Source organism: Zootoca vivipara, chromosome 4 (assembly GCF_965207765.1).
Source record: "Zootoca vivipara chromosome 4, rZooViv2.hap1.1, whole genome shotgun sequence".
NCBI lineage: Eukaryota > Metazoa > Chordata > Lepidosauria > Squamata > Lacertidae > Zootoca > Zootoca vivipara.
In genome coordinates this window covers 67,528,902-67,590,400 of record NC_142587.1, presented here as the reverse complement: position 1 = coordinate 67,590,400, position 61,499 = coordinate 67,528,902, and the positions used below count along the sequence as shown (strand labels likewise).

Sequence of the window (61,499 nt, the reverse complement as noted above, 5' to 3'; positions counted from 1 at the left end):
GAGTTGGACGGTGATTGTATGAAGCAGAAAACATCTTTTACGCATAGAGACTCCACACAATTTAGAGTCTAGAATATCCATTGCTCTACTCCACAAGTGGAGAGAGGCTCCTTGCTTCAGTTGCCCTCACTCGGGGAGGCTTGACGACTGACTGAAGGGGAGCAGGACTTTGCAACACACTTCCTACTCTCCCTACATGCAAGTAGTCTGAATGCCCAAATGGGACCTATAATCATCAACATTTCAAATTTCAAAAGTCAGTATACAGCAGCAAATTTCTTAGACTTAGTATCCACAGGATGTTTAATGCAATATAGTGAGAAAATCAGATACCGCACAAATAAGTACAACTGGTGGAAACATTTCTACTATTTCCCCATACTGAGATGATAAATGGTTCCTTATCTATTGGCATATGTATCATTTCAAGTTCTAGCTGCTGTCAGAAATGGCTAATTTGCTTTCCTTACTAACTTTGGTTGTTTTCAATGTGATAATATTTCAGTCATATTTTTATGTTTCCCGTTGTTTGAACTAATTCATGTGAAAGGTGACTTTTCTTTGTTAAATTTGGAAACAAAACAAACACCATAACTGATTATGTGGAAAGGTCAGAAATTCTTTAATTGGTAGGTTAAGAAATGCTGATAAATTATCCTGCGACTAGTTTAGTCTATTTTTAATAACATTGCCTCTTGGAAAAGAATGTAATAAGATTTATCTTCTCTAGGCAAAGAGATAGTGTGAAATAGACTGCCACAATCTTTGAGTGGTTGTCTGGATTGTGTAAAATCTACTTATGACACCTTACTCCTTTCTAAATGAGGAACTAGATGCATTTTTTTTAAAATTGGTACCTGACATCAACAGTTCTGTTCTTTCATATAATGCCCTGGGTACAAAACATCTGTTCCAAAGGCCAGACTGGGTGCTGCAGCATTTTTTTAAATAAAAGACCAGCACGGGGAAACTGCAATTGCCTATTGTTGTCAAGCATTATCCATGTCAGTTTGGACTGTCAGTTCATTTCTGTGCCCAATTCAAGGCTTAAAGGGCCCCTGACCATTAGGTCCAGTCGCAGTGGACTCTGGGGTTGCGGCGCTCATCTCGCTCTACAGCCGAGGGAACCAGTGTACAGCTTCCAGGTCATGTGGCCAGCATGACAAAGCCGCTTCTGGTGAACCAGAGCAGCACACGGAAATGCCGTTTACCTTCCCGCTGTAGCAGGTTCCCTATTTATCTACTTGCACTTTGACGTGCTTTCGAACTGCTGGGTTGGCAGGAGCTGGGACCGAGCAACGGGAGCTCACCCCATCGCGGGGACTTGAACCGCTGACCTTCTAATCGGCAAGCCCTAGGCTCTGTGGTTTAACCCACAGCGCCACCCGCATCCCTTCAAGGTGCTTACATTACTGTTTAAATCCCTGAATGATTCAGGCCCCCATTATAGGAAAGACCACATCTTTCCCTACAGATCCTCTCGAGGGCCATCTTGGTAGTTGCACTGACCTCATGTGTTTGAGGGCTGGCAGCCTGGAAGAGAGCACTTGCTGTGGCATTTCCTTCACACCGAATGCACCTGGTACCTTCATTCTACAGCTTCTGTCATATGCTGAAAATGTGCCTCTTTACCCCAGTCTTTGGCATGTTTTTAGGACCTGTCCTATTCTTGTGATTATAATTTGTTATGAACTGTTTTGAGTATTGAATTTTAAATGGTTGTAGCCTCCCACCCTGGGACGAAGTAGTGAAGGGCCCATAAAAAATTGAAATAATACTGATAATGATGATGGTAGTGATGTAAGCCACCTATATCTTGAAGCAGCAAACAGAGATGGAGAACCACTAGGTGACAACCAGTCTTAGAGGCAGGTGTGAGGAGGCCTTCGGAGAGGCCCTCTCCTCTGGGACCTGGGAAGCTTACTTCATAGAGATGGCAGTGGTGGCAGGCAGCATCAGCACTCAGGTGCCTAGTGACTGCCATTTGAACCTCCCAGAGCCAGGGCTGACATTTTGGAACCTATTCACCAAGAGGCTGCTGCTGGAGAGGCAATTTTTGGGGGGGGGGCTGCCAAGGAAACAGCAAATCCTCCTTCTAAGCAGCACGCCACAGCTGTCACTGCCACCATGGCAGTGGCAGGCAGCGGCAGCAGGAGATGCATTCCAGATCTCCCCCATGGATCCTGCCGCCTGAGGCAGTTGCCTCACCTTGCCTCATGGGTGAGTGATGCTACAGCACAAAATTCAAAGGGCAGATAGACTCAGTGACGAGGAGAGACGAGCCAAAATAAAAATGAAAGATGGGTCCCACACAAAGCGCTGGATCCCTGGCAGCTGCCTAAGGATATCCAGTGCTGATGTTGGTCCCATTAGCTATGATCTCGGCATTTTAAGTTACCCTTTGAAAGCGTGGCTTTCAAACCAACCATCTGGTTAATGCTTAGATTCAGGGAAGTGCTCTCCTACTCATTCTGTTGAGTGGTGTCCTGGGCCCTAGGCCTCTGCCTCAAAGTCCTGCTCTGGCAGCATGATTCTATTTGAGCGTCTCTTTGAGGCAAAACCTAAGGGGAGAGGTCCATCCACAGTAATGAAATGGCAATATTTTGCAGGCTGATCGTTTGGTAGTTTACTGTTTACTGCACATAGTTGCCAAAAGTCACAGAAATCACAGAAAACCTGAGGTCACCATTTCCTTTGGTTTAGCCCTGGGAACCAGCCACCTGTAGAATCGGCGCATGCAGACCCTGCAATGGAGTCATCATAATTAGCAGTTTTCGCTCACTGTGAAATCAGGTCAGCTTGTCACTGAGGCTCTCCTGGGCTCTTTACTCAGCCTATGAAAAATGCATTGAAATGGTGCCCAGGTGGTGAGCAAATGGCTGGATTTACTCTGGAAAGCCACCTATCGAACGCCTGATTGACAGTTTGCCCTGTGTATGCGAAAGCAATTAGATCTGTTTCATGCCGTGCGAAAATGCCCTATTGTTCCCTGGCCTGAAAAAGGCCTACAATTTGGATTTACCACTATCAAGTTGCGCCAGGAGAAGAGATCAAAAGAAACTCTCAGGTCGCAAAAGGAAAATAAGGCTGCATACTTCGCTGGTTCCAAGCAGACAAAGGCACGCCTAATCTCTAATGTGTTTTCAAGTGGACAAGAGTGCTTGGCAGCATAGCACGCAACTGTCTACTGAAACACCCTATGCAAGTGCCACTCCTCCCTCCCACCAACCGCCAGCTATTCCAGTCTAAGTAGGGATAAATTTCAAAGCTGTCATTACTCATTCTGCCCTGCTGACATTTGATCATTATTGTATCTTAAGAACTTCTAAATAGGTCATGCCTTTAGTGGGAGAACTCAGTTGCAGGAAGCGAGGTTGATGGAGCTCTCGGAGCTCTTATTAGTCATCACCAACACTCACGAAGCAACTACTGGGCTCCACGTACAGAAGGCAAAAGCCATAGCTGGATCCAAAGGGACGTGTGACATTAACCCCCTACCCTGCAAATATTGATAGGGACCCGGGGGGTGAAGATCACCATTGATGTTACTCCAAGAAATCCATTCATTTATTAAATATTTGGGGTTTGCCATGCGTATCTACTTCTCATGCTTCTTGTGGTTCTTTTAAAATGAGATGCAGAAGCAATACAAAATAGAGAAGTGAGTGAGAAGTTTAAAGATTTTGTTCCAAGACAGCAAGCAATGTATACATACCAAGCAAGCACTTCAACCTGCCACTTGGAAGCCCTCAAGAAGCGGCGAAGTGACTCCCCCAGGTAGCCTCAGTTTGCACGGCCCTGTGGCCAATCAATCGGTGCATGAGCTTCAAAGAAACTCTGCCCAAACCGTCCGATTTTATAGATAGCCTGTGTGGCTTCCAAGACTGGTTACGTGCAGATCATCCATTAGCCACCCACTCCCAACACCTTGCTTTCTCAAAACAATGTCCAGCATCAAAGAAGGCACCCAGCATTATCCTCCACAACTGATTAAGGCAGCTGTGTGGGGGGGGGGGTTCACCTCCCAACATTCTCAGGACATTAAAGACTGTTCTCACACCATCAAAAAACTTAACAAGAGTAAGGGAGGGGGAAGGAACAGAGGCAGGAAGGGCTCCGTGCCAGATCACTAACTCCTCGATACATTTTGTCTTCCGAATGCATTCCCCATACACTTCTTCAGCCATTTGGCAGGAGAATTCTAGCTAGAGTACCTAGCTAGATTCCCCCGCCCTTATCAGAGAGTACTAGTTGGGGGCTAGCCTTGTAGAAGAGCCAAAACATTATTTTTCTGGTTTAAAATCTGAGCACTGCATGAGTTGCCTAACAGTGGATGAAAAAGGCCTTCACATATACATGGAAGGCAGCCTGTGCTGTCTGGGGCTGATGGTTGCCTGAAGGGCATCAGGATGGTGAAGGCTGCCCTTCACTTCTCTGTCTCTAATTTCATATCATGTACAATAATATAGCAAAGGACAACAATACATGTTTTTAAATTTAAAAAATAAATAAACCAAAATTCTATTGTTATTGTACATTGTTAAATTAACTAAAACAAAAAATTGTAACGATGTACAGTATTATTTCCACGTGCATTATATATATATATAAAAGACTCAACATGCCTCTCTAACACATGTATGCCAACTGTGAGAAGGGCCAACTTATCCATAGGCCGCTTCAGCCTTACAGGTGTTTCGTCAAGCTGCATGTCATGAGTATTGCAGGCAAGATATTGCTAGGTGCAATAGGGGTATCAGGTGCGCCAGGTTTCACCCCACAATGTGGGTGTCTGCCGTCTGCGTGTGACGTCACATGTGTTGCACAGGTGACATCACACGGTGTGCCGCAGCATGCACATGACATTGTGATGTGTGACGTCATGCGCACACTGCATTCGGTCGACCAGCCAGGCACCCACAGTAAAAAGATTGTGGGTGTTTCAACACTCAGGGTCCCCCCAAGTTGACGCCTATGAGGGGTATTAATTAGGTCAAGAGTCCAAGAGAAAAAGGACCCCTTGGAGCTGTGCCAGCATCTTGTCCACATAATTCTGAAATAAAGGCGACAGGCATTCCAAGCAGCTCGTATGGCCTGATATAAAGGGCTGTTATTTAACTGAAAGACATCAAACAGATGCACAAATCCTTACAGAACAGCAGGTCTGATTGACAGGCTGGTTCTGTGCAAATGAATTTCTATTCCTAAGTTCCTATAGGGTTTGTTTGGGAGGTTTTTTGGTTTAAAAAAATGAAATAGATTCGTGCAGTCCATTCATACTGAAAAATATTTATTTGCTATAACTTTTTTTAAATTGCTAATGAGTTCTCTACTAAACCAGCAAAGATGTTACTACACTGAATGCATTTTATTTCTGTTTTAAAAACTCATCCAGTCAGGATTAGAATTTGTATAAAACAGCTGATCTGTCTAATCAAGAGGGAGAATGTTTGTGTCTGCATTGCCTAATCATCACCCACTGATAGTGAGCTGGTCTATTGTTACCAAACTGTCCCCAACCCAGTCACGTCATATGCATCTATCACCCGCCAGTCACCCACCACTTGAGTTTTCTATTAGCTTGCCAACATTTGCCTAGTTTTAAAAGTGTCTCTAAATAAAATTGAAGCTTGCTTTCAGAATCTGCAGAAGTCTTAGAAATGAATGATTGTACTTATTCGAACAAGTTGCATCCAATATTTACCCAAGTTTCTCAAAACTTTTTGCAGTGACTTAAGTAAGCTTCGTAGGGATGCGGGTGGCGCTGTGGGCTAAACCACAGAGTCTAGGGCTTGCTGATCAGAAGGTCGGCGGTTTGAATCCCTGTGACGGGGTGAGCTCCCATTGCTCGGTCCCAGCTCCTGCCAACCTAGCAGTTCGAAAGCACATCAAAGTGCAAGTAGATAAATAGGGACTGCTCCGGCAGGAAGGTAAAAGGCATTTCCGTGCGCTGTTCTGGTTCGCCAGAAGCAGCTTTGTCATGCTGGCCACATGACCCGGAAGCTGTCTGCGGACAAACGCTGGCTCCCTCAGCCTATAGAGCGAGATGACGCTGCAACCCCAGAGTCGGACACGACTGGATCTGATGGTCAGGCCCCCTTTACCCCTTTACAGCGGGGAGATAAACAGTGTTTCTGTGTGCTGCTCTGGTTCGCTAGAGGCAGCTTTGTCATGCTGACCAAATGACATGGAAGCTGTACGCCTGCTCCCTCGGCTAATAACGCGAGATGAGCACCACAACCCCAGAGTCGGTCACAACTGGACCTAATGATCAGGTGTCCCTTTACCTTTAAGTAAGCTTCATAATAATGCCATTATTCGCTTTGCCCCAACGGACTGTTGTCTGAGACACAGGTAGTAAATCTTTTGAGGCTGCAGAACAAAATGCTTTTTACACAAACACATTTCCTAAAGGCATCCTACTTGATCATTCCCCTGCTAATTTGTCTATTATAAATTAAGTGTCCTACTCTGCCACACAGGCAGGGTTGATTGTACGAGTTTCGTTGAAATGATTTACACTTTACTAGGAAAAAAGACAACAACTGATTGGGAAAGACCCAATCTGCTCAGCAACATTGTGGTGATATTCATTCATATACCACAGGTATGTGAGATCACACCTAGCTGCAAGTGGGGCGGAGGAGAGAAGTGTTACTACATAATTTACAGCATTGCTTAAATCTGGGTGGCCTCAGGATTTTCCACTTGTTTCTTCTAAGCCTTCTATGACAAAGTGTGCAAAGCAGCCCTTATTCAAATAAATCCAGTGCTTTTTTTCTGGGAGGACGCAGGGGTACACATACCCCTAAACATTTCTCAAAAGAACAATTCTTGTCTGATACTCCTCTCCAAATTCAAAGCCCCTTCTTTGGAGGACGTAAGTCTCCATGTTATGTGGTTTATGAATACACTTCTACTGGAGCCCTCCTGGTTTAACATCTTTCCTCTTCATCCTGGGCTCTCCATCCTCAGGGCCCACTTGGGAGGGCTAAAATTTACTGAGGCAGTGGTACAAGGGCAGACCTAGTCACAGCATGGATGTGGATGGGAACAGAGACAGAGGCGTAGGAAGGTCAGGTGGTACCCAGTGTGGAAAAATTCTTGTCACCTCCCCTCCACATTGATTTTTTTTTTTTTGCCTGCAAAAAGTAATTTGGATTCTGGGCCTCTGATAACAAGTAGGCGACTATGGACAGATACTAAAATCTACAGGATGGATTGTGTTCTGGCTTGTGTTATTTTATTTATATTTATTGTTTATTATTCAAAGTGTTGGTGCTGACCTTTAAAGCCCTAAACGGCCTCGGCCCAGTATACCTGAAGGAGCGTCTCCACCCCCATCATTCTGCCCGGGCACTGAGATCCAGCACCAAGGGCCTTCTGCCGGTTCCCTCACTGCAAGAAGCAAAGCTATAGGGAACCAGGCAGAGGGCCTTCTCGGTAGTGGCGCCTGCCCTGTGGAATGCCTTCCCATCAGATGTCAAAGAGATAAACAACTACCTGACATTTAGAAAACATCTGAAGGCAACCCTGTTTAGGGAAGTTTTTAATGTGTGACATTTTAATGTATTTAAATATTTGTTGGAAGCCGCCCAGAGTGGCTGGGGAAACCCAGCCGGATGGGCGAAGCACATTTATTTATTTATTTATTTATTTATTTATTTATTTAGATTTGTTTTTAAAAACAGCAGTAAAATCAAGAAAAATTAACAATCCTACCTTAAAACATACAAATGCTAAAATATTAAGATTAAAATTACTTCAACTTCCTAAGCATCTAGGTATGCTTGCCTAAAGAAGAATGCTTTTAGCAGGTGCCTGAGAAAAAGTCTAGCAAAGGCATGTGCTTTGTTGCAATAGGCGGGGAGTTCCAAAGTGCAGGTGCTGTCACAGTAAACAATGCAGCACAGATATTATGTGGAACCTGTAGTAGTGCTTGAAACTACAGAAGGGGATGTTTTATTTATTGTGATTTCACCCTGCTCTGTATTATCTGAAAATGAAAAGCAGCAATCAAGATGAGAATAAGTCCCTTCAGCCCCGCCTAAAATATTTGAGGGTGCCCTGTGAGGAGTAACAAGTAACCAAAGGGTTAACTGTGTACTGTCCACCTGACCACTGAGGAAGATATCATGTTACAGAATGTACTGGAAGTGTTTCTTTGTGTATCAGTTGGTTTCGTTTTTGCCTGAGAGACGGTTGCAAGATGTCGGCGCTCTCACCAGGTCGTTTGTTGTTTTCTCTGTAAAATAAACTTCAGTAGTTATTAGAACACCTTGGACTCTGTGTGTTCTTAAGAGGCTTTTTATCCAACGCCTATACAAGTTTCCGCTGTGTGTGAGAAGAAGAAGAAGACTCTGCTGTATGTTTTACTGCCAAGCCCAGGTCTACGGAGCAGAGACGCTAGAGAAAGCGTGCCGGGCGGTAATTAGTGGCTCCTAATTGAGTCATAAATAACTCAAAGGAGTCCTATATTTGTCACATGCCCCCCCCCAAGTTGATGGGCATTGCCATTCAAATGGTGGACATGTGTCGTGTCTTGTGATCAATTGTGCAGAGTGGGGCTTAACAGGGCATCCCTGCACTTTCATGTTGTCAATCATCCATATATGGTTTAAGATCTGTTACATTTTTATTGCAGAAGTCTTATCCTAAATGAGCAGAGAAGGGTTTAAAATACCACGACCTCCCAAGCAGCAAAGCCATGAGCCAATGTAGGCCTCCTATATGCCGCTTAAAATTTTACAGCTCTCTCACACCTTGGCTAATTTTGTCTTTAATCTGTTGCAGTACGAACAGCAACGTATCTAAGGTGCAACAGGAATCTTAGCGCCCTCTCATGTACTTTATATCAGGGGGAGAGAAGTGGATTCTAAATGCCAGAAATAAAAAAAGCACATCTATTGTGCTGTAAATTGTCTTATATCTAGAGCCTACTTCAGCAACAGCATGAAGTGGTCTAGAAATGATTCATAATCTGGGCAAAACTTGAAGCAAGGGGGCGAGAAAAGGCAATTTCAAAGGTTGGGTATGAATTAAAAATTGATTGAAATGTATTTCTAAGCCATTTCCTCAGGAGGCAGAGTGGGAAACAATAAAAGCCCTTGACACAAGGCAAATAAAGGCACAGCAATGACCCCCTGACCTTTTCCCCCTGCCATGAGGCTAGACTCTAGTGTAACTGATAAGTGTTGCTTTTCAAAGTTTATCATATAAGCCTTTTGAGTCTGAAATTACTATGCCCTTTTATTTCCTTTCAGATGTTAAAACTTTTTGGCTGTCTTATAAGACAGTTGAAATGTAACCCTTGAATACTAACATAAACAATATAGCCAGCTATTTTACCGTAATAGCCAGCCAGCACAACAGCTGCCGCCAGACAAAATTAGTTTTTAATAACATAATGCAGAGCAAGAGCCCCAAATGTATTGTACTTGCCATTACTTTGAAACCATTATCTTGGCATATTGTATTTACCCCGCCAGATGGGCGGGGTATAAATAATAAATTATTATTATTATTATTATTATTATTATTATTATTATTATTATTATTACCTAATTTTGCAAAGACTCATTTAAAGCACTCCTTCTTCCTGACTAGCCAGTTCTGATATGAAAGGGATCCTGGAATGAAGATGCTACTTTCTGAGGCTGGGGCAGCCAAATAACACTTTCAGAGATCTATTGCCTCAGAGGTGGGGAAAGAGAGTTTACAAACCTCAAAAAAATCCCAAGAATATTTTTTGGGTAAGGTCAACTGAAATTGAAGCAGATTAAAACTGTACTAATTATTTGTATTCTACCACATTTTTTTAAAGCAATTTATTAAATTTTCCAAATAAACACATTAAACACAATAAACAAAACAAAACATCCAACAACAAACACAACACACACAAATTTTCTCTTTTTAACATCTATTCCCCTATCTCAAATTCCCAATGATCTGCCGAGCTTTGACTTCCGTCCCTCCCCTCATTTGGTTTTCTTACCAACTCTTATCTTGCAGTTCCTTTACTCCTTCTATTTAAAGTCATTTCGTACCATTTTTGTTGGTTAGCTAAAAATGGCCAAGTGATGCTGTCAATCTGCACTTCTAAAAACAATAACAGTGCCATCTTAATCATAGGTTTTATTTCCAGAGAAATGGGTTAACAGTTGGAGACTAATCCCTTTTTCATTTTCTTAGAATGTACCATTTGCCATGGCTGATGCAGATCCCTCCACACATTTGGGCTAGAACAATTTATGTTCTTATCTATTCTTATTTTATCTGTAAGCCGTCTTGAGTCCCTGTCAGGGAAAGAGACGAGGTATGTATATATGTATGTATAAATAATAATAATAATAATAATAATAATAATAATAATAATAATAATAATAACAACAATAAATAAAAAATAGGCCTTACATCCGATCCGGCTATAGACCAGTTAGTTTGCTAACTGTAATTAGCAAATTATGTGCAAAGCATCTTTACAACAAGCTAGTTGATTGGATAACTGATGAAGCTATTCTTGCCGAAGAGCAAACAGGATTTAGACAAGGCAGATCCACTATAGACCATTGCTTTGTACTAGCCCATTTTATAGATAAGTATTCTTAAGAAACCAGGTGGTGTGCTACACACAGCTTTCATTGATCTGAAAGCTGCATCCGATTCAATCTCTCGAGTAAGACTGTGGGATAAGTTGAACTCTTCAAGTATAGATAACATATTATTGTTCTTGATTAAATGTCTGTATAAAAACACTGTACTGAAAATGCGTTGCTCTACAAATGGGCAGCTCACAGGATCTGCACCAGCCACAAAGGGAGTTAAGCAAGGTTGTATCCTAGCCCCTGCACTGTTTAATTTCTATATAAATGATATTGTCCAGAGCTTAACATCCCCAGAGTATCATGCCCCTAAATTGGCCACAAAAGCCATACTTCTCTCAAACAAAAGTGGGTTTAAAAACATTGCTGAGGGCATTCTCAGGATACCGCCAAAGAGAACAGTTGGCTGTGAATTACGAGAAAACTACAGTCATGGTGTTTTCAATAAACTATAGGGCCCATAGATGGCATATGAACAAACAGTTGATCAAACAAGCTTAAGTTTTTAAATACCTCAGCCTTATTTTTTCAGTCAACAGGGTCATGGGGAGCACATCAGAAATATGCAAAGGAAAAAGCGTTTCAAAGCGTCAAAATTCTGACACGCTTTTTCCATACAAAGGGTGGCAACCACATACCATCAGCACTTGAAGGGTTTGAAGCTAAACTCCTATCACAATTATTATGTATATGGGGCTCAGATTTGGACAGGCACTCACCTTGGATCTACAGCAGCTGTTCAATCTAAGTTCCTGAGGCATTTCCCCCCCTGTTCCATCCTGTGTTCTAAATGCTTCCTTGTGCTTGGAGGCTAATTTCTCCTCTGTTGAATTACAGATTTCGTATAGGACATTTAATTATTGGCTTTGGCTGAATTCAAACCCCACCAGTCTACTACCCTTAGTATCGCAAGATTGTCACAAGAGCACTTGGACTAAAGTTTTCAATCAAAAGCTTTTCTTTTCTGGTTTATCACCACAACAGTTATTAACATTGGGCTTCAGTAAAGCAAATAATTTAATTAGACAGTGCCTATATGATTTCAAGCGACAGAATAATTTGGCCATGATAAGGAAATTTTATCCATGGTATGATAATTTCCCACCTAGTCATTTTAATACGTGGGCACCCTATTTGCTAAATTTATCAATTCCAAAATACAGACGCGCTTTCACTTATTTAAGATTAAATACACTGCCTCCAGCTGTTCTTGAGGGTCGATTTAAAAAATCCCGCTGGAAAAACGGTTATGTCCATGTGGAGATGGCAGTACTGTATTGAATCAGAAGCCCATGTGCTTCGAGCTTGCACTCTTTATAAAGATTTGAGGAATGAGGTTATTCCCCCTCTACTACTATCCATACAAGCTCACTCAACCCCTGCTACTGTGTCCTTTCTTCTAACAGATCAAGATAACCAGGTGACAGCAAAAACTGTTAAAAAAAATTAGCAGGAGCAATTAGAATAAGATTGTTTGAATATTGATGCCTAGAGTATGTACTTTGTATAGTTAAGTTTCTACCTCTATCTTCAGTACATTTTATTTTATTTCTATGGCTAGCGGCTGATGCAAATATTCTTCTAACCTTCTAACTTTAAAAGCCTCCAGAATTGGTTCCGGTTTCCGCCGGCAGGAATGGTGGACCTGTTTTCCATCCCTCTGACCTTCGTAAGGAATTTGGCGGTTGCTAGGGGAGTAAATGGCAACCCCCTACCCTCTCCGGGGGTTACGGAGAGGGGCCGCTGGCCCGCGATGCCCCCAGACCCACTCCGACTGTTTATGGAGTGGGGGGAGCTTGGGCTGAAAAGCACTTACGAGGGCCAGGACTCCCGGATGCTAATCTGCATGGCGGGGATTTCCATGGTTAAAGAAGATAATTAGGCTTAAATCTATGGACATACTTCAGAAGGAGGGGAAGAAGCGCTGTTTACTGCTGAGAAATCTATGCTGCTGAGGGAGAGGAGTTAAAGGCTGTATATCATCTGGAAGAAGGATTGATGGGGACGGAGCGATAAGGGAATGGAGTTTTTTTTTATTTTCCTTCATATGAGTTACTTCGTACCTTCCCAGACGCGATGTCCTGGCTTGTTTGGAGAGAAAGAGAAGCAAAAGACTGTGTGAGTTGAACTTTATAAACTGTTGTTACTGAGCATATTTTTTAAAGATGTGGAGTTGCCGATGAGAAAAGCCCCCCCCCCCTAGTCGGACGGAAGGAGTCCTGGACGCGTTCGGAGGATTTATGAGCTGTGACGCACTTTGAATTGGAGCAGCGACCTGAAGCTAAGTTCAGCTATAGGGCAAGGAGATCCATTAATTTACCAAGAGTTTATGGTTTGATGTTTGGGTCTTCTGCCTGGAAAAGCTGTAAATTTTATAAAGATCGTTAATCTTCATGGCTATGAGAGAAAACGAAAGTGATTTGAGCTTTTTAAGATGGCGCTGCTTCGACGCAACAGGGAGCTCCAGACTAAGAAGATTTATGGGGAGGCTGGACTGATTAACCCACACAGGAGAAAGAACATTTGTGAAACCTTGTCTGATATTTATCTCAGCAGCTGGGAAACAATCGGTTGAAAGTGGAAAACATCTATGTGACTGTAAGGGGAAGATCTGGATTATTATGAACTTGGAGGACGATTTGAACTTTAGAAAAAAGACGGCAGTGGACGGTTGCGAGGAATCCCCAATTTCTTGAAGCATGGGAACCCAAATAAAAAATTCTTTAGACGATTTGGCATAACATTCGGTTTGATTGATATATATATGTGTATAATTTGAAATAATGAATGTGATATAATTGGTTTTAATTGGAAAATTAATAAAATATATTTAAAAAAAATAAAAAAAATAAAAGCCTCCAGAATTGGCAGCCATTGCTACATCTTTTAGAAGCAAATTCCATAGATTTAACTTTCACTGTGTGAATTAGTGCGTCCCTTGGTCTGCCCTAAATCTCCTGCCATATGGCTTCATCTGTAGAGAAACGGAGAAAAACATTCCCTACTTACTCTCTTTACTCCATGCTTATCAGGTACAGGCACCCCCCCCCCACGCATGTTCTTTTACGTGGGTCACCACGAAATAAATAAAAAAATCGATTGAAACGGCCCTAGTTCAGTGCTGCTCTTGGTTGCTCGCTCACTGCAAATTAATTCTCCTTCAATTAACATCTCCCCAAAAACAACTTTCCCCTTCCAGGTAACCCCATTTCCCCCCTCCATATTTTCTCCTCTTTCTTGACAGATGGACTGATGGCCTGAATCAGTAGAAGGCAGCTTCTCCTATGTAACTGCCAAGTTCCGGTAGAGAAGAGATCAGCCTGGTTGCAGCAATTTACAGTTGCTTGTCGAAAAAACTCTCAAACTCTGCTCACACTTCTAACCATCAAATAGAGCTGCATCTTAACTGACACATGCCCTGAGGGCTGATGCTTCTAGCTGCTGCCAAAGGGTGTAGAGGGCTTGGGGATCATTAGGAGAGCATTTGGGGGAAGGATGTAATTCATCTGCAGTTGTATTCGAGCATTAAAAAGCAATGAAGTTTCCTCCAGCATTTATGAGTTCTGATAAACCAAATTCGGATGAAAATTGCCAAGTCTGGCATTTGAATAGATAGGGGCATTGAAAGAGCAGGAAAATAAGTTGGTAGCACTAGCAAATTGATAAGGAAATAAAATGAGCATCAACAATATAGATCTTTTTTTATTACAAATTTATTTGGTTTTTCAATTAAAAATTTACAGTCACATATTGAACATACAACATAAAAACAAGATTCCAAGGAATCTCTTGGACTTCCCTCCTTCCCCTTGTGGAGCCTATTGTTAATAATTTCCTCCTGCATCTTTTATGATAATCCAAATCTTTTACATCTCCATTGTGTCCAAAATTCATCATTAAGCTACAAGTGATATTCCAATCCTACTAACAATTTTAACTGTTTACAATGGTTTTTAAGATAGGTTATAAATTTTCCCCATTCAACAATATCTAATACAGTCATACCTCGGTTTAAGTACTTTCAGTTTAAGTACTCCGCGGACCCGTCTGGAACGGATTAATCCACTTTCCATTACTTTCAATGGGAAAGTTTGCTTCAGGTTAAGTACGGACTTCCAGAACCAATTACACTCATACGTCGGGTTAAGTACACTTCAGGTTGAGTACTCCGCGGACCCATTTGGAATAGATTAATCTACTTCCCATTACTTTCAATGGGAAAGTTCATTTCAGGTTAAGTGTGCTTCAGGTTAAGTACAGACTTCCGGAACCAATGTGTAATTAAACCGAGGTACCACTATATATTCTTTACAGAAAAGAAAAATATGTATCACATTTTACAGTTGCTTTATTCATTATTGGTAATGTGTGTGGGGGGGGAATTGCCCAGCATATGCCAGTTGTTTTCCTCCTCAAATTTGGAAGAGACTCATCTTGGCCATTGGCTGCACAAAATATTCTACGGTAATCCTAAGGAACAGCAATTAGCTTAAAAGTACTTCCTAGAAGCTTAAGCTTTACCTCGCATATGCTGCTTTGTAAGCCATGATCCAGCCAAGGTCCACCAATTTCAAGTCTTACTGATTTTGGTGGAAGGTATGCTCGGCACTTTTATTAATTATAGTCATATTCCACATTTTCTCCCAGGAGTTTAAGGTGACATGCATGGTTCTCCCAATTTTATCCTCCCTCAAACCCTGTGAGGTAGGTTAGGCAGACAGTGACTGGCCCAAGGCATCCAGGGAGCTGCATGGCCAAGTGAGGATTTGAATCTTGGTCTTCCTAGTCCTTGTCCATAGGAGCCAACTCATAATGGGCTGAGGTCCCTTCGGTCCTCCCCCCAAAATATTTGAGGCTACCCCCCCAGTTCATGGGCAATGCCATTCAAATGGTGTGCATGCTCCACATCTTATGATCAGTTATGCAGGGAGGGGCTTACCTGCCTCCCAGATATTTTATTCAAGTTGGCACCCCTGTCCTAGTCCAACAATTTGACCATGAAACTTATAAGCACAGGACCTTATTTGGATTATGCCAGATTTGTACTGATGCACTATAAATGTATTTCACTCACAAATTATTTTTCACTTGTGAACCCCTCTACTGATTATTGAAATTCAAACTGAGAAAGCAACTTTTTAAAAGCTCTGCTCGACTGCAAATTTAGTGCCTTTTGAACAAAATAAATATTTACTTTAAAATCAAGTTATGATTGCCATGTTATTCTTCTTATTCTCCTCCAGAAATATATATTCACACAAATTCTTTAGTTCTATTTCCTGAAAAATAATCTGTGTTTCTCCAAATGCTAAATGGTTTAAACCTGTTTCTGATCTCTCTCATGCTTATTCTCCCAAACAGCCTATGAAGAAGTAAATCAATTCCCATGAAACTGCATGAGAACTCATGGCTGAATTTTGGTCAGGGAGATAGCTAGGCTAGAACCTTTCCCCCTAGACATTCAGTTTTCCATGTACAGATTTGTACATCGAAAAGATCTGCAGGAGTGCTCAGGGAACTCCTTTATTAGTGGGAGATATCATGTCGGCTCTCACTTGTCTAAAGTACAGTCCAGAGACAGATTTATCGCCTCAAATGCTTCTTGTGAGAAGTGCCTCAATGATAGTAGAGAACAGCTGCTCCTATTCTTTAAAAAAGGAAGCTTATTTTATCATCAGCACATAACAAGTGTAGCTTAAGAGAAAGTGAGGTGATAATTTCATATCATCCAATCATGCCTGTGTAAACAAAACATTTGTGCTTTAAATTATATATTAAACACACACAAACACAAGAATCCAAATAATTTTTTATTTCCCTTACCAGAGACAAAAGACAACATTTAAAACAAACTTACAAAAGGACAAATATAACCCTATAATAAATATTTTATAAAAATGGCAAAAGCCACTACGGAGATGAAAACAATAGATGCAGTTTTTGGAAACTGTACAGGGTGTACAGTTAAGCAGAAGATTAATACACAGTGACAGGAGCTTACAGTTTAAATGTATTTGCTGACATTTTTGGCTAACTATCACTGTACTTTATGTGGCATTAGTACAAATGGAGTTTCAGAATTTAAATGTCTCCGAATATCATTGGATCTTTTATTAAAATACATAAGGGACATACAATGTAGTATATTTTAGCAAAATACATGCCTGTGATTTCACATCCTAAGTTACATATAAAATGTATACTGTATTCCCATTAATTACTTTAAAAATACTCAGGCAGTGCTTGGAAATGTAAACTTTTTCTTAATGTAGCAAAATATGACTATATTAAAAAATATTCAGGTAGTACTTTAAAATATATAATTTCTAATGGAGCAAAATACAGCTACATAAATATTCTGAAGTGTAGAGAGGAATTATATGAATTATATGAAGAAAAATTAACAACAACCAAGCGTGATCTCTAGACAAAAATGACAAATATTTTCAGAAATCTAAAGAATTGAAAAGTGGTGAGCGGAACTAAATAACATTTAGCACTGGAAAATAAAACAAAGCTTAATATACATACTCACATATTTACTAATTCCTAGATTAATAATCCAGCATTTTGGAGCCACATGCTAATAGGACTAGGACATTTCTGTTTTCACAATTCATTGAATACATTGTAGTAACTTAAAATCTATGCATTACTTTAAACACCTAAGTCATAATATACTTTCAAGGTTTTATGCATTTTCCTTCTAATTTCTGGGTGTATATGTTAGTCAATTGGGCTTTATATACATGGGTTTTAAAACAGGCAAAAATTCATCCTTGGAAATTTGCCTAAAAGTGCAGCATCACCTACCCTAACCCAACTCTTATTATCAGTGACAGTATGTGTATCAAAATTATCTCAAATAATTTATTTCAAAATCAGGAAACAAGGCCCCCCACAGCAGCTGGTTGCTACGTGGACGTTTGTGTCAACATGAGCAGAAGTTAGTTTGCATCCAGTAAAAAGTTTTTTTCTTTCTTCTTTATGTAACAATACTTGAGACTTGCATTAAGTTTTGGCTGGCCTGTGAAACGCAGCGCCAGATAACCAAATTCTATAAACTGAGATTCACAGCCTCTGCATTTAGTTTGCCACCACTTAAGCTATGTATCATTGCTATCATATGAGAATGTTTGTTTAGCTCTTCTTGCTGGACTTTGACTAAAGCTTCCTTTTCTTCCAGTCGTCCTTCTAGCTGTGACTTCTGAACTTCCAAGGAAGATGCCTAAAGACATATATTAAGATACTATTCAATCATATTTCTCTAAAATACATATTTGCTATCTAGTAAATTGGGTGAATCCATACATCAGAACAAAGAACAGTTAAGGAAACTTTATTGGTTTGGTATCTAAATGGACAATCCAGAAAATTGACTGGACAGAAAATTGGAATCAAACCAAGTTTTGAGATGAGTTTTTGGAAACCATAGTTCATGCTAATTATATTTTGGGGTAACAACTGCCCTAGAGACTGTTGCACGATGGAAGTAGGAAATAATTTATGAATCATAGTGCAGAGAGAACAGTGTGATGCTTCAGAAAGAGTCTGGTAACAGCTGGTGGTTGCAAGTCCAGGGCAAACAATAAATTGCTGGTCAGAAAAAACACCATACTCAGCGGATTCCACATGAGATGAGGGAAAAGCTGGAGAACACGAGACGTGCCTCATGTGACCAGAATTAGTGACGAAATTGACTGTCAGATGATGCTGACAAGAAGGTGTGCATATTTATCAGTGGATTGCAAACAAGGGTGTACAGTGCCATGAACAGGAAAGAGAGTTCAGAAAGCCGAGGATGCAGTGGACTTGGTAGGAGAGTGACAGAATGTACACCGCAGGGAACACAATTGCAAGACAGAAGGTTTTGGCGATTCATTGGCCAGCGAGTTGAGGAAGATTTAGTAGAATATGTTCAACTAAAGGTTGTATTACTGTCCCTCCCCACTATAAGAATAGTAAGGCCTTATTATTTTTACACTGTGGGTTCAGAATGGGAAACACCATTGCTCCACACAGAAGGCTCAATGATAAACTGCATTTCCCATCAGCCTCAGCCAGCATGGCTAATGGTCAGGGATGATGGGAATGGTAACCCACAACTTCTGGACCACCAGTTTCCCAACACCTCAATCCTTCCATCCTAAATATGACTATGCAGAAGCTCGTCTTACTGAGTTCAACGAGGTTTACTCCCAGGTAAGCAAAAACAGCATTGCAGCCACCACCTACTCCACTTAGACAGAAATATTTATTTGCAACAGTAGTGACTAATTCCCTGATACCATTAGAATTTTTCCAAATATGACAAACTCCAGCAGAAAGCTTACCTTAATGCTCAATTCTTTTCTTGCCTGTTCCGTTTTACTCAATTCCTTTCTAAGGATGTCTACAGTCTCCTCCATATCTGATTTTTCCTTCTGCCTGGCTTTAAGTTTTTCTTCCTGAATCTTTACCTTCTGTTGCAAACCTTTTGAAGAATTTATGAAAGAAAGAAGTTTGGGTTTTTCTTTTTGCCAAATTACAAAACTTCTCTAAAGCGACCACTGACCACTGAAAGTTACACCACAGTGCCATCTACTGAGCAAATGCTAATAGTTTGTGCTCCAGAGTTAAGTGATTGCCTGCCTAAGCAGATATACATCTTTCAGTTGAGACAACTGAGTTCAAAGGGGTAACCTAGAGCTTTCCCCCATTAAAGTATATTTAGCTTTTTTTTAAAAAATGTGTCACCTGTGCTTTTTTAAACAAACACAATTTACTCTGAACACACAATGGAAGTTGCTTCCATCTAACAGGTTACTGTAGCTACAACATGACCACCTTATGACCAGTAAACCAGCACCACAATGGTTACTGCTGTTTCGTAGACCGTGAGCAGGGATGTATTGTTCTCAGGCCAAATGAAGAAAGTGGTTGTGACATCTGTACAAACCTGTGCTTGTGACTGTGCATCAATAAGGTGACTGTGATGATTAATGGGAGTTTCCCAAAGTAAATACCCATGAGCCATTAGAGGCATGCTACACTTGCATATTTGGTGGTCTATTTTGAGAGTTTGAATCTGGGTCTAAATGAGAGAACATGCTGTTCTTCAAACATCAGCAAATCCCAGAGCGAGCAAAGGAAATTGGGTAAAGTATCACAGTGCTACAGAGCTGTAATTGCAAACTCCAAAGCAAAAATGATAGGATCACCCAATCTATTGAAATAAGAGGTACGTCTGTGTATTTAAAGATGGTTTGAATGTAGCATAGCTGGAGAAAAACATGTTCCAGGTTTTGTCTATAAAACTAGACTCCTGGTGAAGCTATTATAGAAGTCAGAACTAACTTACTTGATATTTTCCCATCTTTCTCTTGCAAATGTTTGTGCAATTCTTTTCTATGCTCTTCTGTTTCTAGCAACTGACTGACAGTTCTGAAAAATGGAAGGGTACAAACATTAAAGATCTTCCAATGGAAGAAAGGTAAGAAAATCACTCCCCTTATCATTAGTGTCATATTACAGCAACATTTACCTATCATTCAGAGTGATTAGCTAAGAAAGTCAAATGAATTTTTCAACGTTATTCCTGCATTTCATTATTTCCATGTATCTATTGTAAGCCAAATAATATTCCTCCATATTGTCAATTGCAGAAAAGGGACATAAAGCAAAGTACAAGCAAAACAAAACACCCACCACAGACATTTGCAAACAACATACCTAACATCAGAAATTCCCATGTGAAAACAGTGGCGATACTATTTTTTATTTAATTGTACTTACAACATCCCTGTAGATTGATTTTTTAAATATATATCTTACTTAACATTCAAAGACTATGTATTTGAAACTCACACAACATAACCACAGATCTTATCTATTTAACTGAAAACAAGAACAAGGCTTTCTCCTATCCATCACCACCATGAACGTCAACTGGCATTTCCCACCCAAAAACCATTTAAGAAAATGTTAAATGAGTCTAATTCTGAGATACCTATATGAACACATGGTTTCAATTCTCGTTTGTTTGGATAGGAGCCAGGAAATATATATAATTTATCAGATACAGAGATGAAACAATGTGAATTTGCTGCCTTAGAATGGAGAGGTGAAGGTATACCTGATTTTCAGCCATTGCATCCTATTTACGAAACTATTACACAAAATTCCCAAAGTGGGTTTACATTCGAGCGACCCATGTGCATAAGTGAAAATCACATAGAGGGGAAGTACCCTCTAAATGCCCTCTCAGCTGCTTTCTCTCCAAAAAATATCCACAACTGGAATTGAAGCTCTGGGACTGGCTGGAAGACGTGTGAGAAAGCTGCTGTGCTATACTGCATGCAACAGCTATGCCTCCAGTCTCTTCTCCACGCTCACAGGAGGGTCTCCTTGCGAGCCACAAGGACTTTCCAACTGTCTCCAGCCATTTCTGGGTTTGAATTTAATTCTTTAACTTTTTCCCAGTGCCAAGCGTATATGGTAGCACACAAGTGGGGTGTGTGTGTGCCTGTAATGCACTATTCTGATTTCCAGCATAATTGTATCTCTAATGCTGTAGACCCAAACCATCATCAACAGTTTTGTTTGTATGCTAGCTTTCCATGGTGAACCATGCTCAACCATCTCCCTCCCCCCCCCCTCAGTACTCCATTCCACGCTGTTCAGGAGGGGCCCCCAGAAAGACGAGGAGCAGACGAGGAGCGGACAGGAATGTCCCAGTTTGCAAGTTTCCTTCGGTTCGCAGTACTCAGAAGCTAAATCATTTTATTTTATGCAGTTCTAAAGACAACTGGACTATCTTGCATTGTTGAGTTTGTTGGAAGAACTGTATTAATTTTTATCTATTCGTATATAAATATAGTCAGAAGGAAAATGAAACATTCTTGCCCTTCCACAGTTTTGAAAGCTTTTGTGAATGTGGGAAATGGATGAAGTGTGAAGTTGAAAGTCTTGGTCAGAAGTGTCAAACAACTTCAAGTTGTGCATTTGACACAGATTCAGAATGATCTGCAAAGAATTACACTAGAGATTAAGCTTAATTAAAAAAAAAACCCCAAACCCACAAAAGCCATAAACAATAGTTTCACTTTTACTACGCAACTATATGAACCTGCTTGATTATCATCTTCATGATTGTTCTGTGCATGGAAAGGCAGCACACAAAACCTTTGAAAAACTGCAAACAAATCACAATACACTTCAGAATATTTCCAAGTATGTTAAAAAAAAACCCACTTGAAGCAGTTTTGATTAAAAATGAAGGTTTTCATTGAAACATAGCATCCTTTTAACTTAAGGTAAGAACCAAACTTACTTGTCGTTCTGTTGCTTGAGAGATTCATTCTGCCTTTTAATGGTCTCAAGTTGTTTATTCAGTGAATTACACATTAGCTGCAGTTCATTATATTGTTTTTCAATGGTTTCATGCCTAAAAAGAGAAAAATATTATTATTAAACATAATTAATTTGAAGCAGTTTCCCTAAACGTGTTCTGGTAACATGTGCCAACATTCCTACTTTCAAAATTACTGGACTTGTTCACAGGTGTGTTGACAGGTGTGATGTGGACAGATTTCAAACATTTGAAATCTGTGATCAGGACTTATTTTAGCGGTTACACTAAAAGGCAATTGATGGCCTAGAGAACTACTGTACTGCTAATTTTCCATCTGAAGAGGGCTAATTTTCCATGTAGATATAGCAATAAGGAACCTTGCACAGTAGGAAAAAAATCATAGAATTGTAGTTGAAAGTGTCATCTAGTTCAACCCTCTGCAATGCAAGAATCATAGCTAAAGAACCCCTAACAGATGGCCATCCAACCAACCTCTGATTAAAAGCCTCCAATGAAGGAAAGTTCTTATTAATGTTCAGTCAGAATCTCATTTCTGGCAATTTGAAAGAATTGGCTCAGGTCCCACCCTCTGCAGCAGCAGAATGCAAACTTGCTCTATCCTCCATGTGACAGCCCTTCAGATATTCAAAGATGACTATTATATCACCTCTCAGCTTCTCTTCTCCAGGCTAAACATGCCCAACTCCCTTAACCATTCCTCATAAGGCTTGGTTTCCAGACTCTTGATCATTATGGGCACCCTCTTTTGCACAGGTTTCAGCTTGCCAATGTCCCTTTTAAAGTACGATGCCCAGAAGTGGACACAGTACTCCAGATAGGGACTGACCAAAGCAGAATAGAGTGGTACTATTACTTCCTTTGATCTGGACACTCTACTTCTGTTGATGCAGTCTAGAATTGTCTTAGGCTTTTTGCTGCTTTATCACACTGTTGACTTGTGTTAAGCCTGTGGTCTGCTAACCCCTACCGTAGATCCTTTATGTGCTGCTGTCAAGCCAGGTGTCCCCTCCCCCATCATTACTTGTGCATCTGATTGTTATTGCTTACATATTCCAAATTCACCACCAAGGACTAGTTTATTTTCTGGTAGCTGTGCCCAAGTGTCAACACAAAAACCTGCTTTTGACAAGTCCTGTTCAGGTGTTCAGCCTGACCAGCCAAGGACAAAAAGTGTGTACCGTGTTTCTCACAAAATAAGACATTGTCTTATATTTATTTTTCCTCCAAAAAACACACCACGGCTTATTTTCAGGGGATGTCTTATTTTTTTTTGTTAAGTTTTTTTTATTTTTTACTGGTATTAAGCTTTCAGAGAGTTTTGCTGGGTCGGGGCTCGGTGCGGTGCGCGCTGCTGCCCTTGCCGGGTCCCGCTCAGTCGGGACTCGGCTAGGCGCGCGCTGCAGAAGCGCCATGCAGACCTGCTCCCACCACTAACAATACCCCAGTACATCTTATTTTGGGGGTACCCTGTTTCTCATATTTTAAGGCATCCCCATAAAATAAGCCATAGCAGGATTTTTAAGCATTCAAGGAATATAAGCCATACCCCGAAAATAAGACATAGTGATAGGAGCAGCAGCAATGCTGGCCGCGGCAGGAGGAGGAGGAAAAAAATAAGACATCCCTTGAAAATAAGCCATAGTGTGTTTTTTTGAGGAAAAAATAAATATAAGACGTGTCTTATAATATGAGAAACACGGTATGTCTTGCGGTTGTTGCTGCTTTGCTTTACACATTTTTCATGGTAGCTTAACATCTTACTTTTGAAGAAGGTCAATGGAAGATCTTTTCAGTATCTCATGTTCCTCGGCTATTGTCTGTAGCTTCCTATTGTGTTCAAAGAGTTGTTCAATATCACTCTGTGCCCGTTCAGATTCTACTTGCTGTGCTTTCAACAATGACTCAAGTTCTTCATTTTTTCGTTCAGTTTCCTTCAACATTGCAGCAAGTGTTCTAGCCTTTTGGAAAGACAAGGAGAATGTATTTCACTAGTGACTTATGTTTACTGCTCCATTCCATAGCTCACTTAAGGAACACGGTCTGGTCAATGAGAAGTCTACATTCCATCAGTAACTTCCAAAGGGCACCAAGCTATTCTTAAACTGGATAAATGTTAAAATTTTAAGGCTTTAGAAACCTCAAGTATTGTGGACTGCAAAAGGATTGCCGTTATGTAAAAATTTAATACAGTACCAGTATTTATTCCACCCAAGTAAGTGTAGCCTGGTTTTCAAAAACAAGGCATACTGATGTACAACAAGCTTGCACTGGTAGCTATGATCAGACAGCAAATTAATTCTTGTGCAAATGTTTGTTTTACCTACCTCTGACTCAGCTTGAGCTCTCTGGCAACGGTACTGGGCAATAAGTCTATCAGCTTGAGCAAGTGCTAAAGCCTTTGCTTCCAAAAGGTCTTGCAATCTAGTTTCTTTGGACTACAAGAGAAACCAGAAACAAAAGTAAATTGAAATACAGGTATGGACAAAGCAATCTTATGAAAAATTGTGCATATTAAACATGTACTCACTGCTAATGCAGAGAGTTTCTGCTCATACACATCCATTATGTCGGACACCCTTACATCAGTGGCTGATTCTTTCACCTGTGGAAAATGTTAATAGCATAAGCTATGACAGAACTTTTCCTACTTGGACAAATGAAAAGCTCAACAAAAGCAACCAAAAATGACTACTATATTGGCAGATAACATTGATTATCATTCCTGTATTAACAAAACAATAATATAAATTGTTAAAGGATTTATATAGAATCCATATAAATATATTGGTGCTTTATGCTCTGGCTGCAAGAGACAGTCTTGCAATAAGTTGTGCAGGAGATTCAGAGGTGTAACAGAGGTTAAGCCAGGTATAAGCCAACAGACTATTTTTTATAAATTCTGACTGCCTTTCTTCAAATCATTGATCACTTATTTTATGTAATTATTGTATACAGTATGTTATAATTTTCAGTGTGGAAAATTGTGGTGGTTGGGATTGTTATGGCCTTTGGTTAATACAATAAACTTTTGATAGAACAGAATATAAATATACTGACATTTCATTAAACTAATTCTCCATGATCTTAAGCAATTTACACTTCAAACAAAATTATCATGGAATTCAGAGTCACACTATGATGAAGATTTGCTTAGTGCAAGCAATTCAGCTTGCGAAATGGAACAATTCCCCCTCTGCATTGTTCCAGGTGTTCTCCTAATGCCCTACCACCAAGGCCAATTTTGGTGGGGGGTTGTGGGCGGGGGGAGCCCTGTTGCGAAAGTCAAAGTCTTTGTGCAGGGCTTCTGCTGCTGGGACTCATTAGGTGAATACCGCCCACAGTATTTTAGTTTACGTGACATACTGATGGCTGCTACAGAACACACATTCATTTCAAGTGACTCTATCTAGAACGCTTCTGTTCAGAAGTGTCCTGTTACACGTTATGTACTTAATCTACTTGCCAATAGGCTTTATTGAGTTCAGTGGAGCATGGCCTAATCCCTGGTCATTGTGGGTTCAGATCCCATATGGAACCTACTGCTTTGTAACAGTTTGGGCTTCTACTGTCTCTATCATGCCTTTGTGCAAAGCTTTCTATAGAAGCCTGAAAAATCAGATTGGAACAGACTGTTTTGCCTTTTACATATGCCAGGACAAAGCTGCTTTTATTCAAAAGATTATGTATCTTAAAGTCATTAACCTCCAGGCTAGACTGGAGTTTCTGTATCAGGTCCTGAATGTTGAAAGTTGCAACATCGTCATTTGGAGCACCAGCAGCAGAGCATTTCATTGGGTTAACACAGGTAATGGATGCTTGCATGTGGTTCCTTTTAGATGTATGCTCTGCTTCCTGTTGCCTGTAAGAGTTATTGGCCGCAATACTTTCACCAAGCCTATATTAAAAAAAAAACATATAAGATTAAATCAGCAGGAAGGAATTGCAAGTAAAATTTAAAGAGCTTTTTTTATGAAGCAGGATCAAGAACTAACAGAAAAGGCCAAAGTAAACTTTTAACATAAGACAATATTTTAAAAAGATGAAAAATAAGATACTCACTCTATGGCAGGAAAATCTGGCAATGGTGCTGCTTCAAACAGAATTCTAAGTCCTGCCTGCACTTGCTCTCTGTGGTCTGATGTTAAAGCAAAAGCCAAAGGTGTAACCAAACGTTGGTCCTAGACACAAACCACTTGTGAGTGCAGATAAGCAATTATTTTAAGCAGCTAGACAAATATTACACAAGAAGAAAAAACAAGTGATAAACACGTTCACTTTATCTGTTGCATTCTTAATGAAGCATTCTTTCATTCAACCTTTAATGCCTCCTCTGGGATATTTTGATTTGAAGCAGAAGATGTGGAAAGTATCAGATCTGCTCAATTCTATTGGAAGATCTCAAATGCTGTCACTGTACAACTACACTCTGCAACCAGACCTTTGGCTGATTAACACCCCAGACCCTTTAAAATGTTTCTGTGGGAGGGGTTATTGGTTTATGGGATTTTTTTGTCCTTCGTTTTATTATATGTCTTGTGTTTATATCTTGTATTTTTATGTTGTAAACTGCCCTGAGATCTATTAAATAAATAAATAAAAGCATACCCCGTGCTATAGGCAATACTCTTCTAAAAATGAAACTGCACTAAAGTTAAATTGGAACAATTATGTTGAATCAAGTGAAGTGTGAGCAAAACTCCACTTATACAGTGGGGCTTTCCTGGCCCCTCCCCTCTTGCACCCACAAAAGCTCCTAAAGGTTAAGTGATCCTTTAGAACAGGACAGATGAAAGCAGGGAATTGGGAGAGTTTGGAGGTAGAGGCCATTTCTATGCATACAAGGCACCTTTGGATTCAAAACACTGCCATGCCATGTACTTCTTTAAAAGGTGTGACTAAATTGCAATCTGGCTATGATGGAAAAGGTACGTATTTGAAGAATGGCAGCGAGTATGTTGTCTGTGGATACCGTTAGTCACTACCACAGAATGAGCACAATCATGTACACTGTCTATCTTAACAGGCATTTAAATGATCAAGTAAACCTTACCTGAAGAACTTTGTAAAAGTTGACTTCCATGTTAGAAACCAGCTGCTTAAGCTTGCTCATAAGATCCAGTGTTTTTAAGATTGCATCAGCAGCAAGCTTGCTGAAAAAAAGGTGATAATTAAAAGAAAAGTTATTGTACACCATAAATTTCAGCAATGAGTAGCATGTCACATCTACACACTGCAGCCACTTACCCCAAACCTGACATATGATATGGGGCAGATAAGGACATGTCTTCAAAGGAACAATTAGACGCTTTAAGAGCTTCAGATTATTCCTTTGCAAATGGACCTCATTGATCAACAACACTGACAGTGAACCCCACTGTGATTGGCTGCACTGCAGAGTTCTGCCCAGCTGACAAATAAAAAAAGTGATTAGAATTATTAAAACCACATATGAAGCAAGCAAACCTAGCCATATGGTAGAATTGATGTCATCCAATAAAAGGACCCAATTGTTCTGTTATGTTGGAGAGGATGGCAAATTAGGTACATACTAACATATGTGTTGGGAATGTTCACAAATAGAACAATTTTAGAAGGAAGTTTTAAAAAGAGATATCTCAGATTACAGCTCAGACAAACCAAATAAAGCATTACTTTAGATATGGACCAAGTAAGAAGCAAGGAATTAAGAACACATTTATTAACAGCAGCTAAAAGAGTTATAGCCAGAACTTGGGAATCCTTGCAATTAATGAATATTGATTACAGTCATACTTTGGGTTACGGCCGCTTCAGGTTGTGCGTTTTCGGATTGTGCACCGCGCCAAACCCAGGAGTCCCGGAACAGGTTAGTTCCAGGTTTCGGCGCTTGCACATGCACAGAAGCACTAGATTGTGCTTTGCGCATGCGCAGAAGTGCTGAATTGCGACCTGCACGTGCGCAGATGCGGCGCTGTGGGTTGTGAACGTGCCTCCCACATGGATCACATTCGCAACCCAAGCATCCACTGTACTGGTATATTATAGTCAGGCAAACAGCCATAATAATATAATAATTTATTATTTATACCCTGCCCATCTGGCTGGGTTCCCCCAGCCACTCTGGGCAGCTTCCAACAAAATATTAAAATACAGAAATCCATCAAACATTAAAAGCTTCCCTAAACAGGGCTGCCTTGAGATGCCTTCTGAAGGTCTGGTAATTGTTGTTCTCTTTGACCTCTGGTGGGAGGGCATTCCACAGGGTGGGTGCCACTACCGAGAAGTTCCCTGTAACTTGGCTTCTCGTAGCGAAAGAACCGCCAGAAGGCCATAATGGGCAAGCTGTTGCAAAAATTCATGGTGCCAAAAGGAGAAAGAAAAAAACAAGATTATTTTTATACTGTATTGTATTCAGCTTTATGTGCTTGGCAAAAAATAAAAAGTGGGTGGGTGTCCAGGAAAAAGGCTTTGGCAACCCCACCTGCCACTGAAACCAATGGGTTTTGACTATATGAGATTTTGGCTTTAGGCATGATTGCTGGAAAGTAATCCCTGTGTAAACTGTGGGTTTATTGTATACAAATCAAACAACTCAGATATAAGAAATACTTGCAACATATTTTGCAATATGGCATAGATAAGCAGGCAGTTCTCATTAGCTCACTCCTAATACTCTGTGTTCTCTAAGTTCATTTCACTGGTTTACTGTTATCACCTCATTATTATGTACTGTAAAATAATGTTTCGTATCTCCCCCACCCCGCCATTTTTTCTTAGTCATGTTTTATGATTTGTGTGTGTACAATTTTGTAACAATAAAATATTTTTTTAAAATAAAACTACTTTTGAGTTTGTTTTTTAAAACTGAAATGCAAAAACAAAACAAAAAACAAAAAACCAACCAATGAAGTAACAAACAGATTTTCTTTTGTGAAGAAACTTTGGAACAGCTATTTATATCTTACACTGCTCTTTGCTCTGACACTGGGTCTTTCATTTGCATAGCTTTTGCCCTTGGAGCTTAAATCAAACATTGCATATGTAATAGTCAATCTGCCTTGCATACTGAGATGTCTTGGAGTTCTTTTCTTAATTGAAAGAGGCCTGCTGTGACACAGTATTACTGTGATGATGCTTACAACATTCCCCCACCCCACCCTATTTGCCTGCTTAAAATTATGTATAAATGGAAAACTTGAACACAACACCTTTATTCCTTTCAAATGCATATCCATATAAATAGAAACTTCAGAATATTGTAATTAAAATGAAGGCCTTGAATTTCAAGGATATTTTGCCAGCTGCTGGGGCTCAACCAACCACTGTCAGTGTTAAGCCATTGGGCATGCTCACTTCCCCCTCTCATGCAGCCAGGCCTTCTGCCAGTGTTTACTTTTACTTTCAGTGGATCCTGGCTGGTTGTATTTTATTAAATAAATGGTTTTTAAAAGTCAGCTACATACCTCAGGGTTTGAAACTGGTTTCTTTTCAAGTTTATTTCAGTTTGTTTTAAAACATGGCCTGCTGTTTGCAGGACATGAGCAGTCAAGATTTGCAGAAAGTGAAACTAAATGTTGCAGAACTTGACCGCATGAACCAGGCTTTGCTCAAGCTTGTTGTAGCTTACATGTGGCTTGGTGTTGTAAATGAACAAAATCTGTATGTTCGGGCTATTTTTCCCCTAAAGAAAGATAATGTAAGTGTATCCTTAAGAAGATTGAACCTAAGGGATTGGGTCCAGGGTTTTTTAAACAAAATGTGCTTACCTCAGTTCAGAGTCCGTTACCTTTGCCCCAAAGCCAAAGTCAATCCCACTGCATGTGAAGTGGTATTCAATTAAAGATGTACATTTGTTAGCTGTTAGAGCCTTAGTAACATGCATTTTTAGCGTATCTTCTGCACAAAGCGGTAGGTTCTGTTAAGGATAAATCTGACTAATGAACAAATAATTATTATTTTTTTACAGAAGGAAATATTTAGCAGGAGAAAATTTGTACTTTACTAGGAGTCTCCAAGTAGTGTCCGTGAGGGCTGATGCTATTCCTTAAATTACTTTTCAGCAATTTAGAGACTGGATAAGTGTATGTGTATTAAAAGCCAAACAGAAATTTGCAGCTCTAAGCTAATCTAATTGGTCTTGATTTCTGTCTAAATTCCAGAAAACTCTGATCATATAATCATTATGCACACATGAAATTCTGGGGACTCTTTGGTACATACTTTTCTGGATGTACATTTTCTATAATAAAAATCCAGTGCATGAAGGGAAAATGTGTAAACACACAGAATACATGCTCAAGAAGTGCAACTGTTTGATTTCTGAACAGCCCCTTCACATATTTAGGCATATGACTCTTCACACTTATGTTTGTCATGACAAATGCTAGCTTTGTGCAGAAAATGCATCTGTTGTGTAAACTATAAAGCAGCCTTTAACAAACACTGTTCAGATATGTACCACCTTTCTAAAGTCCCTTTTAACCATTACATTGTATTCCTGTTACAAAATATAATGCATAGACACCATATTTTATCCTGAACCATTTTAAGACCAATATTTTCTGTAGTTTGCCTGTTTACCCAAAGTCTTGGGTTTAAAGTACAGGTATTATTTAAATCAAATGTATTTCATCTATTTTACAGACTACTGAGTATAGTTTTATGGTAAGCTTATGATCACAACAAAGAACGTAGATCAAGGATATTTCTCAAGATATCAACAGCGCCGATCATTCTTTCACACTTCTTCTTTGCCAACAGGTCTTCTAAGACATGATCCGGCAAATGAATATGGTCAAGAAGAACAGGAAGAAGAAGATCCACAAAGCGTTCAGCTGCAGCACTGCACCCTGTATCAATAACATCCTGTAGTAGAAGAATGACATACCTTGTTGGCACTCAGGTAACCAATAATATATACTACCCTCTCCTCAAATCCAAAGCCACTCAGTCTTCATCTCAAGGTCCATGAAACATACCAAGGTCCATGAAACATACCATTCCCATTATTAGTTTTTTTTCTCACAGAAGATAGATTCTGAAACATATTCCAGTCCAATCTGATGAAACTTAATTACAATACAGTATTTCACAGTGGCAAGTGCACTACTGTTGGTATTTATACTGTAAGCTTAAGAACTTGCAAAAACTATAGGTGGCAGACATTTTATTACAATGTGCATAAGCCTTGTGAAGCAGAGGCTTAAGATCAAGGGAAAAGAAAGGCTGGAGGATCCATGTACATCTTCTCCCTCTTCCTTTAAAAACAATTCTTCTACCTCTGAGCCTTCCATACTGTCCCTTTCCACTCCATGGGGAGAAACATCAGACTTCACTTCCTTCACTGATGCAGAGGAGTCCTAACCTGGCTACTCATAAAATCACCCTGAGCCAAGGTGAGGCAAATATACCTACAGAACACCAGGTGTAAAGACTGCCCCCTCAAACACTAGATAGAGGTAGTTTACCCCAAATTTCCATTCAAGTTGATTTGCAAAAACATGCAAATGGCTAGCAATAACCTAATGAAGTGGCCAAAAGGCAACATGTATATTTTTAAAAAGTTAAATACGAACCTTTTGCGATATTATTTATAAAATATAAGAACTATTTTTGCATTGGCTTCATTTGCTATTTTCATATACAGTTGCCAGTAACAAAACTAGCTAAGGGCTTAACGATACAGTATTACCAAATGACAAGGCTAGAAGTGAAGCAAGTTGTTTCTGGTTGGGATGTGTGTGCCACAGCTATGAGTCTGCAGCAAGTGCCTCATTTTCATATTGAATGGACTGGCTGGCTGAGAAGACATTTGAAGCCAATTGTAAAAGAAGTCGGTACCTCAAATATCTCCCTGAACAGCTCTAACACAAGAGCTGAGCAGTTTTCGGATGCTTCCAGAGGTTGGTTTGACCAATGTACTAAGAGGACAGATGGCTCTGAGGGCTTAGATCGAGTTGCAAGTCTTGTGCTCCCACAGCTTGCCTTATTTGGCTCCAATATTGCCTGACGCAAGATGTGACGGAGTTCCGTTACCGAACAGAAGGAAAGTAGCAACTCCAACACCTAAGCAGAAATGAATATCTTTCAGATTACAGGAATGGAAAGTTTCATCTCACAAATGAACTGCTTGTTTTACCCATGTTACAACTGCAAAGGACCTGCCAAAAATCTGACCTCCTATATACAAGTCTGTATTATACTGGAAACACACCACTGATCCATTCAGCCTGCAAATGCCAAACGTTTACAGTTCTCTCGCTCCTGCCCTCAGGGATACTTTAAAAGGAGATGTCAGAGCCTGAACTTTCTGCATGTAAAGCATGTGGTTTTCCTCAGTCCTACGGTCAGTCAGTGCCTGTATAGGGAGATCTTATATAAAAGCATGGTGGAAATAGCATTCACAAAATATGAAGGAACCCAACAGAGCATAAATCTCACAGCCACAGTTCAAACACACACATTTTCCCCACACAAGGATGTAAGTTTCTACACAATTTAGAAAAGATCTGCTTATTTCCACATATGATGTGGAAAATATAAGATCTGAGTTAATATCATGTGTGTGTGTGTGTGTGTGTGTGTGTGTGTGTGTGTGTCGCAATCTATTCTGCAAACTGTTTTATTTGAATACACACACTCATTCATTGTGGTTTACTTGGCTTGTAAGTAAAGTTTAATCTTACTGTAATAGTAAGCACAGCATGATCCATACAAGCCTAGCTGCCCAAAATATGTAGGTATCAACATTAGTGTATTTCACCATATTTCAATGCATTTACTTAAAGTTAAGGATGGATGTAAGAATGCTCAGTATCTGGATTCTGTTAAGGCGTATCACTATAAAGATATTTAGCTGTAAAGTACCTTTGCTGAAGAATCAGAATCCCTTCCATGAAGGAGACCCAATACCTGAGTGACGCAGGAGGTAAAATGTTCATATCTACATTGTTAAAAGGAAAAAAAATGTTGAAATACATTTTGGAGACATTGCTCAACATTCAAAAGAAGGATTTCTTGAGTATTGCTCATAATTCATTTTTAGTTTAAATAGTGTAGCTTTAACTATTGAAGAATGTCAATGAGTCACAGTAAGTGGTGCCAGTAAAGACTGGCTACAAGGGCTAATACACCAACTAGAAGAGTAAAAATAGCCCAAACACAGCATATCAATGCTATAAATCAATATTATCAAACAAGTGTTTTTGAGTCTGGGTGTCAATCCCAATGTCTAATTCATAGCACATAAAATAAAGTTCAAATTCTTACATGTTGTTAAGGCAATTCTAATTAAGCAAGACATAGAACCTAATGCAAATATGACGGTCCTATGCACAGATGTCATTTAAGCAATTTTTTCTTGCTCTTCAGCCAAAAAGACTTATATAAGATCAATAAAAACAAGGTATCCCTGCCTACAGGCTTACAAACTGAAAGACGTTATACAAAAGGAAAAAGGGGTGGAGAATGGGGTGGGGGAAGCAAACAAATGCAGACACCACTTCTTAAAATTTCAACGTAAGGACCACTTTGAACAGAAACACTAGGAGAGGAGTCAAATGGAACTTCTCTCTCAGCAAAACATGCCAGTATGAATACTGAGAACCTATTTGCTTTCCATTCAGGAAACCATACACGTTTCAAATATCTATTCTGAAAATTAGATTCTGCTGCTCTTGGAATACAGCTGGAGATGTGCTGTTGATTACAGCATTATAGGAAAGAAAAGCAGCATAATTTCATTTTCTGTTTATTCCATTATGGTGAAATTTCAGATCTAGCAGGTGATAACAATGTAGGCAAAGCTAAGTACATTCCACATGTGTTGAATGGGCAAGAGTGATATAAAATTATATTCTGGTCTGGTGGAAGGGAAATAAAGATATTTCTTGACACTTCATCCTGGTAATAAAATGGATGCTAACACCAAAAATGTCAGGCAGCTGGATAATCTACAGATCTTTCGCTTTTCTCAGTGGCAGGAGGGAGAAATGACATCTAAGGGCATGATTATTGAAAATGTCCACTCTGCAGGCCTTAAGATACCACAGCTGTTTCACAAACAGAAGGGAATACATCTTCTAAAATGGTGCTGAATGAAACAGCAGCCGTCATAATCTTTTACTGTACTTTGAAATTTAGAAGCACCACAGGTAAAAGTGCTCAAGAGAAAAGTCCAGCCTGCCTCTTGCCTGACATTGGGATGCCTATAATCCCAGTCTTCTCACCATAGACAGATATGCACAAAGGGCTACAGGAAAGACTGTGAAGTAGAAAACTTAGCTTCTGTCACATTTAAAGCCACATGATTACAGAGCTTAGGACAGAAAAATGTTCAAAAACGAACACACAAATTAAGGAACAATAACAGAGAGCCCCCAAAAGATATTTGTAGGTAGGTTTATTTTGAAGACATACTTGGTAAGATAAACTGCAATCTTGGGATTTTTCAGGAGATCCATTAGAAGATCAACAGAGTACTTTCTTGTTAGTGTTCCATCACCATTCACAAGAATGTTGAATATTAACTGGAAAGTCTGATGAATATTTCTGGAATGGAAAAGCTAAACAAAGAGCCCTGATTTAAAATAATGAACCATCACACACCCAGTTATATCAATGCAAACCTATAAATCTGAAATATGATAGCAATAAATAGAATTCAATTGAATTATAAAAGATATGCATAGTTAGTAGAACAGGCCTGCATTACTTGATTTGCACAGGTTGCTGGTGTAATTCCACATCCTGCCACAAATATTATTATCGGCAAGATTAACATGCCTGAAGTAGAAGCTATTTCTTTAAAAGAAGAAGAAAAGAACACGTCCTTACCTTTTCTCCAACTTCTTCATTTAATGTAAGACTTGACAATATTGAAAGTGCGAATACAACCATTGTTAAACTACTGTGGGCCAAGAAACTGATCAGAGTACGATAGAAACTCTTCACATTTGTCTAGTAGAGAAGAAAAAACATTGCTAGAAAAAGTTGCATTTGAGTGTAACCTGTTGCTGCCTAAGTCAATATATTCTATTCCAGACATCCCCAAACTTCAGCCCTCCAGATGTTTTGGACTACAATTCCCATCATCCCTGACCACTGGTCCTCTTAGCTAGGGATCATGGGAGCTGTAGGCCAAAACATCTGGAGGGCCGCAGTTTGGGGATGCCTGTTCTATTCCTTACCATTTCACTAGATTATTAATTAAAAGATTGCTTTCCCATGGAATGTACATGTCATTTCACCAATATCCATTGGAACCAATAATGCATTAATGTTTTATTTTAATGTTACTTTGGAATGATGTTTAGAAACCTTTAGAGTGTGAAAGACAGTAGAGATCCAGGATGGCCAACTCAAGAAAATAAATGTTTACACTTCATCTCTGAAGTTATTTATATGCAAATTTCCACTGAAATCAATGAGATTCATATACATTTGTGAAAGATTGCAAAATGTTAGTGTTCACTGAGAAGTGAAGGGTATTTTTTGAGGATTTGCCCAGTCCTTGGATTTCAGAAATATTAGCATAGCTAAAGGGAGAAAAAATGAGGAAATATGAAATCTATATAAAACACCTTTACCGATGAACTTTGCCAAAATTAGATCTAGTGTTTGTTAAAATAATCAAAAGCTAGACGAGTCATATCCAAAAGTGGTGTGGAAAGTCCTCATTCTCGACTTTTTTCCTGCATTACATTAGTGTAATCATTTTCTCTGGGCTCATTAACATGAGACTATAGTCCTGTAGTTTTGAAGGTACACAGGAAATGTATTTACCATCTCTGCTAAATATGTAAATACAGAAGGAAATTTCCCCAGTTTAACCAAGCCATTTCTTGAAATTCTAATTTCTTCCATGTTCTTTGGAGATAATGGTTGTGCTCATCTGCTATATTAGATCAAGAGAAATAATCAACTCCCACTTGCTCACTTAAAGTTTCACACACTCAAATGATTAGACTTCCCCTGTCTTCAAAAAGATTTCAATAAAGAAAGTTTCTTACCAATGACTTAATATGTGCTTGAATGGATAGATTGTGTCGACACAGATTTGCCATAAGTCCTAGGCATGGTATTGTTAACTCATCTTCTGTAGACTGACTAAAATAAAAGCCCATTATAAAGCAATCTACTTTGTTAACATGTTTATTACAATTCCATACTTCATTTCTTATAAAACTGATTCCTTCAAGTTAATCATTATCCCCTCAGATCAACTTTCACTTTGTTATCCAAATCAGTAGAATGATCCCACATGCAGAACACAAGTAAATCACTGTATTGAAATTGTTGTATGCTTATATCTATCATTTATTAAACTATGTGCTGCTCACTTTATAATTACGCACAGAGTGCAATCCTACAAAAATAAGCTCCACTGAGTTTAACAGGACATACTCCAAGGTTAGTGTGTACAGGATTACAGCATAAGCCGTTCAAAACACATATCAGCCTGCCCACCCACATACAGCTGTTGGTGTCATAATGACTTTAGTGGTAGGACTTAGCACTTCTTGCAGAAGAGAAGCCACTAAGGAGAATGAAAACCCAAGTGTAATTATCTTTATTATTTTTACTGAAAACAAAATTTATATGTCTTATTCCCCTGCCCAAATACATATGCTACTTTTATTTTAGTGCATTTTAGAGACTGACCTGAAGGTGGCCAATTAAACACTCCTCTGAAACTAAACAGGTGTGTTTGAGAAAGAAATGATCCAAATAATTCCTTGTGGACGCCTGGGAACAATAGAAGAGATTGCCAATCTTGCCACCTACCTCTGTAGTGATTATGCAAGTTGGATTAACGGAGCAGTCATTAGAATGGATGGTGGTGAAACTAAACAGGAGTGGGTATGACAAATATCTGCATAGGACTCTCCTTCCTTGGAGGTTTTTGAGCAGAGGTTGGATGGCCATCTGTCATTGATGCTTAAACTGAGATTCCTGCATTGCAGGGGGTTGGACTAGATGACCCTTGGGTCCCTTCCAACTCTTAAGATTCTATGATTTTATGATTCTATGAAACCACCTGGGAAGTGGAGAGGAGGGAAGGGAGTTTAATCTCTCTTTGCTTGCTTATTGCAAGTTCAGATCTACCCACCAACACTACCTCTGTCCCATCTTCCCATCTCCTAACTCAGTCGGTAGAGCATGAGACTTTTAATCTCAGAGTTGTGGATGTGCGCCCCATGTTGGGCAAATGTTTCCTGTGTTCCAGGGGGTTGGACTATATGACCCTCGTGGTCCCTTCCAACTCTACAATTCTATGATTCTATGAATACACCTCTGCTGGAAAATCTTTGGTCGTCCTGTTCTATCATCCTCAGTCTAACAGTCTTCTGTTCCTTAAAATGCACCTGCCCTTTCTCCCTTGCTGCCCCAATGCCTTAACTACCTCCCTGAAAACAGCTCAGCAGGATTTACTCCAAGATGAGCAAGTATACAACTGTAGCCTTACTGAGTAAGATTTAATCCTATGAGGTACTTACATATGATGCATAAGAAATGAAATTAAGTCATCAACATTAGTACTGCTATAGAATACTCTTGCATTGTAGGTCAATTTCTGCAGCAGTTGAATACTCTTGAGGGGGGAAAAAACAAATTATGATACAACTAAAAGATATAACTTTCTAGATATTAGGAAAGTATTTATTTGTATTAGAGCCATTGCATTCCATTTTCAGATTAGGAACTAGACAATATACTATTTCAAAACTATTAAAATCATTTCTCCTTGATGATTAATAGTCTTCTAAAAATTCAGTTTATACAAGTAATCAGTAGGTTAAGGCACAGTTTTTGAGTCCACAGCTCCCTTGACCATCTACATTCATTCTGTGGCACCCCTGTGGGACTCAGGGGCCCAAATATGTCACCCCTTGACTTCAGAGCTGGCAGCCTCTCACCCTTTTTTTTGAATACCCTCGCTTTTGAAGTGTTCCCTTAGCCTCCTCTCCTCTCCCCTCTCCTTGGGAGTCCTCCAGGCAGCCGCTCCTGGTCTCTGAGCTGCCCGCTCCAACCCCAAAGAGAGGTACCTCCTCATGCCACCTGCCAGGGGCCTGGGAAGAGGGTGCCCTCAGCCTAAGTAGATCAACAGAGACTGGCCAAAGGTGAACGTGAGGCCAGCACCTTACCTTGGGAGGCTGCAGTGGCAGCAGCAGGGGCTGCCAGGCCTGCATGCTGGAAAGGCTCCCCTTTGGCACTGGACACTCAGCTCCCAGGCAGGAATTGCACTCAGCAATCACAAGAAAGGCCAGCACAGAGCCTGCCTGGCCTCCCACTTGTCCGTCCAACTGCAAGGGCTGGTGGACTGGCTGGCCTCTCTCACCCACTTGCTTGCTTATATCTAATAATTTTAAAGCTTTACATTATTTACAAAAAAGAATTCCCACTATATGAACTATTAAGCATTACATTATGTTACCTGTAATAATACTGGATCAAGAGCATTGATAGAACTTCGATGAATCACACCTGCCAGGACACTACACAAATTGTAAGTATTCAGAAGGGCTTCTCTGATCTCATTATCTAAAACTAAAATATAAACAGATACACATAATCACTAGAAGCAACATTTCTAGAACAAAGGCAATTCGAAAGTATTTCAGAAAGTTATTAAAGCAAAATTTCCATCCAACAGCTAATTATATTTTAATAAAGAGTCTTTGAACCTATTTTTTAGATTTTCCTGAAATGTGCTGGGATATAAAGTAACTTAATTAAGCAAATTAAGAAAAAATGCTAGTTGCTTCTATAGATCTAGTCTTACACACTGGAAACAAGTAAATTTCCATCTTAAAACAAAAGGCCAGTTAACATATTTCCCCAAAGTCTGGCATATCTGCAATTAAAATCACCATCCCATTTATTTAAAAATATTTTTTAACCATTCATCAAAAGTTTGTGTAAGTATAAAGGTAAAGGGGCCCCTGACTATTAGGTCCAGTCGTGGATGACTCTGGGGTTGCGGTGCTCATCTCCCTTTACTGGCCGAGGGAGCCGGCGTACAGCTTCCAGGTCATGTGGCCGGCATGACTAAGCCTCTTCTAGCGAACCAGAGCAGCACACGAAAACACTGTTTACCTTCCCGCCGGAGTGGTACCTATTTATCTACTTGCACTTTGACGTGCTTTTGAACTGCTAGGTTGGCAGGAGCAGGGACTGAGCAACAGGAGCTCACTCCGTCGTGGGGATTCGAACCGCCGACCTTCTGAATGGCAAGCCCTAGGCTCTGTGGTTTAACCCACAGCGCCGCCTGTGTCCCTTATTGTGTAAGTATACCGGTACAAAAGTGTGAATAGAATTAATTCAAAACAACTTATAAATACAATGTAAAAATAAACAAAACAAAGTAAAATAAAATAAAATAAAAGATCAAACACAGCACAATTCCAAATGTCACCTAAAATTTAAAATGCTTGGTGAAAGAGGAAGGTTTTCAACTAGCACCAAAGCTTGTAATTTCCGTGCCAGCCATGCCACTGTAAGGAGGCCATTCCAAAGTTGTGGCACCATTGAAAAAAGAGCCTTCTCCTTGTGGAACATACTTCTACTAGAGAGGGTACTTGGAGCAGAGCCTCTCCAGAAGATAAGACATGGGGATGCTGGTACGGAAGAAAGCACTCCAGAATGTGGGTTCCAATTCTTACAAGGTTAAGCAACAGCATCTTTAATTGGACTTGGAAGCAGATAAGAAAACAATGTAGATCTTTCAAAATAGGTGAAATATGAACAGCTCTGGTTAAACCTGTCAAAATTCTAGCAGCTGAGTTATGCACTTCCATATACTCTTAAAAGGGCAGCCCCAACGCATTATAGAACTCCAACCAGGCTAATAGAGTGGCGATCAGCATGGCAAAGCTATCTTGTCACAGGTGATGAACCAGCCATAGGTAATAAAAGGCACTCCAGGCAATATCAAGTGACAATGATGGATCAAGGAGTACTCCCACCCTGTGTACCTGCTCCCAATCCAGAGCAAGTGAATACCAATTTCCTAGACTCCAAGTATTACCCATCCACATCCATCTTGTTAGGATTGTTTATTGACCTCATCCAATGCATTACTAAGTTCAGACACTGATTTTGTATTCCTGCTTTTCTTACAATAACTAAGTTGTTGTATTCATGAGCTGTACAAAAGCAATAAATTAATATTTAAAAAATATTTTTTAAAAAAACAACCACCCAAGAAATCTTGGTTATGACGATCAGAACACTCAAACATTACATTTTAGTGTGATGTCTGAGTAAGTTATATACAAAAGTATGCAAGAAATCAGAGCCAATCATAAGTTTTACACTACATTTTATCTGTAATTATGAAGTATCTTGACCGATAAAGCATTAAACAGCTCAGGATATGCGACTCAAATGTATTTAAGGCTTACCCAGTTGAGAGAGCAAGCCTAGGACATTCAGGGTTAACTGGGGGCTTGTATTTGGATCTTCAATGAGTTCCACTAAGCAGCATAGACATTCACTTGGTAAAATCTGGTTCGATGCAAAAAATCTTGTCAGCTTCAATCCCGAGATGACCTGGAAAAATATATTTAATAGGGTAACTACTAACTGAAGCTAAATAGTACGGTAGAACTCTAGTGAATACACAGCAGTATTCCACAAAGCTAAGTAAACTATTCACTTCATTGAAAGTGAGTTCAAAGACATAATATCCTTAACTTTCTCTTGCAAAAATCAATAGAACTTAACAGGTCTTACGGTAATTTAGAGTGGAGCCATTCTTTTCAAAGACCATTCTTTGAAATAAGTACATAATCAAATACATAAACAAAAGCTTACTATATGTTATGTGTTTACCATACTTCTAAAAAGACCTCTGAGTAGTAAAAACACACCAGAGCTAGATAACATGTTAACAGCATCTTCCGAAAGTATGACAGTTGAACAAAATGCTTGTGTGTCCTTGTGAATGCACCCTCAGAAGAACACTTCAACCTAGATGCTTACAAAATTGGGGCTTTTGAGGAGTGGCTAAAGGTAGAAGATCTGCAAGAATTCTAACTTGAATACTGTATGCAGACAGAATTGGGGAGCTGGTGGAAATTCGACACAGACTTATTAACTACAATTTTCAGACTTGTTCTATGCATTTTAATTAATTAAAAAAACTAACCAAGTGGCTTCCAACTGAAAATAGGCAATATAGGCTCCAGTGCTACAAGAACTGCCAAAGGCCTATGGATAAGCACCTTCTTCCATAGTGGGTCAAGGTTACAATTAAACAAAATGTAGTTCAGATAAATAATGAATATTGATGTTTCCTATTTTAGATTTATCTCCTCCACCTTTCTGAACATCAAGAGAGGTTTGTAAAGCAATATAAAATAAACAAATCAGAAAGCCAAAGCAATCAGAACTAGCACCTAAACAAAATTTCGCGAATCAGTTGATTCTGAATGCCTTTTTTAATACAAGTGTATACAGGCAGCAAACATATTAGACGTGTTTGATGTGTGTGACCATGCAATATATGCAATTTCACTTAAATGTGTGGTGCTTTGGAACGTAACCGCTGTGTAAATTGCCTGTACTGTATAGATTTATTTCAGAATCCAAGGGAGCCTCAGTAGAGATTAAGTTCCATAAGTTTGGTTGTCCTCTCCCCTGTAACCACCTTCCATACCTCTGAAACAGAAAGGACACAGAGCAGTCTCCATAGTCGACCACAGTGTGTGACCAGGTTCAGATTGTGAATCCCACAGATCAGGGCTTTTAACATTTTGGGGGGGGAATTATGTAAGCTATTCCAAGTCCATGGAATACAGCAAGCTATAAAATAAAGTGCAATAAATAAAAGAAAAATCCCGTGATGAGATCCTGAGTTAAGGGGTTTCAGAATCATACGCTCTTTATGAGGTACCATTATAGCCCTCATATGTGGGAATTCAGCTTTGCCTGGAGGGACACTGGGACCCCATCCCTGCTTTAACAGCAGTGCCACACAGCATTAAGCTTTCCATTTTTATATGCCTGTCAGCTAAGGAACCAGTAGAAATCAAACGGGGGTGTATTTCCCCTCCCCGCTTCCAATCTCCACCCCTACCTCTCACTTTTTCACATAATGTAGAAAATTGCACTCTAGGTCCCCGCGATCTCCAAATAGGGCTTACTGCCAGGTGAAGTTTGCACAGGTGAAGTTTGCCTCGGCCGCTTTATTTGCAAGGCACTTTTTCGCTGTGCGCATCGGGGTTTGTTTGTGTTGCTGCTGCTGCTGCTATTGTTTTGCTTTCGAGAGAACATTCCTAAAAACAGAAATCCCACAGGAAAGGGGGCATTCCCAGCCGCACAGAAGAAGCGCTTGCGTCAAATCCCGGCCAGGCACCCGCGACCAGCCGAGCCGAGAGACGGTAAGCCGCACACGGAGCAGGTCCGCTCGGCTGCTCTCACCTCCAGACTCCGCTGCAGCAGCGCTGCGTTGGGCGGGGTCCGCGCAGCCCGGTACTGGGAAGCCGCGAGGAGCAGCGACTTCATACAAGCCGGCGCGTCCATAGCGCTGGCGGTCCAGCTGCCGCCGCGGACCTTTTTCCTCGCAGCGCCTCAAACCCCGCCGTCAGAAAATCGTATTTGGCGCCTTGGCCGCCATTTTGACGCGAGGAGGAGTCCCCGGCGCAAGCCGGAAGCCCCGGTGCATGCCGGGAGGTTGGAGAGGAAAGCCGTTGAAGTCCTCTCGTCGAAAGGGGGAAGGGGGAGAGGAACGAGGACAACAAAAGAATAGAACGAGACACCCCCCCCCCCCGTAGCCTATAAATCGATGCTAGACGGAGTGGGCGGCCGGGGCAGAGTTATATCCGCCCGCGGATATAACTTGCTTCTTTCGCGCCCTGTGGCGAAGCCTCTGCTGCGTAGTACGGTAGCAGCAGCAGCTCTGTGGGAACCAGGGCGAGCGAGAGAGAGAAGCAGTCCTTGCCCCGGTGCACGCTGGGAGGAAAGGGTCACAAGCGGCGCTATTTTTGTCCTGTGGCTGCTCGTGAGGTGCGGCTTTTCTCCTCGTGTGGGAGCTCTCGTGGCGGATGCGCGCTGGTCCGGGGTGGGCGCAGCTGTCCGATAGGAAATAAAAGATAATAGCCGAGGAAGAATCGTGGCTGTACAGACATCGCAACGAGCAGCGGCGAACTGGCCCGTTTCCTATTGTGCGTGCGTGTGTCCTGCCAATTTGGTTTGTGTGTTTGCATCAAGATAGGATGCTGCTCTGTGGCTCTCCTGCACTCTCTTGGGAGGCCCCAAAAATATTAAAGGAAAAAAAAAGCACTGGATGTACATTTCCAAAATATAAGATAAAAAACAAAACCTACACACAGCAACAGTGTTTTCTGTTGTGTAGCCTCCTATTTGTTATGTACAAATGGCTTTAGATACCTAGTAGGTCCATAAATGACCATATAGCATATATTCAACACAAAAAACAACAATTTGTTGTTGACAAAGGACAGCTGGACATATAAAGGGCCCCATTACCTTCAGTACTTTAGGGCCTCATCAAACCTAAATCCAGATCTCTGCTTGTGCAGTAAACACAACAGTGCATTATAATTCACCATGCATAAACCGGTTCAGGTGACTTGCTGCATACAACTGATGACGTGGACTTAAAGTATAAACTTTGCTGCAAAGTATAATCAAATTGTGGAAAACAAGAGGCATAAAGAGAAACACTTAAATGTACCTCACAAACCCAAAACATCATGCAGAGATGTTCAGGATGGTGCAAGCTCTTTAATCTTCCCTGGAGATGACGGGGGGGGGGTTCATTTTTTGGAAATCCTCTAACGTTACAATAAAACACTACTGAGTGAATTTGGATGAAATGAGCTGCTAGCAACTGTAAAACTTCCTGCTCACATTTGCTGTCCATCTTCTCTCTCCTGATCAGTTTTCATGTGTTGAAATTATTCCTGTAGTTGTTGCACTGAACTTTGTTCTGATTTTGCCCTTTATGATATTTGGTACATTGATTGACATTACTCTTCTGCAAGGAGGTTGCTTCTCTTATGGTTGCTTACTATCTTCATATAATCATAAAGAGGACATCTACAAGGGTCCTCTGGTGTTTGCTAGAGCCTAAGGCTAACCCTTTCGATAGTCCCAAAGAGACAGCTTCTGGCTCCTTTCCCTTTACCAGTTAATCCACTTTCCATGTCTACTTGTTATTTCAGTTTCTGCATTCTTCTCTTCTTCCAGATACCATTCCCATGGTCTTTAAAATTGTGTCGATGCCCTACATCTGTGGGGTTACTTCCATGGCTACAGGAACTCTTAATTTTGAAATTTTATTGTGCAGACAAAACTATGTATTGTTCTGACATGGTGGCTGTGTGACTTGGTGATTACATAGCTACTTTAACTATGTTCCAGCAGGAAGTATCACCTTGGATCAGGGATGGTTAACCTATGACAGTGTTTCTCAACCTTTTTTGGGCCAAGGCACACTTGTTCCATGAAAAAAATCACGAGGCACACCACCATAAAAAAAGTTAAAAAATGTAACTCTGTGCCGCCCTATATTGACTATATAATTATGACTGTAAGAAACACTTGCCAATTGCTGTGTTGGTTGCAATCTCCTGTAATAAGGCTTCACAAGCCGCTGATTTCTCTGCCAGCACAATCCTTTGCTCAGCAAGTTTCAGGTTGAGCTCATCCAGCCAGCTTCTTTAAGTTTGTCTAAAACCACCCTCCCGTGGTGGTGGCTGTTGAGAGCTGCGCTCGCTCCATGTCGTGACCCGGCCGGCTTCCTTTCTGGCGGGTCAGCTGTATTTATTGGCGGCCGCCAGGCACGTGACAATGCAAATCGCCCTTGTCGTCGCCGCACGTCGCGGCACACCAGCCAGCGTCTCGCGGCACACTAGTGTGCTGCGGAACAGCGGTTGAGAAACGCTGACCTATGACTCTCCCAGTATTGTTGGGTTCCAATTCCCATCAGTCCTAGCCAGCATGGCCAACAATCAGAAATATTTGGGGGGGGGGGCGGGTAGTGCAGCAACATCTGAGCTCAATAGATTAACCAGCCTTGCCTGGGATAGTATCACTATAATAGGACTTATCTGGAGCAAATAAGTAGAGGCACCCCAAATAGATATGAACTGCTATTTCCTGTGGGCACAGATAACTTTAAAAGGATATTGACACACTAAAACAACGAGCCACTATGAAAGTGCTAAATCCTGTGTAAGCTAGGTGCTAACATATTTTCCACCCACTTCTGACATCGTAATGTGTACAAAAGAGTAAATTGAACAAGGTGTTTTGCAGTGAAAAACTGTGTGTTGGAAGTAAGCCTGATATACAGTTATGACTTAAGAATTAAAATTCCAGTAAAATTTAGTTTAAAATCAAATAATAATAATCAGAACAACACAACTTAAAAGAGAGCAGTATAAAAGCAGTCTGGAAAGAAGGCAGCGTAAAAGTAGAGATAAAACAGGTCATATTAAAAATCCTGGGAAAATATAACGGTCTTTGCCGGGTATTAAAACAACATCAAAGTTGGTGGCACTTAAGAGCTGTGTGTTCATGCATTGTGCATTAGTGCAACGGGGCTTTATTTCTTGCCATATTATACAGGTAAAGTAGTACATGTGTCCTACAAGCTGAAAAAATTGGAGGAAAGCTGTGGTGTGCTAGTGAATCACATAGCACCATATAGTTGTAATGTACAAGCAAACAATGGATTTGGACACCTGGCAGCCTCAGATAGTAAGCGTCCTAATGTAATTTAAATTGGTGTATGGAGTAGTTTTATTTATGTTTTGCCAACTTAAAACAATTATGAATTTAATATGACCACAGGTTGCATGTTAAAATCTTCATGTAATATTTACAATCGTGGCTGCGTATAGACTGGCTACGTATAAACTGCTTTCCTTTTCACTAGCACAGGGGTACTGGGAACTTAAAGCTATTCTGAAGGACAGACAGAGCCTTACTATCTATAGAAGGGAAAAGTCCTATTTACTGGGTTTTTCTAAATGCACTGACTTCCCTTAGGCCCAAACTAGTCAATTAAGTGATTAAATTAATTAGACTGGATTGCAAACTGCACTATGTTTACTCCAGTATGAAAATGCCCCTTTAAAGCACTAGCTTCTGCAAACTCTTTTTTCTTTATTACAGTGGTCCGCGAGCTATGCCAGAGGGGTCCGCAAGAAGCTAAAAAATATATTAAATATATTTCGTATGATAACAGATTTTTTGTTTTGGCCGCATGAGCAGACGCAAAACTAGAATTAGATAGAGGCAGTAGTTCTGCTGTATGCCGTTAGGTGGCGCTTTACAAACACTACTGTTTTGCAAAGAGGCAGCGCACACATTCTACTAACGCTCACCTCCCCAAGATGCTTTGCGCGCGTCGGCTTCATTTGTGCGCTACTGCGCAGGTACCCTGTCTTCTCCATTCCCCTCCCTCCTCCCTGGCGCGCGCTGCCTCTTTGCAAAACAGTAGTGTTTGTAAACAAAGCATTGTTTTTCGCGGAAGCTACAGTTCATGTAGTTAAAAATGGACCGTTGGTTAAAAAGTGGTTCATCTCATTAAGAACTGAAAATTAAAACTAACTGTATTCTGATGGAGTACTCTGTTGTAACTGTAAAAAACGTATAAATATAAAATATACCGTGTTTCCCCCTTTTTAATACGTAGTCATAAAGTAAGACATGGCAGGGTTTTTAAGCATTTGAGAACTATAAGACATACCCCGAAAATAAGCCATACTTCCGTGCCGCGCGGAGCAAGACCACCGAGCGCCCCAGCCAGCTAGCGGGACCCAGCATGCCGGCCCGCGACAGGAGGAAGCCTGCCGGGTCGGGTCGGTGCCCGGAAGCGGCGGCGGCTGCTGCAGCACTGATAAAGAGAGAAGCTCGTTGCTTGCGGCCTGAATGGGGGAGCAGCCCGTTAATGGGAACAGCTGCTGCTGCTCCGGCAGTTCACTGGGCGAAGACGGGGGAATTCCAGCACCGAGGCTGAGACCGGGAAAACGTGCGGAGGGATGGTAGCGTGCGCGGCTGCTGGCAAGGCCAGTGCGCGCCAAGGCGGGAAGCCGCGGCGAGGGCTGCCGAAGCGGGAGGAGGAGGAGACGGCGACCACAGCAGCAGCAGCAGCGCAGAGAAACAGGGAAGCTCCGTTTCCCTCTGGCGTTTGCGTCTGGGAAGGCTCCTCGCTGTCAGTTCCCCACTCCCTGGTTTCCGAGACGGAAAGCCAAGCCGAAAGCTCCTCGTTCTCCATCTGAGACAAGGATCATTGACTGTTCTTCTTTTGATGATTCAAAGCCAACTCCCCTGTGTGCGCGTCTGGGCCCCTATGCGTGGAGCATTCCGAGCGCTCCGCAGCGCCGGTCGGGCCGGGCGGAGTGCCTGAGCCAGCAGCCTCCGCCTGGCCCGGCCAAGGAGGTCTGCCTCCCCGCCGCCCGGAACTGGCGGCTGCAGTGCCGAGCGCTTGGAGCGCCCTGTCGGGCTGGGTGGAGCGCCTGAGCCAGCGGCCTCCGCCTGGCCCGGCCAAGGAGGCCTGCCTCCCCGCCGCCCGGAACTGGCGGCTGCAGCGCTGAGCACACCAAGCGCTCCGCAGCGCCGAGCGCTTGGAGCGCCCTGTCGGGCCGGGCGGAACGCCTGAGCCAGCAGCCTCCATCTGGTCCGGTCAAGGAGGTCTGCCTCCCCGCCGCCCGGAACTGGCGGCTGCAGCGCTGAGCACACCAAGCGCTCCTCAGCACCGAGCGCTTGGAGCGCCCTGTCGGGCCGGGCGGAACGCCTGAGCCAGCAGCCTCCGTCTGGTCCGGTCAAGGAGGTCTGCCTCCCCGCCGCCCGGAACTGGCGGCTGCAGCACTGAGCACACCAAGCGCTCCGCAGCACCGAGCGCTTGGAGCGCCCTGTCGGGCCAGGCGGAACGCCTGAGCCAGCAGCCTCCGTCTGGTCCGGTCAAGGAGGTCTGCCTCCCCGCCGCCCGGAACTGGCGGCTGCAGCTTGGAGCGTTGGAAAAGACTCCTGGAAAAGACTCCTGGAAAAGACTCCTTTCTCCAGGCAGAAGAGAAGCTGGGGGTTTGTGAGTTGACCCCAGGGCAGAAGAATCGTGGGCAGTGTGGAGGGATGCAGAATGAAGTCGGGCAAAATTAAGACACCCCACCGAAAATAAGACACCCTGCGTTTTTTTGAGGGAAAAAAGTTTTAAGACGGTGTCTTAAAAAAGGGGAAACACGGTAAAAAGACTCTTAATTTGGCTCTCACTTTTTAATTTTAGGATTAGGAATTAATGGGGGTCCTTGTCGCAATAGCGGCTCGATGAGGGGTCCTCGAGAAAATTTTGTTGGGAACCCCTGCTTTACTACATACAGTATAAGTAAGGGAGGGAGCTGAAGGTAGGGGGGGGCAGAGGACTTTCAAAAATAGTTCCCAGAGTGCTATGCTTTTAGATCAGGTTACACAATAGCCACCTGCAAACAATTGCAGCTAAATGTACATGTGTATTGCTGTAAAACTGGTTATACTTCTGGGGACTAGTTTTGGCATTTCCAGCCTATAGCTTGAAGTCCTTTGGAAACTAGAGTAGCCTCTGACCTGACTATAGAGATTACAGTGAGAGATTTAAAAATAATTGAACCAGGCATCCCCAAACTTCGGCCCTCCAGATGTTTTGGACTACAATTCCCATCTCCCCTAACTACTGGTCCTGTTAGCTTGGGATCATGGGAGTTGTAGGCCAAAACATCTGGAGGGTTGCGGTTTGGGGATGCCACTATGCACAGTGACAACTTTACAGTACTGTCTTTGAAAATTTGAAGATCCTTAACAATATAATTATAAGATTGCTGTGACTTACTTCATCAGGATAACTTGATACTGTACAGTTGAAGCATATTATTATTTAGTATTTGATATATAGTTATGGATGTCAGCAGTAACTCTTGCTGACATCCATAACTATATGGGTTATAACAAACTTAATCTGCAATTATTTCAGTAGGATTTAATTGCAAGTAGATACATTTAGCATTACTCTGTTCAACACGCTGCTACTGATGGCAGTCGCAAATTGCCAAAATAAATAAGTGAAAATTAAAAAAAAAAATGAACCGACACTTGTGTTCATGACTATTCAAAAAGAGTTGCATAAAGGAAACAACTAAAGATTAAAAACTAAAAATTGTTACGAAATAAGCTTTTCTGGTCTACAGTCCACTTCATCATTGATGTATCAAGTTCAAACTTGAGTCCATGTAGGGGATGCTATTAAACTTGCATCTCTTAAAATGGAAACGCCTTAAGCACTGTAGCTTTTATAGTTTCCATTTCATCAGGTCTATGAAGTGGTCGCTTAAGTGGGCAGGTATAGGTAACATGAATACAGAAAGCAAAAGGAAGAGTGTTGGGTTTTTTGCTGGAGCAAGAGCCAAGCAAGCAAGAGATAACCATGTGGGCAGTACTATCTAGAGCACAAATGAAAACAAAATCCAGTCAAATGAATGGACTATCCAGTTAGCAAGAGTGTGACCCACTCAAGACTAGTGTCTGTGTTGAGAGATGAAGCAAGTCATGAGAGATGGTCCCTCAGCCAGTCACTCAGGTAAGACTTCAAGATAATCCTCAGCATCTTCATTTTCTGGGGGGAGAAAAAGAGCAAGTCATTTGATTATTTCTCTAATTCCTGAGCGGAGAAAGATAATATTTTATTGGCAGACCTAAACAGATGATGTGATGGCTTGTATTGGAATAATTACTTCTGACTGAAACTCAGGGTTTTTTAAAGCTGGAACTCAGTTTTGGGACCTCTCAGGTGGGCACCATTGCCATTCTAAGAGAACAGGGGAGGTGTTTGTGTTCTGGCACCTCTTTTTATATATATAAAAATAGCCCTGCTGAAACTGAACATTTGTAAAATGACATGGTATAGAACATAATAAGACATATTGCTCAGTGAAGAAGCTATAACTACACATTTCATTATCACTGTCCTGTAATCCCAATAACTACTTGCTACCTCTCTGCAAAGCAGTATTAGGAGGGGGAAACTGCAGCAGAGAAGGTACTGCAATGCTTATTTCTCCCAGTTGCAAGTTGTTCCCTTCTAATTCCTCTTTGCTGAGAAGTGTCCATCAAGGCTTTTCATAGAATCATAGAGTTGGAAGAGACCACAAGGGCCATCCAGTCCAACCCCCTGCCAAGCACACAAAGTGTCAGCATAATATGTATTTCTGCCAACACATGAAAATTTTGCCCAATTCTGGCTCATTCCTCCCACAAAGTTGCAATGGGAAAGGTGGAAATAAAGCCCAGTTACTCAAGCACAATAACACTTGCAGTTCATTAGATCCAAACCAAGTCAGGAAATATTTCCATTTAGGTTCCGGTTTCCGCCGGCAGGAATGGCGGACCTGTTTTCCATCCCTCTGACCTTCGTAAGGAATTTGGCGGTTGCTAGGGGAGTAAATGGCAACCCCCTACCCTCTCCGGGGGTTACGGAGAGGGGCCGCTGGCCCGCGATGCCCCCAGACCCACTCCGACTGTTTATGGAGTGGGGGGAGCTTGGGCTGAAAAGCACTTACGAGGGCCAGGACTCCCGGACGCTAATCTGCATGGCGGGGATTTCCATGGTTAAAGAAGATAATTAGGCTTAAATCTATGGACATACTTCAGCAGGAGGGGAAGAAGCGCTGTTTACTGCTGAGAAATTTATGCTGCTGAGGGAGAGGAGTCAAAGGCTGTATTTCATCTGGAAGAAGGATTGATGGGGACGGAGCGATAAGGGAAGTGAGTTTTTTTTATTTTTCTTCATATGAGTTACTTTGTACCTTCCCAGACGCGATGTCCTGGCTTGTTTGGAGTGAAAGAGAAGCAAAAGACTGTGTGAGTTGAACTTTATAAACTGTTGTTACTGAGCATATTTTTTAAAGATGTGGAGTTGCCGATGAGAAAAGCCCCCCCCCCTAGTCGGACGGAAGGAGTGCCTGGACGCGTTCGGAGGATTTATGAGCTGTGACGCACTTTGAATTGGAGCAGCGACCTGAAGCTAAGTTCAGCTATAGGGCAAGGAGATCCATTAATTTACCAAGAGTTTATGGTTTGATGTTTGGGTCTTCTGCCTGGAAAAGCTGTAAATTTTATAAAGATCGTTAATCTACATGGCTATGAGAGAAAACGAAAGTGATTTGAGCTTTTTAAGATGGCGCTGCTTCGACGCAACAGGGAGCTCCAGACTAAGAAGATTTATGGGGAGGCTGGACTGATTAACCCACACAGGAGAAAGAACATCTGTGAAACCTTGTTTGATATTTATCTCAGCAGCTGGGAAACAATCGGTTGAAAGTGGAAAACATCTATGTGACTGTAAGGGGAAGATCTGGATTATTATGAACTTGGAGAGACGATTTGAACTTTAGAAAAAAGACGGCAGTGGACGGTTGCGAGGAATCCCCAATTTCTTGAAGCATGGGAACCCAAAAAAAAATTCTCTAGATGATTTGGCATAACATTCGGTTTGATTGATATATATATGTGTATAATTTGAAATAATGAATGTGATATAATTGGTTTTAATTGGAAAATTAATAAAAATATATTTTTTTTAAAAAAGGAAATATTTCCATTTAGACCAAGGGTGGTTAACCTCTGACCTTACAGATGTTGCTGGACCACAACTTACATATCCCTACCATTAGTTGCACTGGTGGGGTGGGGTTGGAATCTAACAACATCTTATTTAGACTGTTCAAGTGTTGCTTCGTTTTTTCATTCAATTTTGGACCTTTAAATTTGAAGTAATGCAAATATCTAAACTGGGCATTTGTGATCTAAACTTGGAACAAATGGGGAATTGTTCAAACATTCACAGCATTTACTCCCTCCACTTGCCAAATGTATTAGTAAAAGTATTAAATAAATCGCAAGGCAGGCAAAGATAACATGAGATATCTTTCCCTGCCACTGATATAGCTTCGTTCCTAATTAAAGCAAAAGTATCACTCAAATTGTAAAATCTTCTAATTCATTGCTCAAGTAATGGGAACAGAGGAAAGTCATGATGGACAACGTTAACATGATCCATCCAGCACACTGCAAATAGTTGACTCTCTCACTTTAAAGAAGGGAAGAAAACAATTCCAATTTCTTCCTCCTGCTACAGTCACCTGTTGCTCTAGTACAGGGGTGGCCATCTCTCAAGAGACTGCAACCTACTCAGAGTTAAAAACTGGCAGTGATCTACCCCCTTTTTGGGGGTTCGGGTCAAAGTTGTTGAGTTTATTTCAGGGAGGAGGTAAAATGTTGAGCTTTTTTAAGGGGAGCTACAGTAGTTCAGCTTCTTTGGGGGGAGCCAATGATCTACCAGTGATCTACCGCGGACGTCCAGTGATCTACCAGTAGATCACAATCTACCTGTTGGACATGCCTGCTCTAGTGATTCCACAACCCTCCTGAGTGAATGTTTACTCTGGTGAATGTACATCTGGCTTCTTATTCCATATTCAAATTTCTGAAGGGTAGAGTCCAAATAACCCAACACCTCCTGGTCAAATGTTTTATTTCCATCCCAGAATAGATTATTTAAAACAGGATTTCCATTTTGAAAATGTTATACCTGAACAAGCATACATACTTACTGATTACTACAGTCATTGAAATATAGCGGCTCGAAAGTAGATAGAATCATTTGTACAACTGATATTGAATTCATTGCTATTTATTTCTTCATTGATAGAGTAAAATCGGATGATATATGCTCATTTGTTGTTACTTTTGCTTTGGGATTGGTTAAAGCTATCCAGTTCTAAATATTGAATCATAACAAAACTCCAAAACTTGAAATAGAAAAGGGCACTCAACGTTATCAAATGCTTTTTTCAGTGTCTAAAAAGACCAAGAGTCTCTTCTTTAGAGGGATTCCCTTGAACTGCAGTCCTGTTCAAACTTACCTGGAAGTCTCATTGACCACAATGAGAATTACTTCCAAGTAAATGTATATAAAATGGTACTGTGTGGCTAAAATCCAATACACATTCAAATGAGGGTGGTGGAGGAATTCCAACTGAACTTAATGAGACCTGGTGATCACTTGATGTTTACTGAACTGGGTCTCCCCCCCCCCAAAAAAAAGACCCCGAATTTTTGAATTTTATTGACATTGATGCTGCATTTTTGTTGTATTTTATGCTGTTTTTAAGCTGTTTTTAAGTCGCATTTTAATCAATGTTTTATATTTGCTTTAGCCGCTCTGAGCTCGGTTTTTAAACCGGGAAGGGCAGGAATAGCTAATTAGACCAGTTAAGCTGAGAGCAGTGCAGTATAGTAATTAGAGTATTGGACTAAGCCCTGGGAGACCAAGATTTTAGCCCCCACTCAGTCATTGAGCTCATTGGGTGACCTTGGACTAGTTGCTGTCTCTTAGCCTAACCTAAATCATGTTGTGAAGCAAAAATGGGGAGAGGGAAAACAATGTACACCACCTTGAACTCCTTGGAGAGAAGGTGGAATATAAGTATATTAATCAGATCCAGGAATTTTATGGTGCCTCACTGTTCTTGCATCCTTTTGTATTTTCTCTATGGTAACTAATTAATCTAGTTCCTTAGGCCCTGAAGCTGTCAGTTTTGTGATTTTTATTAGAGTAAACTTTTGTATATGTGATTGATTGATTGATACTACTTTTTATACAGAGATTTGAAATAATTCCTATGATATGTCATCCTATATCACCTTTAAAGCTGCTGACTACTTCAAATAGGACTTTCTTACTATGTTCTATTTTATAGATTGAATTTAATTAAATAGACCATTGACTTATTGAGCAAACAGGCATAATTTTGCATATGAATTTTCAGAAAAACATACCAGTGTTTTTAAATTCTGTACTCGCATTTCACACCAGACACCATTTTAGGACAGCTATGATCTCCTATGTGTGTGATAAAGATTATTGTATGTTCCAAGATGGTACCTGCTGGCCTTGGTTTTAGTGAGTATTAATTAGAATCTGCTGCTTGATTGAAACTTCCCTTTTTACTCAGAAGGCTTAATTGTCCCAGCGCTACTTTCAGAACCTCCTATACCATTCTATGCTTTTAATGTAAAGTTCCAAGGAAATTCATGAAGGGCATACCTGTTAATACATGTTTTCTTATATTATTATTTTATACAATATTATTTTCTCTGATTTTTTTAAACAATGTATCTATTATATTTTAACACAACTCTGCCTCCTCAAAACTCAAAGCAGATACATGGTCCCCTTACCCCAACGTTCCAAGTCATGGGCACATTGTGGCTGAGAGGAGATTTGTGTTTAGGTTTAGGTCTCCAGAGTGCTAGTTGTGCACTCCTAAACTACCATCCCACCCCAAGCTTGCTTTATCATTTTTAAGAAGACAGAGCATTCTGATAGTAAGGGCTGTTCACGCTGTTTGAGAGTGGAACAGTCTCCTTTGGGAGGTTGTGGGCTCTCCTTCTTTGGAGGTTTTTAAGCAGAGGTTGGATGGTCATCTGTCATGGATGCTTTAGCTAAGATTCTTGTATCGCAGGGGGTTGGACTAGATGACCCTTGGGTACCTTCCAACTCTATGATTTTATTTATAAGCAATCCTCTACTGCAGAGTTTATTACCTTTCCCATTACAGATCATGGGTAATATTCAATGTTAGCCATACCCAGAATAGACCCATTACGATCAATGGTCTTTAAAGTCTTGATTTCATTGGGTCCACTGTGAGTGAAACTTAATTGGCTTTCATCTCATGTTGTCTCACTAGTTTTGTTAATTTGAGAAAATTATATATACCCGTAATTTTCCTGCATTACAAGAATTGTTATACGGCATAGTATTACCCTGTTTTTAAGCATTCAAGGAATATAAGCCATACCCCGAAAATAAGACATAGTGATAGGCGCAGCAGCAATGCCTGCCACGGCAGGAGGAGGAGGGGGGGGAAAGACATCCCCTGAAAATAAGCCATAGTGTTGTTGTTGTTTTTTGAGGAAAAATAAATATAAGACGGTGTCTTATTTTCAGAGAAACACGGTAGTAGTATGTCATTCTATTATTATTATTATTATTATTATTATTATTATTATTATTATTATGTGTGTCTCTTACCAGGAGTAAAGTATGTTTCACCTTTAGTGACGTAGACAGTCTGAGATCTTTGGGATGTTGTAGGTCTCGTTACTGGATAGCGCAGGTTGCTTACTAGCCCTTGATTTGGTTTTTCATAAGTAGCAATCAAATCCTTTAAAGTTCTGAAGTCCTGTTTTGGAGCACCCTCAGAAGTCTGCAAAATAAGTAGATTGTTGCCACATTTTCATTTGATTATACTATTTGTAAATGGCTGTTCCTCACAAGAGCGAAGATTAATTAATTTCACTGAAATGGATAACTAGAATAGTACTCTCCTTCCTTGGTGGTTTTTAAGCAGTGGTTTGATGGCCATCTGTCATGGATGCCTTAGCTGAGTTTCCAGCATTGCAGAGGGTTGGACTAGATGGCCATTGGGGTCCCTTTTAACTCTACAGTTCTATTATACTGTGAATATGAAACTGATATATATTGTGCTCTTGGCAGAGTTCCATCCCACTGAAAATTAAGATTGTCATGGTGGCCACCAAGTTTTAGAATGAATGAATACCCAAAAATAAGGCCACCAAAAACATTGTAGATTTTTAAAAGTAGTTAAATAAACAAAAAGGTTAAGCAAGGTGGCATATGTGTCTAGTAGGACCTGTTAAGTGCATATTCATTACATTATTTTAGATGTAGTCGTTTTCTTACCTGCATCATAAAGTGTCCATTATGTTTCCTGAAGATTCGGTAAGTGTAGATAATCTGTTCATAGCTGATTTTTAAATAGGAAACAGACACATTAATAAATAATTGCCTGATTTGTCAAATTACTGTAATAGTCATATATGTCAAAGAGTCTTTAGGTCTGTAAATCCTATCCAGTTCATTCAGAGAGAAATGGTCATGTGAGCTACCACATTATGCTGGGGAAGACTGCCATTCATGCTGCTATATTTCTGGTTATCTCTTATGAGCAGGATGGAATCACTGCTATAATTAAATTTGTATAGCACTTCAAAAGAAACAGATGTTCTCTAAGTAGTGTGTACATGAACTCTCTTCTGACGGTATCTGGGGTTGGTAGCAGTAATTCCAGCTTTCTGATAAGGAGTTCAGAGATAGCACGAGTTTTGCCTAGTTTTGTCCAGTAAGCCGTTAAGATACGTCTTCAGTGTGAGACAAACAAATGTTATTTTCCTACAACTTAGAAACAACAACTAACAAATCAGAGTAAGCATGTTTGGGAAACGACGTCAGTTCGATACAGCAGAAACTCTAAATATAACTTGATTTCCAGTAATATTTACGACGATGAGGTTTCTTGTACTGATTGAGATCAACAGTCCTTAAGATCAATATTAACTACACTTGCCATCAATCATATGTGATAACTGGTTTTTTTATGTAGATCACTCCTCTGGATGTGAACCTGCACATCTAAAAAGACTCTGCTCCTATACCACAAAAACATTGGAGAATGGATGGTGGAGAATAATGTACCACCATATGGGTGAGAGATGAAATCTGTAGCTTACTTGTTGAAAAACTTGCTAATTTTAAGATTTTTGTGAAAGTTGTGCGTGTGGAGGGGTTATAAGTACTGTTTACTATGAATCTGTAAAGAGATAATTGATTTACCAAATATTTAGAGTTATGGTCTCAATCTGAAGAATTTTAAATAGATTTCTGACAAAAATTGTGCCAATATATATTTTACTGTATATGTACATTTTACAGCAAAATAGTACTTTGATCTGAGCCAGACTCTAAATGCAATTTACAATAAAAAGCAGAATTATTTTCATGTGCTCGCACGCGCGCGCGCACACACACACACACACGGATTACATTTATATGTGCCTAAATGAATTTATTTGATTTATTAAAATCGGAGGTGTTATCTCTCAAAATTTCCAAACAAATTAAACATTGGACCGAATCCATAGAAAGTTGTGTGTAAGCCCCATTGATATCAACATATCTTTTATTTAGAAAACTCTATAAACCACTTAATCAAATAGATCTCTGGTGTATGTAATATAATGTTGACTTAAGTTAGACACAGTTTCATAACGTCGATAACTGAAGTGTAGTTAGGTTTCTCTGAACTGAAGCTATTCTCTCCAAAAGAAAAGCAAGATAACTAGTTTACATGAAAAGGGAAATACTTACAAAACACAAAGGCACAAGACTCCTGGGATACTCTCGCTGTTTCGTATTAAAAAGCTCCCATTTTTCCCTGTTTTGCTCAGTAATTTTTCACAGTCGTCTTTAGTTATAGTTCCGTGGAAATACTGCAGTTCCATTTACCTATAAAAATGTTTCCAGATCAATTATTAAAGATTTAGATCAAAAAGAGGAGCTGTTCTTTACCAAACTAAAGCCAACCTGTTGAGCACAGATGTTGAAACTGGCACAGCGGCTTTATGAAAGGTTTTCAACTGTGTTTTTTCAGTTCAACAACCTGATTGTTTTTTCCCCTATGCAAAACCTAGGAAACAGCACAGGAAATGTAAAACTGATAAATGGATTAGTCGTCAGCAGAGCTCTTTAAACAAAGAACTTTACTGGGTTTTTTAGTGGTTGGTTGTGGGGGAGGAAAGTGAAGATTGAATGATTTATTGAAATATATTTATAATCTTTTGTCAGCATGATTAAGATGATTATGAGCTACATAAAGATATGCTTATTCAAAAAGATTTTGTGTGTGTGCGCACACCCAACAAATAGTATGATCATCTGTCAGAAATGGAAGGGGCTGAATACAGTTACTTCCCCCACAATATACACACGGGTCTTTGGCAAAGTGAACACGAGTCATTGGTTTTGTCTTGCAAGTACAATCCAGTCCAACAACTGGAATAGTGTACATGGCAATTGGTTTGTAATACATTGGTCCAAGGAAGGACAACTATTCCACAGCAAACTCTTACATGTGATATTCAAAACACAGGAGATCCAATTACCTGAAAACTGCTGCACAGGATTTCTCCTGCAATGTTGGGATGCTAGGCTCAAGATTTTGTTCAGCCAGGTTTTACTCCAGGCATCCCCAAACTTCGGCCCTCCAGATGTTTTGGACTACAATTCCCATCTTCCCCAACCACTGGTCCTGTTAGCTAGGGATCATGGGAGTTGTAGGCCAAAACATCTGGAGGGCCGCAGTTTGGGGGTGCCTGCTTTACTCAGTGGTCTGTCAGTTCCAGTTCCCCATAGCTCAATAATGCTCCTGTTTTATCAATCTCACAAGCAAGTTGTGAAGGCAGAATACAGGAAGCATTATAGAACAATGTAAAATGTAACATTAGAGTGAGGAACAACATTTATGTTTGATGTTGCAACAGCCCTATGTTGTAGTCCTCTGTTTTTTCTCTCCCTGTAGATGGAGATCTGTGGCTAATTTTTATTTGAATCTTCTGTATCAATGAATAAACCGTAAAAAAAAACACGCAAGTGCCAAAGGTTGCATGGTGTGCATTTTATTATTCTGTTAGAGGAAGCTCAAGAATGTACTATTGCATATTTTACTTCAGTGGGTACTGATTTATCCAAAACTATCCAGTACAGAAATTACTGAGCTGGGGTTTAAAAAATTTCATTGATTTCTAAATTGGATACTCAAAAGGTGCCACTTTACACAGTGGATCTACAGTGTCAAATGAGCCACTTATTCTTATTCTCATTCTGGTATCTGAAGAAGTGTGCATGCACACGAAAGCTCATACCAAAATAAAAACTTAGTTGGTCTTTAAGGTGCTACTGAAGGAATTTTTTATTATTTTACTTCGACCCAGACCAACACGGCTACCTACCTGTAACCATCATTATTTATTGTCATCTATAACAGTCTCCTACATGTCTGTCTTTTTTTGGTCTGGAACCCTTTTGCTGGTGTGATCAAGAGGGAATTTTTTAGGTAGCTGAGAGGGAGGCAATGATAATGATCTCCCTGTAAGTCCCTTTCCTACGGGCAAAAAACCAAACTGATTTTAATGCAAGAAGTTGTCCAGCTCTAGGCCACATTTCCATATTCATTCCCACCACTGATGGGTCTTCCCACTAATATGGTCACAGTGATGGACTACTGCAGGTTAGGTAAGGTTGCATCCTTACCCCAGCATACTGGGTACTCACACACAAGGAAATATGCATGCATCTGCTTGCCAGATGTTTATCTCCACCAACTTTGACAGCACTGATCACCTTTGAGGAGTACAGAAGGGCGGTGGGCCCATTCACATGGCCTGCCCTCTGATGAAACCCGATTAAGTGTCCCTGAATGATCGGGAGGATTTTCCAGCAGAGAAAGTTGATGGTTCTGTTGAAACCCTGGTTTCAGTATGGAATGGTGAGATGGAAAGGGTGGTTGGCACAATAGCTCCCAAGCATCCTCTGGTGTTGTGGAGCCCAAGTGATTCCTTGGTATTTTGGGGGAGTTTTAGGTTTTGAAGCAAGCCAGATCAAGACTGCAGCATTAGTGGCACAAGTCTCACACCAAAGCTGACCAAACACTGGTTAGTGCATATAATCCTGCCCACCATGTGGCATTGGGCTTTCTCCCAATTGAAGTGCAAAGTGTTCAAGGACCGGAACATTCGTAGGGAAACCAAAAATGCTTGTTTACAAAGCTATTGTACTACCAACCTTACTATATGCTTGTGAAACATGGGCCACTTATAAACAGCATCTCCAACTGCTCAAAAGATTCCATCAACGGTGTCTCCGAAAAATCTTACACATCACTTGGGAAGACAGGCAAACTAATATCAGTATACTGGAAGAAGCAAAGATCACCAGTGTTGAAGCAATGATTCTTCAACATCAACTTTGTTGGATGTTGTGTGGATGCCTGATGATCGTCTTCTAACTACTCGTAATGCTGGTGGCCAACAAAAGAGGATTAAAGACTGTCTCAAGGCAAATCTTTAAAAATGTAGTATAAACACCGACAACTGGGAAACACTGGCCTGCGAGCACTCCAGTTGGAGAACAGCCTTTACCAAAGGTGTCATGGGCTTTGAAGACACTCATCTCAGAACACAAGGGAGAAACATGCTAAGAGGAAGGCATGCTTGGCAAATCCACACCGTGATCAACTCCTGCCCGGAAACCAATGTCCCTACTGTGGAAGGACGTGCGGATCGAGAATTGCCCTCCACATTGTTAAAACCATGTTTATGGAAGACAATCTTACTCAGCTACGAGTGATCGCTAAAGAAGAAGAAGAGTGTCAGATGTGAAGAAGGCTCATTTTGCAGCTTGCATTGCATCCTTTAGGAGCCATCCAGCAAAGTTCTTTTCGATGTTCCAGAGATTACCGACCCCCTCTGTGAAGTTTTAATGCTGTAATTTCATATAAGCCTAGAATTGTAGAGCTGGAAGTGATGCCAGAGGTCATCTAGTTTAATCCCCAGCAATTCAGGAATCATAACTAAAGCATCCCTGACAAGCAGCCATCCAACTTCTGTTTAAAAACCTCCAATGAGGAAACTTTCTTCCTGATGTTTAGTCACAATCTCCTTTCTTGCAATTTGAATCCATTGGTTTGTGTCCTCTCTTCTGGAACAGCAGAAAACAAGTTTGCTCCATCTTCCATGTGATAGCCCTTTAGATATTTGAAAATGGCTATCATATCACCTCTGAATTTCCTCTTTTCCAGGCTAAACAGGCCCATCTCCTTCAACCACTTCCCACAAGGCTTAGTTTGCACATGTTCCAGCTTTGAAATTTATTGCAATTCATGCAGCTTTCTTCAAAATTCTTGCAGATACTTTGCCCCCTCCAACTCCAGTTCCAAATTTGCTTAAAATAAAATTTCATGGCAATGTTAACGTTCAGTTTTACTTATTGCAAAATTCGTATCCTGCCAAGTAACTGACTCTTGTAGCAGCTAGCAATAATTTAAAATAGGAAATTAAAAATACAAGAATTACAGAGACTGCAAACATAAGAGAGTGAAAAGGCATGAAAAAGCAATGCAACTGCCCTCCAAATAATATCTTGACCTGCTTTCCTGACCACAGAGGTGTTTCTAAATGAGTAGCCAGGCAGCCAAAGGAAAAGGCCTAGCTGTCTCCCTTGCGGGGGTGGAGTGGATCAGGTCACAGAGGCCAAAGATGACAAGTACCCAGGTTCTACTCAAGTCAACTTTCCAGCAGCAACTGCAAGTCAACCTGACACCAGGGATCTTGAGGTTATGAAACTGGCATTGTTTGTGTGTGTGTGTGTGTGTGTGTGTGTGCGTGTGCGTGCGTGCGTGCGTGAAGTGGTTTTGCACAGAGAAAGCCTCCTGTCTGCCAGCGTAGTTGCTAAAGCCATTTCTATCAGTGAGCTGTCAACATATAGTTTCCTGTTCCCCTCTGAGAGTCTGATTAAGCTCTTAGAGTTCATCCTTGCCTGTTTTACTCCATGCTGTGCACCTGCATGAAGCTGAAGCCAGGAGTTATTTTACTGCTTGCTGAAAAATAAGCAAAAGCCTGTCACATCAGTTTTTCATGCTGAA

At 40.7% G+C, this 61,499-nt stretch overlaps 2 protein-coding genes across 4 annotated transcripts; both read right to left on the bottom strand.

Annotated features, from left to right (window-relative positions):
* Window positions 1-16,401: 16,401 nt before the first annotated feature.
* On the bottom strand, window positions 16,402-42,879 carry CIP2A (cellular inhibitor of PP2A). Its single transcript, XM_035116262.3, has 21 exons — window positions 42,361-42,879; window positions 40,341-40,488; window positions 38,372-38,484; window positions 37,434-37,528; window positions 35,946-36,042; window positions 34,771-34,893; window positions 34,354-34,499; window positions 32,803-32,878; window positions 31,777-32,001; window positions 30,642-30,801; window positions 29,703-29,844; window positions 27,008-27,107; window positions 26,017-26,135; window positions 25,660-25,852; window positions 24,485-24,559; window positions 24,282-24,392; window positions 23,719-23,915; window positions 21,916-22,029; window positions 19,945-20,027; window positions 18,938-19,077; window positions 16,402-17,832 (listed from the first exon to the last, which is right to left on the bottom strand). Exons 1-21 carry the CDS (start codon window positions 42,460-42,462, stop codon window positions 17,662-17,664), a joined length of 2,730 nt encoding a protein of 909 aa, XP_034972153.2. The 5' UTR covers window positions 42,463-42,879; the 3' UTR covers window positions 16,402-17,661.
* A 5,997-nt stretch (window positions 42,880-48,876) lies between these two features.
* Window positions 48,877-57,479, bottom strand: SH2D1B (SH2 domain containing 1B). Of its 3 annotated transcripts, XM_088668081.1 has the most exons (5): window positions 57,386-57,406; window positions 57,170-57,307; window positions 55,706-55,769; window positions 55,034-55,208; window positions 48,877-49,552 (listed from the first exon to the last, which is right to left on the bottom strand). In XM_088668081.1, the coding sequence occupies exons 2-5, from the start codon at window positions 57,301-57,303 to the stop codon at window positions 49,509-49,511; spliced, it is 417 nt and encodes a 138-aa protein (XP_088524207.1). In that variant the 5' UTR covers window positions 57,304-57,307; window positions 57,386-57,406; the 3' UTR covers window positions 48,877-49,508. The 3 variants fall into 3 exon arrangements, with proteins under 3 accessions (XP_088524207.1, XP_088524208.1, XP_034971559.1); XM_088668082.1 differs by having other exon boundaries at window positions 55,055-55,208; window positions 57,170-57,479; XM_035115668.3 differs by having other exon boundaries at window positions 57,170-57,459.
* Between the last annotated feature and the right edge of the window lie 4,020 nt (window positions 57,480-61,499).

What these genes read in the sequence shown, in the direction of transcription:
- CIP2A (XM_035116262.3), bottom strand. Translation starts at nt 42,462, where the DNA reads ATGGACGCGCCGGCTTGTATGAAGTCGCTGCTCCTCGCGGCTTCCCAG. An exon ending in AAGCACATATTAAGTCATTG is followed by an intron (nt 34,894 to 35,945) that starts GTAAGAAACTTT and finishes CTTCTCTACTAG; the next exon opens with ACAAATGTGAAGAGTTTCTA. An exon ending in GAAAAGAATTGAGCATTAAG is followed by an intron (nt 17,833 to 18,937) that starts GTAAGCTTTCTG and finishes ATATGTCTTTAG; the next exon opens with GCATCTTCCTTGGAAGTTCA.
- SH2D1B (XM_035115668.3), bottom strand. Translation starts at nt 57,303, where the DNA reads ATGGAACTGCAGTATTTCCACGGAACTATAACTAAAGACGACTGTGAA. An exon ending in GTCTTGTGCCTTTGTGTTTT is followed by an intron (nt 55,770 to 57,169) that starts GTAAGTATTTCC and finishes TTTAAAAATCAG; the next exon opens with CTATGAACAGATTATCTACA. An exon ending in TGAAACATACTTTACTCCTG is followed by an intron (nt 49,553 to 55,033) that starts GTAAGAGACACA and finishes TTCTCCCCCCAG; the next exon opens with AAAATGAAGATGCTGAGGAT.